Source organism: Quercus suber, unplaced genomic scaffold (genome assembly GCF_002906115.3).
Source record: "Quercus suber isolate HL8 unplaced genomic scaffold, Cork oak 2.0 scaffold_232, whole genome shotgun sequence".
NCBI classification, from domain to species: Eukaryota; Viridiplantae; Streptophyta; class Magnoliopsida; order Fagales; family Fagaceae; genus Quercus; species Quercus suber.
In genome coordinates, this window is record NW_027069689.1 from 117701 (window position 1) to 178648 (window position 60948).

Genomic DNA, 60948 nt, shown 5'->3' on the forward strand with positions numbered 1-60948 from the left:
CACCATGGTGGAGCCGTCGTACTTGAAGAGGTTGAGCTCTGCAGGCAATCTGAGAGTGGCGAAGACCGGTCCGGCCGTGGAGAAGGTGATGATTTTGAGAAGAGGCGAGTCGTTGGACTCAAAGATCAAGAGCTGAGTCTAGGAATGAAGCTTTCTGCTTTTTTCCCCTTTCTTCCTTTTTTTTTTTTTGCTGGGCTTTTTTGTTTGCTTTTGATGATGATATCTATTTATTCTTCAGTGGAAGGCACAGATCCTACAATTTGAAAGATTTGAAGCCATGGGTTCTCTTGCAGTTGCAGTATAGGGAAAAGAAGGAAGAAGGGGGAAAAAATAGTTTTAACGTCGTTTGCTTGGGTTGTTAAATTGGACAGATGTCAAAATTTTAAGTAGGAAACTTAAAATACTGTACCTAAGTTTTACCCTTACCCAAATATTCTCCATATTATTACTCAACTTGAGCTCCCACAAATATTTACCATATAAGCCCTATAAATTATCTTGGCCCTTTCACAAATATTAAACATTATATCCCATATATTATCCAACTTGGGTATTCACAAAAATACTTATCACACTACTACCAAATTGGGTCACAAAATTATACTATCTCCACAAAAAAAGCCCAAATTCATTTACTTTGTGGGCAAAACCCAAAAAGCCTAATAAGACCCTCTTACAAAGCCCGTTACTACACGACACTCTTACAAAACCCGTTGCTACACAACACCTCTAAAACTCGTTGCTACATGGCACTTCTACTAAGCCCATTGCTACATGACAATATTTTTACAAAATCTCATAAATCCCAAATATTATTTTGGCACATATTTACAAAAGCCCAATATATTTTAGCACCTATTTACAAAAAAGCCCAATATTATTTTGGCACCTACTTATAAAAAGCCCAAATATTATTTTGGCACAAATTTACAAAAACCCAAATACTATTTTGGCAAAAACATATTTTCATATACTAAAACCCCTAACTCATGGGAAATATAAATTACTCATCTCTCAAAAAATACCTCTTTATGGGAACTATGCTTATTCTTTCCATAATCAACTAACTACAAAAGCCCATGTATATAACCCATGGCAAAACTATCCATTTTGTAGGGATAGACAAGCCCAAAGAAGCTCAACTACAAGGCCCAGTTAAGCCAGCCCAGCTCATGTGCAAATCTTAGCAGCTGAAGCTCACATGAGTTGTCAAGTCAAATTTCAGCATAACATGACTGCTGGGAACCATTACCATTTGTTCCAACTTGTCAAATCAGATCGAAAAAGGACACGTGTCCAGCAGGGGTTAAACCCTTCATTGCCAAGCTGATTTTCATCATTTCTTATGTGACATAAAGCTGAGATGACATGACATAAAACTAGGAAGTTTCAACCAGCTATCTTCCCTTTCTTCTCCAACCCATTCGGTCAAAGACTAAAGGTAGCCATAACTAGACCATGAAAGCTTCTGGAATAACTGGAAAACAGCTCATTATCGTGCCAAAAACGTGTACTTTTTGGTTCATGAACCCAAATGGAAAAACTTAAGGAAATGTAGTTTGTAGGGCACTAAAGGGATCTGCAACAGAGTTCCCATCAAAGGGCTCCAAGATTGACACTTGGCTTGGGGTGATGCAATCAGTCCTAGGGAGCTCTGATTCTAGCAGCAACAAAACCAAGATCATTAGCCTAATACATGCTATAATCCCATTAGCTGAGGACAATCAGCATTTAATGCTAAGTCAAAACTCCAGCTACCATTATTCAAAACAACAAAGAATACTCTAAAACTGAACTTACCACTCTTGGCCAAATCCTAGGAACGATTTTCCAAGGATTTTCTAAAGATTGAGGAAGATTTAGCAGAAAATACTTGCTAATTACCCCCTCAAACTCAACTATAAATGGAACTCTCCACTAAATACTTCAAGACAAACCAATACAGACCAATAGATACACTAATAGAGAAGGACTTTCTCATAAACTTCCCTCTTCTTCTTTAAACTCTTAATGAGGTTCTGAGTCTTTGAGTTCTTAGTTTCAGACTTAGAAACTAAGTCCTTCAGCCTTTAGCTCACAAATACCCCTCACACCCCTACCTATAAGCTCTTATCCATCTCTAGCAGAAAGCCATAGTAGTTTCACTAAATACTCACTCTCACTCACTACTCATACTACCCAAAAATGATCCTCACTACTCACTACATATACTATATCCATGAGCATGCCCTGACATCATAATGATCTTGCTGCGCTAGCTGGAAACTCTTTTTCTCCCTTCATCTCACACTAAGTTTCTTCATTATTTGTTGTAATGGAGCCCATGAAATTTGTTTATTCATTTACTATTGAAGGTTATGATGTAATTGTTACGATAGAATTCTTTCCTCATGTTATTGTATTAGATGACTCTTTTCCAAAACCAGTAGATGATGATTTTGAAGATGCAGATACTTTCCTTAATCTGGAAAATAATTAACGGCTGGAAGTTCATTATGCTCCGTTTCATTTTACCGTTGGAATATTTACTGCTGAATTATTTTACTGCTAGGTTATTTCTTTATTGCAGCATGCTTTTTAATGTGTTGATGTGTCTACTGTAGGAAGTGTTTTTTGGGCCATCCCATAACCCTTGTCAATCCCATCCTAGACCCAAGGCATAAAATAAGGTGAATTCTTCAAATCTTCATCAATAGCCTTTGGGCCGTGCTTTAAGCCCATCGTCGAGTTTGGTCTAGGCCCCCAACCCAACACAAATCTCATTTGTCGAAAGGAAGACTTTTTCCACCCTCGACAAGGGTTATGTGGTTCAACCTAACGACTTACATACGTTCACGGAGGAAACCTTAAATGGTTACAATTATAATATATTAGAGAGTAACAAAAATTCTGTATTATAATGAACTATAACATGTGTATATATAGTAGGTTAAACCCAATACTAGAAGGATTGGGCTTGGGCTAACCATTGGCAGCTTTACATGCAAGTCAGGGTGGTCATAGGACCACCCTAGCTTGCAAAAAAATTGCATATATGCATTCGTAAATAAAATAAAAAATATATATATATATATGTTAAACTAATCTATTGTGATAACCTTAATAAAAAATATTGAACATCTTGACTTGAGAATTAGAAAAAAATTGGGTTCAACAAAAATAAGAATAATGCTACATTCACAATACTTTCACAATAATTTCATAACAAATCCAACGTGGTAAGCTATTACAATTTTAATTTAGACTCAATATTGATATTATTTTTTTACCCACCAATAAGAGTTTTTTGCATAAGATTTATTGTAAAAATATTTTGAACATAGCATTACTCCAAAATTAATTCGGTCCCCAAACATAATCCTTAATCCCTTTTATGAAAAAAAAAAATTTTAAATAACAATAACAAATATTAGCCCAAATAACAACAAACATAAACCAAACAAAAACAAGATAAGACTAAACGACAACAAGTGATCTAATTATTCAACAAAAAGCCTACAATAAAACAAAAAGATAAAAATTGCTAAACATTCAAATTTGTAGTTCAGTTAACCTATTCAATAAAAATAATCTCTCATTTCATTTTTCCCTAAAAAATGGTACCAAGAAAAATATTGTGATCGTTAGTTCTCCTTGATGGTGACGATAGTTATATTTTTTTTAGCTTTGCAGTCATAAGAGCATCCACATTGGGGCTTGTATATGCCAAATGTTAGGAACATTTGGCATTTAAGCCCCAAAACCAATCAACAATGGGAAGGCCATATCCCATATGCAAAATTTTTTTTCCAGATTTAGCTACAGTACCATCTCAAATGTAAGATGGTACTGTAGCTGAATGGTATAAAAAAAATAAATTTTTAATGCTCTTTTTACCCGACAATTTCTCTCTCATCTCTCATTTTTTCTCTTTCTTTTCTCTCTCTGCCCTTCTCTGTTTCTCATCCCCTCTCTCTCCGCCATTGTCAAGCTTCTCTCTCGGAGCTCATGCCAAATTACCAAGCCAAATCGGAGCTCACGCCGAATCGGATTTCTAGATCGGCGTGGTGGCGAGGCTGGTGGCGTGGCTGCGATGGGCGTGGTGGCTGGAGGTCAGCGCGGTGGAGAACGATGTGGAGATCAGCATAGAGACCGGTGTTTGGTGAGTTTGGTGGTGTTGGGTGAGTTTGGTGGTGCTGACATGGTGGCGGTTTCTGGGTTTGGTGGCCGGCGTTTGGTTGGTTGGGTTGCTTTCATATTTTGGTGGGTTTTATTTTGTTTTTTTATTTTTTATTTATTTTGGGTTTTTGGTTCCAGTTTCCAGCATTTGGGTCGGATTTGGGTGGCGTTGGGTGGTTGGATTTAGGTCCAGTGGTTGTGATTTTTTCCGATGGGTTGGGGGATTTGTTCCGATGGGTTTAATGGTGGGTTTCGGTGTTTGCTGGGTTTGTTTGGGCAGAGGGTAGTGGTGGCGTGGTGGTGATTGTTTGTTTAGCTGTGGTCGGTTCTCTCCGTGACACGAGATGATCTCTCTGTGATGATGCCATTGGATAGCGTGATGATGAACTCGATGAATAGGAGGAAAGCGATGAACGCAAGTTTGCAGGTGCTGAACTGGAGAATCTGGTGTCAAAAAGCGCTGCCAAAGTGGGTTGCGATCCGGTTCTTTTGGGTTGCAATATGGGTTCTGTGTGTGTGTGTGTTTTTTTTTTTTTTCGTTGTGACCAATGCCTAAAGGAAGAGGTCTGGGTTCTTCTGGGTTGCGATCTGGGTTCTTTTTTTTTTCCTGTTGTAACCGATGGCTTAAGGAAGAGGTGGGTATGGCTGAATTGGGTATGTGTCTGATATGGATGGTGGTTGAATTTTATCTCTACTCTTTCTTTCTTTGTGAATATGGCTGAATTGGCAGTGAAGAGAAGAAAAAAAAATCAAGGATTTTTTCAAGTTGCAGGCATGTATTGGTGGCCCGGTGGGTGGTTGTTCTGGGTTTGGGTTGGTGGTGGGTGGATGAGAGAGGGAAAAACAGAGAGACGGAGAACAGAGATGAAGAGAGAAGAGAGAGATTTTTTATATTATTTTATTGTGTAATTTATATTATTTTAATAAGTAGAATGAAAAAATGAAATATGGGATGTTGGATGAATTGTAAAATGGTATGGTATAAGTGATAAAATAGTTTTTTGGGATGGTAAAATAGGATGGGATATGAGATCCGGATATGGATACTCTAACAATTTTACTTTCCTTAGTGACTCAACTACAATTGTAGCAAATATTTAAGTTATCGTTTTATTAAATTTTTAGTGACCACCATAAAAAAAATTGCTAGAGCTACCACTGGAGCTAACATATCTCTAACAAAATTAATCAAATTTTTTCGTCTTTTGCCTTGTGCTACCTCTTTTTTTTTTTTAGCTGAATGATGCTTTGTGCAGCCTTAATCATTAACAAAGTACCTAACAAAATTGTTGTACAATTTCGCTTCTGGCAGTTAACAAACTTTCTAAGTTTCAACTGTGTTGAGCTCGTTTAATGTTAGCTTTGGGACAAGAAAATTGTGAAATTTCAGTGAAAATTATTTTTGAACTTTTCTTGGAGTCTAACAAACTTTCAATTTCTATAAAAGTTCGTTGAAATGTTCGTTTGGGAAAAACAAGGAAGGTCAACTAGGAAGGACAGATGACTGTGATCTCAAAAGATCGCATTTTTATTGAGAAATTCAGATATCACCATTGATTTAATTGTTTATAACATCAATCACGTGACCCTTAACCTTAATTATGCAAAAGGATATGCTCAACTCCTCTGTAAAAATAACGTGCCTAGCTAGGCCGCTTTCAAAAAACAATCATTCCTTTTTTTGTTTTTAAAGGAAAAAAAGAGTGATTGTTTGTACGGTATATTCTGTAATTGTCCATCAAAAATAGTTTTCAAACGTGTAGATTTAATCTAACAAGGCCATAATATAATCAGAAGATAATTTATTTAAGACACATGTGTGACATGCCCTTGCCATTGATCCCTTAATTTTGTTTTTTGAAATCACTAATTAGGATTATAAGCGTATCTCACTAGAGTAATTAATATACATGGGCTGTGAATCTGGCATTCTCATAGTTTTGGTTAAAGAATTATATAATATTCTAGCCCAACTCCGAACTAATAAGAACCAATATGAATCCATGTGACATTTTTTAAGGTATATATTGTTAATTTATTGGGTGTTCTAATCAAATTCAAACATTTCATTGCATTAATCAATGAAGCACATAGTTAATCTTAATTTTACCCAAAGTGAAAATGCTACACTACTTTTGTTTCAAAAAGGAAAGAATAAACTTGTCTTGTTTGTTCAGATTTGTTTTAATTAACATGTGCGCCACTCTAATTACTAAAACTCTTAATACAAACTCAGAACAATTATTTATAACCAATAAAGAATTTTTTTTTTTAATGCATGATGAAACATTGCACAAAAACCTAAAAACGAAGATCCCCAATGTTGCTTAATATATTTCATTTTTTAACGAAAGGGTTGCATGCCAATAATACCAATGCCATATGGTCCACGTTTTCGATTTAAATTACTCCACAGAACGTGCTTCACTGGCACGTATCGACGTACTGTTCGTAATACATATGAGGACCATATGGCTTTTTTTTTTCTTTTTTTTTTTGCTTCAAAAAAAAAAAATTGCCATATGGTCCTCATATATAGCACAGTACATGCCAGTGAAGCACGCTGTGTAGTAATTAAAATAGAAAATATGGAACACGTTGTGTAAGATATTAGAGTATGGTCATATTTTGTGTCCTACAAAAATTGGACTCTAGTGTTAGAAAATTAATGTATTGTCCTTAGATTCAATAGGGGTAATAATTGTGAGGACTTTAAAAAATAGGGCACATCCATCTATAAAACTCACTCTTCACCAAAATGGGTTTGTAAAAGCAAAGCAAACTCTCTCCTATTTCCTTGGAGAGTTTTGCAGCAAATTAGGAGAGTAGAAACACACACACAGAGAAGTACAGTGAGTCTCAGAGAGATGGGTAGAAACCCTAGGTGTACAAAAGATGGATTAAACAAAGGAGCATGGACTGCTCTTGAAGATAAAATCCTCATTGATCATGTCAAGACCCATGGTGAAGGAAAATGGAGTTCCTTGCCATTGATCCCTTAATTTTGTTTTTTGAAATCACTAATTAGGATTATAAGCGTATCTCACTAGAGTAATTAATATACATGGGCTGTGAATCTGGCATTCTCATAGTTTTGGTTAAAGAATTATATAATATTCTGGCTCAAGTCCGAACTAATAAGAACCAATATGAATCCATGTGACATTTTTTAAGGTATATATTGTTAATTTATTGGGTGTTCTAATCAAATTCAAACATTTCATTGCATTAATCAATGAAGCACATAGTTAATCTTAATTTTACCCAAAGTGAAAATGCTACACTACTTTTGTTTCAAAAAGGAAAGAATAAACTTGTCTTGTTTGTTCAGATTTGTTTTAATTAACATGTGCGCCACTCTAATTACTAAAACTCTTAATACAAACTCAGAACAATTATTTATAACCAATAAAGAATTTTTTTTTTTAATGCATGATGAAACATTGCACAAAAACCTAAAAACGAAGATCCCCAATGTTGCTTAATATATTTCATTTTTTAACGAAAGGGTTGCATGCCAATAATACCAATGCCATATGGTCCACGTTTTCGATTTAAATTACTCCACAGAACGTGCTTCACTGGCACGTATCGACGTACTGTTCGTAATACATATGAGGACCATATGGCTTTTTTTTTTCTTTTTTTTTTTGCTTCAAAAAAAAAAAATTGCCATATGGTCCTCATATATAGCACAGTACATGCCAGTGAAGCACGCTGTGTAGTAATTAAAATAGAAAATATGGAACACGTTGTGTAAGATATTAGAGTATGGTCATATTTTGTGTCCTACAAAAATTGGACTCTAGTGCTAGAAAATTAATGTATTGTCCTTAGATTCAATAGGGGTAATAATTGTGAGGACTTTAAAAAATAGGGCACATCCATCTATAAAACTCACTCTTCACCAAAATGGGTTTGTAAAAGCAAAGCAAACTCTCTCCTATTTCCTTGGAGAGTTTTGCAGCAAATTAGGAGAGTAGAAACACACACACAGAGAAGTACAGTGAGTCTCAGAGAGATGGGTAGAAACCCTAGGTGTACAAAAGATGGATTAAACAAAGGAGCATGGACTGCTCTTGAAGATAAAATCCTCATTGATCATGTCAAGACCCATGGTGAAGGAAAATGGAGTAACCTTGCCAAAGAAACAGGTCAGAGAGAGTCCATTCTTTTCGATTTTTCATTAATTTCCAGAATGCATAAAGAATATTTTCTGTTTTGTTTAACTTTTTTTTTTTTTTTGAAAATGAATTGTCGAAAGAATTGTAGGTAAAAAGAATGAGGCATTTTAAAACTCAATTTTGGAAAAAAAAGTACAGTTTCAAAATGTCAGAAAATAAATTTTTTTTTTTTTTGAGAGGGTGAAGAGGATGAAGTTTGCTATGTCAGACAATAAATTAATGGTTCTTAAACTCTGGCTTCCTGCTTCACCCAGACAAAAATTCTTTCGATACTTCAATTAATTCCTTGTCCCAAATGATCATACACCAATGAGCTTGACCATTTCTACTTTAAAATTTTTTGGTCAAACAATGAGCTCATTCATTTACAATCCTTTCAATCTTTCTTTTTAGAAAAATTGTCCATAGCTAGTTATTGTAATGAATTTATCATGTTGAAGTTCATCAATAATCTCTCTCATTTAATTCACAAGACTAATAAGAAGTAGTTCAAAAGTTATGGCCCTGGGCTTTTTATTATTTGGTTACTGCAATGGGAAGAAAAATATTGGTGACAGTAGGTTGACAGTTGACTACTCAGCAAGATACAAAAAGTAGAAGAATGTTGGTTGATTTGTGCATGTTCCTTTTTTCTTTTTCTATTTCTTTTGTTTTTGGAAAACTATATTTTAAGCCCTATAATTAAAGAAGCATAACAAACAAAACCTTACTGTTTTTAAAAAAATAACCAATTAAAACCTGAATTTTTTAAAGATAATTAGTTAAATAATATAGTTTCAAAAGTAATAAATCCCAACACATTAAAGTGTAAGCCATTATTTTTAGAGTTTAATATAGGCTGATAATTGAATTTGTTAATTTTGAAAATGTGGGATTTAATTGGTTATGCAGGACTTAAGAGGTGTGGCAAGAGCTGTAGGCTTCGGTGGATGAATTATCTAAGACCTGACATAAAAAGAGGGAACATCTCACAAGATGAAGAGGAATTGATCATGAGACTACATAAGCTTTTAGGCAATAGGTACTTTCGTGTATATATATTTTTATTCTTAAGAGGAAAGTTTTAGAACTGTACTGCATGTGATACAAATTATAATAATGTTGATGCACTTGTTAAAGTACATATATACTAAACGAAGTGTGTTATTGTAGATGGTCTTTGATAGCAGGGAGACTTCCTGGACGTACTGATAATGAAATCAAGAATTATTGGAATTCCTATTTAGCCAAGAAGACACAAGATCAGATTCCATCACCAAAGTCTAGGACAGATCAGAAAAAGCCAACCATTAGAGTTCACCATGAGTCTGATGCATTATTAGAAGGCAAAGGGGTCCTTGTTTCTGCACAACATCATGTGGATGATGACCAAATTCATGAGACGAAGGTACCAATATTTTTGACACCAACCGTGGAGACCAACATGGTTAAGATCAAGTCCTCGATATCAGAATCGAGTGCTGGGTCACCATCAACTTCAAAGGAAGAGAACATGTCTGACTTCATTTTGGACTTAAGTTCTGACGACTTTTGCAAAATGCTTGATTCTGATTTTGCAAAGCTCAGTGACGTTGATATAAACGAGCTGCATAATATTGCAATTGAAGGTGACAAAGATTCTCTTCTAGTACTGTCTGAGGAGACAGAAAATAATGGGAGGGAAAGTGGTCAACTTAATAATTCAAATATGGTTTCAGATTTCCAGTCATTGTTTCTTGACTCAGATGATGGATGGTTAGGAGATGATTTAAACATTGCATTTTCAGACTAAATTTAATTAGTTGGTCACGCTTGGGTTTGCTGGTTTTTTTTTTCAATATTTTTTCAATTTTCAATGATCCATGCCCACCTGCTTAGCAGACTGGCCCGCTGTATTTTGTCAATATCTTGAATAATTGTATCTAGTTGTCTGCCTCCGTTAAAGGCAATTTTTTAAACAGACTTTTCTACCACCATGTGATTGTTAAATGTTAATTCCAAACTTCCCAACCACCCAAAGAAAACGATCAAATGCTTAATCAAAATTAGAAGAACCAATATGATTAAATACTCTCCAACGAATTACTTTTTCAAATGACAAAGTAATTATTAACGGACAGAAAAAGTTACCCCTAGATCAGTTTGGATGAAACTCTCTCCAATCAAAAAGACCATCAACATTAGAGTGGTAATATTCAACATGACTCGCCTTGAACACAACATGAACACGACACGGTTTTTTGGGGGTAGTGTTTAGAATAAATGAGTTTTTGTAAAAAGAATTGGTTAACACACTTAGCACGATTAATAAATTGGTCAATTTCGTGTTGGCTTGCTTAATTCGCAATCAACTTAAAATAATTTATCTGACATAAACAACTGTCATTTTTTTCAAACAAATTTGAATTCTAAATATAATTAAGTAATTAAAAAATTTTAATAGTTATATTGATAAATTTTTAACTGAAACTTTAAAACTTGGCCCCTTTACCTATAAAAAAGGGGGGAGTTTTTTTTTATTGTCCTTAAATTGTGTTTTAAACAGGTTGAAATGAATTGTGTTGTATCAACTCGCTTGATTAGTGGGTTGTGTCAAAGTTGAGGGGGTTTGACATAATTATTAAATGGGTCGAGTAAAGGTGAGTCATATGTTTTCGAATACTAATATCTTGACACGATACGAATACGAATTGTCATCCCTAATCCACGTGTACTTTTAATCATATAACTTTTTAAATGAATAGTATGACATGTTTAAATAAATAAACGTGGATAGTTTTGTAAATCTCAAATTAGAAGATATTCCTCTAAACTAATTAGGAGGAAATCCTTCTAATTAAAAAAACTAAAAAAAAAAAAAAAATACTGATAACTATTAAACTATACTAGGCTTCGGCCACTTGTAGCTCCAAAAATGGGAAAAAAAAGTCCGTGATACATTTTGTCCACATCACCAGCAATCAATCAAATGAACAGAAGTTCTTAGAGAGGTCATAGTCAAAGACCACACAAACTTCTCATATGAATATATATATATATATATTCGTATTTTTGAAATTAGTTTCCATTTTAGTCAAAGACCACACATTAGTTTCCATTTTTGATTTTTTTTTTTTGAAAATTAAAAAAGTAATGATAGCTTTTTCAATTCCCCAGAAAATGTTTTTAAAAATAGAAATCTTAACGTGTGCTCTCAACCAGACCCATATTCATATTAGGACAAAGATTTTGGCATGGATCTTCCACGAAGGATCTGCCCATCCTCTATTGTAAAATATCGTGGAAAGTGATACTATTGTATAAAAAAATCTGAATTAAAATATTGATTAAACTACTTTTAGGTCTGAATTTAATCAAATTAAGGAAAAGAAGGCCCACATGACCTTAATGCTCCAAATTCAGTTAAACTTTAATTTGGTTTGTTAATTAGGTCCAAAGATCAAATATAAGCTCTATTCAATTGGGTGGCGTTAGGTTTATAGGATCTTAAATTGCGTAGAATGTTAGATTAGAAATCTCTCTAACCTTGGGAATGACATCCTAGGAACATAATAACCACATTTGATTCTACTAATATTACCTTAGAATCTTATATATATATATATATATATGTTGCGTTGAATGTCGGATTGGAAATCTCCAAATTAAAGATTACGTAGGAAAGAGTTAGTTTCTCTACAGAGAGGTTTTATTTATTTATTTATTTTTTAAATTTTTTGTAAAGGAATAGCAAGCCTATTCTTTGGTTTTTGGGTTCTCTTTCTAGGGTTTTTTGGGAAATAGATTTTTTTCTACTCACTGCCTTCTTTCCTCAATTTTTCTTTGTTGAAACACAATGGATGAGTTGACAAATGATTGGACTCGTCTTACTCTTTCTGAAAGAAAGGGATCTGAGTGTTGTTTAGAGAACAATCTTAGCACTCAAGATTTTGTCCTAAGGGCAAATTTTTTGACCAATCGAGCACTAAATACAAACGCAATTGCCAGAACTTTCACTCCACTCTGGCGATCTCGGATTGGCTTCAAAGTCCTGATTTTTTGTGAACACAAAACTTTGTTTGTTTTTTATAACAAGTCTGGTGGGGATAAGATTCTCCATAGTGGACCATCGAGCTTTGATAAGCATCTTGTGGTCATGGAATGTTATGGAAATAATACTTCGCTGGATTCGCTCCAGTTTGATAGAACAAATTTTTAGGTGCAAGTTCATGGGTTGTCGTTTAGATATATGAATATCAAAGCTGCGGAGAAGATTTGTGATGTCCTTGGCAACATAATCCACTCTACTGACTCGGTTGAAATTGATGGTGGCAATTTCATGAGGGTAAGCATGAAGATGAATGTTTCTCTCCCTCTTTGTCGAGGCCGAGTAATTTCTTTGGAAAAAGGTGAAAACAAGTGGATTACTTTCAAATACAAATATCTACCGAATATATGTTACTGGTGTGGGTGTTTTATGGAAGGGTATTTGGTCACTACTGTTAGGGTTTGTGCCCTAAAATCCAATTTATTGGCATGTCATGAATAATTAAGTTGCTTAATTATTTGAGACTATTTATGAACTAATGGGACATTATCTTAGTCCATGAGATGCATAGTATGTGATTTATGTGAAAAGTCACAGAAAGATATAAATCACAAATTCTTTGTAAACTCATAATTTTAGTTTGTAGTCGGTGATGAAATTGGGCATTTCATCTGCGAAGACTATAACATATCAACTAAGATGATTTGTCTTGATCATGGAAGTGGAAACTTCTAGTTGGTATGTTGATATGTTTTAAGAGTTAAGACATATTGAACTGGACCGCTGTGAGATTTATTATTCTCCTAATGACTGTCAAATGAATAATAAAGCTCACGACTTCTATTTACATCAACTCTAAATCCTGAGAGAATAATGGACCTGATCATGAGATGTAGGTTGCTTTGATATATCAAGAGTGAGATCTATAAGTTATGGTCAAAACCTCAGTATGTTGGGCAGCCGCATTTAGTGTTGATGGAACATATATTCTCAAGATGGAATTCATAGTCTCTTAACGGAGATATAAAATATTCCCTTGAGATAAATTTAATGGGTTTGGTTATTCAGAGTGTTGGGCCAACCACTTTAGTAAAGAGTTACTAAAGTATATATATTTGTGAAATTGTATTTCATAAATATATATTGAATAACATAAAGGATTAAACTGGGTACTCAAGGATTAAGATGTAGTAATCTACAAAGTGGCAGTCAACATTTCATGACTTTGTATTACTACGAATATTTTAATGAAGGGGTTGCATGTATAATAAAATCTTGGGAAATAATTTATAGATAAGGCCTAGAGTGCAATTATATTCTTATAGTGGTATTGAATATAATTAATGGTAACTTTGGACTTGTCAAGAGTTGACAGAAAAGCCCAAGGCCCATTGGAGCTAGTGTCTTATTGGTCCCTTTTGGTCCCACTCTAAGCCACAAACTTAAGCTCAATTGGAAAGGCTCAAAAGGTCAGCCCAATTAGATAATTGGTTAGATACAAAAAGGGAAAAACGTTCAGAATATTTGATGTGAGAAACATCATTGTAAAATGGTGTGTATGTGAGTTTTTGTCACTCTCTAATCACCCTTTTGTTACTAATTGAGAGACCACACATCTTGGGTATCAAGTGGAATTGGAGTGAAGATTAAAAGTTTTCCCAAGAACGTTTGATCTTCGATTTTGAAATTCACCGCTTCAAGGTACGATCTCTTGTTCTCGAATTCTGAAATTTACTTAGTACGTGTTATCAATATCGAATGAAGTAGATCCGTTTAAAACTTATTTTCCGCTGCATTTATCTTTATTTCCAACAACTACATGTACCGAATAAGGTGAAGAATCTTTTGTGGAGAGCTTGCTGAAACTCACTACCTACAAAGCCGAATATGGTGCAAAGAACAATCATTAAGGATCCCACGTGTAAATGCTGTCATGGTTCCTCAGAATCGGTGATTCGTGCTTTGTGGTCCTGTAAAGAAATTGATATAGTTTAGTCGGACTCTGAATTATGGAATTTTCGAGAAACAGCTCAGTTCACGGACTTCAAATCACTCATGCATGGATCATTCAACAGCAGAAATCTCCAAAACTCTTTGCATTGAATGTGTGGTGAATTTGGAATCAACAAAATCAAGTTCAACTTCATCAACCCAGTTGTTCTCTCCATTTACTCGCTTAATTGGCCAAGGATCGGTTGTAGGAATTTCAGTTAGTTCAACCTCCCCCTAAACCTCCAGATATTCTTCCTCGGACTCGATGGAAACCTCCTCCACCTAGTTTTGTTAAAATCAATTTTGATGGGGCAATGTTTTCTGAGGAAAATAGAGCAAGTGTTGGGGTGGTAATTCGCAAATAGTGATGGTTTGGTGTTGGCCTCCCAAACTCAACGGCTACATTGTAGCTTTCAGTCCAAGAGTGACTGTAGCCTTAGCTGCACATAGAGGAGAACGTTAGCCCTGAAACTTACTTTCTCTAATGCCGTTTTGGAAGGCAATTCTTAAGCACTAATGTCGGCACTACAACATGAAAAAGAAATTTTGACTTCTAATGGGTTATTAATTGATGATATATGTCTTTGTTCTAGGTTTTTTACAGAATTACATTACTCTCATACAAGGAAGGAAGGTAATAAGGTAGCTCACGGTCTATCTCGATATGCTTTACATATCTCATATTTTTTTGTATGGATGAAGAATGTTCCACTACAACTTTTTCCTGTTTTTCAAGCTAATTTAGCCAACTTTCAATAAAATAAACTACGCAGTCTTTTCCCTAAAAAAAAGAAAAGAAAAGAAGAAATCTCTAATATTTGGGATGACATCCTAGGAACATAAATACCACATTTGATTATGCTAATATTATATTATATTATATTATATATATAACCTCTAAAATAATTAGATAATCTTGAAACAACAATAAAGCTTTAGTCCCAAAATTTTTGGAGTCAATGGTAAGTTCTCAACATATTCGTCAACGTCAGCCAAGTGTATTTGTTTTTGTAATTATATTTTATCCAAAGTCACTTTTTGTTACTTCTTTAATTGACTATTAGGGAACACCTTGATGAGTATTTAGAGTGGATCAATTCATATTAAAGTAACTAAATTTTGTTAGTTGAAAATGACCAAATAGCCATGAGAACTCCAAAATGAACAAAATAATCTTATGATCTCCAAAATAACCAAAATACTCCCAAGCCCTCTAAAATACTGTTGAAATTCCTAAAATGATCAAAATAACGTTCAAGATTCCTAAAATAACTAAAATAAACTACTAAAATGATAATAAAAAAATACCCCCAAATCTCAACATAAAAATATCTTTGAAACTTCTAAAATAACCAAAATAGCATTGAGATGTCTAGAATGACCAAAATATCATTAAAATTTCTAAAATGATCAAAATAATCCCAAAATCTCTAAGGTGAAAAAAAAACCATAAAAATCTAAAATGACCTAAATACCCTTAAAACCATCCAAAATACCTCTAAATATATAAAATGACAATAATATTATCTCAGGTGTCAAAATCGAGCCTCAAGAGGACTAGGATATTTAATCCCTGATAGTGAGTCTTATGCGTAGAGGTTTGACTTCAGATATGTATTCCCGTTGATTGAGGGATCAAAAAAGAGTTCATTGCATTAAAAATAAGACACATTTTTCCAATGCCCAAAGAGGTCACAAAACTTTTTCTCCTAGTTTTTTTTTTTTTGAAAACTTTTTCCTCTGGTTATAACCTAAGGAACCAAAATACATCATTTTGCTAATATACAATATTGTTTCTTAGTTACATCATAAAAAGTAAAGATCACACGAAAAAATGATGATTTATATTTTATATATCCCCATCTAAATTCAAAGGCCAAGTGACATTATATGAAGGCAAAATCATCAACTAAGATGTAATGGTTGTTGATACCCCCATTTAATTCATATCGTTCCTTTAAAAAGCGTAAATTCAATTAATTTGATTCTAATGCACCATTAAAAAAAAAAAGCAATTATATGCATGAATTTTGATATTTTTAATGTCTTCTTTTGATATTTTTCATGCTTGTAAAATTTATAAAAAATTAAAAATTAATAGATATGTCATTAATAAATTGTTTTCATTGCAAGTTTTTATAATTTAAAATTATACTTAAAATATAAATTTATAAATCATATAATAAATAATATTTCAAGTTTTTATAATTTAAAATTATACTTAAAAATATAAATTTATAGATCATATAATAAATAATATTTAATTAACACAAAATTTAATATATATATTAAGAGACTAAAAAATATACAATTTAAAAATTAAAATTTTAAAATAAATAATAATATTTATTTTATCAAGTAAATTTATAACTTACTGTAATTAATTTTGTAACTAATTTTTATCTTTCCATTAAATATTAATTCCTTTACTCGGTGCACTCATCGCCTCTGTCTCTCTGTCTCTCTGTCTCTCTCTCAAACTGTCGATGACATTCATACGCACAAAAGAACAAACCAGATCACCCCCTTACCCCACACACACTTACACAAGTCCCCAGGTTTCACTCACTTACCTCTTCGATCGGTCTAATTTAATTCGTTGGTCACACCTAATTTGAGTTTGCAGGTAAATGTTTCTCAACGTCGTTTCAATTTTCAACGATCCAAGCCCACCTGCTGGGCAGACTGGTCCTCTCTTTTCTTGTCAATGTCTTGAATAATTGTATCCACTTGTCTACAAATTTCACAGGCTTATCTTTTCACTACGTGATTGTTGAATACTTAAATGTTACTAACTTCAAATTTTCCAACCACCCTAAGAAATAGGTTAAAATGCTTAATCATAATTTATTAGAACAACCAATATGCTTCATCCTCTCCAACCAATTACTTTTATTTTTCAAATGACAAAGCAATTATCAATACAAAGCATCTTCCTTTGAGTTACATAGCCCGATGCTGTGCCTATTCCGAGAGCGACAGTGATCCTCAAAATACTTAGAACATTGTTCTAAGTTTTAAATTGTAATTTGAAATTTGAAAATGTGATGTTTGGGAAAAATTAAAAAGGCAACTTATTTTATTATTTAGCTTATTTTTGCTATTATTTATGGATTTCATTGCACTTTTTAGTATTATTCATGTGTCTCATTGTACTATTTCAGTTAACTTTTACTTTTATCTATAGTAATTTCAGTAAAAAGTTTTTAGTTTCATCAAAATAAGTGGATCTCAAACAGACCTTTAGTATGTGTTTAGATACCGTTTATTTTGCTGAAAGTTGAAAACAATTAAAAAAAAAATTTCGATTACTGTTCACATGAATAGTGCACTGTTAATTTGCCTTGATGCACTGTTCATGTGCACCGAGCATTGGTCTAAAAAAAAAAAAAAGAAGCCAGACACAGACATTGGGCTCCAAAATGCAAAACAAACGCACCCTTATCGTGTGTTTGGTATGTATTATTTTTGCCAACTTATTTTACTATTCAGCTTATTTTTGCTAATATTCATGAGTCCCACTATACTATTTCAGCTAACTTTTACTTTTATTTACAGTACTTTCAACAAATTTTTTTTCAATTTTAGCAAAATAAACAGATTCCAAACAAACCCTTAAAATCAAAATTTTTGTTATTTCAAGTACTGTATATAATAAATACTACCCATTTGCTAATAATTTTATTGACTAAGAACGTTCATATTGGAAATTCTATCTTATTCTATTTTATCATCTCAAAAAACTACTTTATCAATTATATAATACCATTTTACAATACACTCAACATCTCAACTTTTATTTTATCATGTTACACATTAAAATAATATATCTACACAATAAAATAATATATCTATATAATAAAATAATATATTCTGAAGAGACAGAAATAAAATGAGATAGTGGAAAGAGGATATGAGACCATGCAAAAGTTGTAGGTAGAATAAAATAATAATTTTTGGATTTGCAATATTGCTATAGTACCATCGCAAATTTGCGATGGTACTGTAGCAATATTGCAAATTTTTTAGCTTTACTATGCCAGCTGCAAGTAGTTGTTAGATGTTGTTTTGGTGATGAAATGGTAAATCTTGGCAAGATATGGCACCATGCCCGCTGCAAATGCTCTAATATAATATTCAAATAAAGTGAAATCCAATAAAACTGGGGATAAAGAATTAACTGGACTCAATCAAAATTTTTGCTTACGTCCGCAAGACAATTGGAGTTTTTTGCTTGTAGTTAGGGCTGTCTACTGGTCAAGCCGGGTCGGTTTTGGACCCAACCTGCCGGCGTCGGGTGGAAGAGGGAGGGACCCGAAACCGACCGCCGGCGTCACTCGGTCGAGTCAGTTTTGGGTTCGGGTGGTGTTCGGTCGATTCGGTCGAGTTGCCGAATTCTGCAAGCGTCACCGGAATCTTCAAAAAATTCGTCGAAATTTGCAAAAACCCAGTAGATCTGCACCAAAAATCGCCGAAATCAGCCTGGATCTCCTCGAATCTCGCCAGATCTCACCAAATCTCGCTTGGATCTCCTTAAATGTCACTGGATCTTAACAAATCTCGCCTGGATCTCCTTAAATGTCGCCGGATCTCAACAAATCTCGCCTGGATCTCTCCGATTATTGCCGGATTTGTATGTAACGTCGGTCGGGTTGGGTGGCTCGGGTTTTGGAGAAGAAAACCCGCCACTCGACCCGCTAGCGTCGGGTCTTAGGTGTGAAAACCCGTCACAGACCGACGGAGTGGTCGGTTTAGGCGGTTGCCATTCGGGTTCGGGCGGGTTGCACGGGTTGGTCGGGTTCCAGGTTGGGTTGGACATCCCTACTTGTAGTAGACATTAGTTAGCTTTATATTACAAAGAAATTAGGTGGTCAACTAAGACCCCGAAGAAAAAAAAGACCCCAAAATTTTAAATAATAAGTTATTTCTTTCATTACAATAGTATTAATGAAGCCCATATATGAGCTAATAAATAAAATACCTTTTTATCAAATGAAAAAAATGAAAAAGGAAAAAAGAAATGCTAAGCCCATAACATTTTTTACAATACTTTCAAAACAAATCTTAAGTAGTAGGTTGTTACTGGTTGTTATTGGTGGGTAAAAAAATAATTTTAGCGGTAGATTCAAATTAGAACTTGTAGGGATAAGGGCCCAAAAATTCATATATTGGGCCTTAGGCCTCATCCAAAGGAGTTAGCATGTCCGAAGAGAGACAAATAGAGCTGAGAAATTTTAATTTAAAGTCCCATGAGTAAGAAATGAATAGAAGGTGGTCTGAGGAGCAACTCCTCCTCAGCTATGGTTAATACACCTCAAGCCTGAATTCCTGTTGTAAGAATGACCTCCATAGAAACCCCCAGTGATGGAAGCATGCCTCGGAGACACACAAGAACGAAGGGGAGTTGAAGATATCTAAGGAAAAGCTGCTGCCGCCGCATAAAATGCATTGTAGCTACTTTTTTAGCCGCATTTAAGTGGAGAAGACTCTTGAACAGTATTTCCTTGGTCACCGTAACTCACAGAGGGGTTAGAAAAGATGTTTGATGGGACAAGTACTCAAGTAGCAACCCAAATTATTGACAAGTGTAGGGTAAGGATTGCCTAAGAGGGACTATATAATAAAGAAACCCCTCCATAGAAAAGGGGAAAGAGGAAGGAAACTGTAGCAACCAAAACTACGCTTGTAATCAGTTTCATTGATCTATGCAAATATTTGCCTCCTCGGTAATACGTTGACACCATTTTACGTACTTTTTTCTTGCATGATCATCTTTCAAACATTTCATAGCTGTTATTAGATTCTCTAGGGCCTAGGTCTTGGACCTACTTTTTACAAATTCATTGTGCTGGGCTTATTAACCCACAATCCCATACATATTGGGCTTGGGTTGCAAACTGTGCCCTTACAATTGGTGCTGTCTGTGGGAAGAACTTGTGTAATAGTGAGTCCAATAGTTGGCTATGGTAGGATCAGGTTCACACGAAGCAGAGTCTCTGGGATCCAAGCAAGACGATCCCTTTGTTAACCTTGAATGGAGAGGTGATCACGAAGGAAGCGTGCATACTGGTAGGAGTCAACCTCGAGGAGGAAGCCATGTCTCCTACGCAAAAAGTAACAAGGCCATGCAGCTGGAAATTAACCTACTAAAGAGGGAACTGCGCCATGCACGACGAAGGCGGTCTCCCTTTAACTCTGACGTTTCTTTTAATGACAAAAAGGACGCCAATTACAGGCAAAGGTCTCGAACCCCGCCCAACGAGACTTTCTCCTACGAAGAGGAGCGTCGTCATGAACGGAGGATCAGAAGCCTGTCTCATAATGGCGTTAGGAACGGCACTGTGAGCAAGGCCTTGGACTAGATCTCCAAGTCACCCTTCACGCACAAAATCGAGGGGGCTAGACTTCCTCGACAATTCACTCAGCCCACCTTCACCATGTAAAACGGTAAAACAGACCCCGTGGAGCATGTGAGCCACTTTAACAAGAGAATGACTATCCATTCCAAGGACGAGGCTTTGATTGCAAGGTTTTCCCATCTAGCCTAGGGCATGTTGCCATGAAATAGTTTGATAGCCTGAGGGCAGATTCCGTAAGTTCTTCTAAGGAGTTCACTCAAGCGTTCTGTTCCTGCTTCGTCACCTGCAGTAGACCTCCTTGGCCTTTGGCCTCCCTGCTGTCCTTGTGCATGCGAGAGGGAGAGACCCTGAAAGCATATTTGGATAGATATTGGGAGATGTTCAACGAAATAGATGGTGACCTTGATAATGTGGCCATTAGTAAATTCAAGCTTGGCCTCCCGACCGAGCATGGTTTGAGGAAATCTCTGACTGGCAAACCTGTTACCAGTGTACGCCAGCTCATAGACCAGATTGATAAATACAAAAGAGTTGAGGAAGACCAACAGCAGGGGAAAGGAAAAGAGAAGGTTATCCCTTAAGAGAGGAGGGATTTCCGGTTGGGCCGATACAATAACAATCGGCTAAGGAGGGACTTTGCTGGGTAGCCAGGATCTGCCAATCCTCAAGCTGTCAACGCTGTGTTCCGAGAGCCAGTACATCAAGTTCTGAAGAAGATTAGGAACGAGCCATTCTTTAAATGGCCAAATAAAATGGCGGGAAACCTCGAAAGACGCAACCACAACCTTTATTGCCAATACCACCAAGACCACGGACACACCAAGGAAGACAGTAGAAGTTTGTGGGACCACTTGGATTAGCTTGTTTGTGGAGGAAAATTAAAGCAACTCTTACACCACTCGAGTGGCCAAGGGAGCTAGGCAAACTCAGAATCCCGAAGAAATGAATCTTCGAGACCTCCTTTGGGGACGATAAACGTCATCTTTGTTGCTTCAGGAAGGACCGGCTCCTGCTTTTCACGAGAGATGTTTGTGGCACCGCTATCCATTAAGGAAACTTATCAAGAGCCAAAGAGGGCGAGATTGGAAATTTAGCTGGTCTTGGGCTTCTCGGACAAATACAAAATTGGAACCATCTAACCCCACGATAATGCCTTGGTGGTGACCCTCAGGATTGGGGGATACGACGTGAAGAGGGTGATGGTAGACCAAGGCAGCGGTGCCGAGATAATGTACCCAGACCTGTACAAGGGGTTGCACTTGAGACCCGAGGAATTAACACCATACAGCTCGCCCCTAGTGAGTTTTGATGGGAAGGTCGTCATCCTGAAAGGCCAAATTAGACTACTCGTGTAGATCGGCTCAGAAATAATGGAGGTAGACTTCATCGTGGTGGACCCGAGGGCTTCTTGGACAAATACAAAATTAGAACCATCTAACCCCACGATAATGCCTTGGTGGTGACCCTCAGGATCGGGGCATACGACGTGAAGAGGGTGATGGTAGACCAAGGCAGGGGTGCCGAGATAATGTACCCAGACCTATACAAGGGGTTGAACTTGAGACTCGAGGACTTAACACCCTACAGCTCGCCCCTAGTAAGTTTTGATGGGAATGTCGTTATCCTGAAAGGCCAAATTAGACTACTCGTGCAGATCGGCTTAGAAATAATGGAGGTAGACTTCATCGTGGTGGACGCTTATTCACCCTAAACAGCCATTAGGCCAAACCATGGCTTTATACCCTCGGAGTCGTCTCCTCTACTCTGCACCAGAAGGTGAAATACCCATCTGGGGGCCAGGTCAAGGAAATCCTAGGAGATTAGACGGTGGCTAGGTAATGCTTAGTGGCTGCCATCCAGCATCAACCCAAAGTCGAGTCCTCGGCCCATGTCGAAGGTGGTTTATAGCAATTAATGGGTTTCGGCGTTGTCTGTCGGTGGGTCGGCCGAAGAGGCTAAATGTGAGGATTTAGTAAAAGTTGTTGTCGGTGATGATCAGGAGAAATTATTTCAGATTGGGGTTCAGTTAGCTCTTCCAGAGAAGGAAGAGCTTGTAGAGTTTCTTAGAAAAACTATGGACGTCTTCGCATGGAGCACTTACGAAGCCCTAAGGGTGGATCCGAACTTTATTTGCCATCATCTGAATGTTAGTCCATCCGCTATTCCCAAGAGGCAACCCCCTCGGCGCTCATTCAGAGACCACTCTGATGTTGTGAGAGAGGAGGTAGAGAAACAAAAGCATGCGGGGGCTATCAAGGAGGTGTTCTATCCTGAATGGTTGGCCAATACTGTGGTGGTGAAGAAGAAGAGTAGAAAATGGCGAGTGCGCGTGGACGTTACAGATCTGAATAGGGCTTGCCCAAAGAATCCTTTCTCTATGCCCAAAATAGACCAGCTGGTGGATGCAACCGTAGGCCATCTTCGAATGAGCTTCCTAGACGCCTTTCAAGGATACCAATAAATACCACTAGCCCCGGATGATCAGGAAAAGACAGCTTTTGTCACTCCCACAGGAAATTATCACTACAAAGTAATGTCGTTCAGTCTGAAGAACGCAAGATCCATCTACCAAAGGATGATGACCAGGATGTTTGAACCGCAGTTGGGTAAGAGCATTGAGGTCTATATATACGACATGGTGGTGAGAAGCAAGGTGGTGTCTGAGCACTTAAAGGACCTTGGGAGCATTTTTAAACTTCTGAGGAAACACAAGTTGCGCCTCAAAGCTTCCAAGTGTTCCTTTGGTGTGGGATCAGGCAAATTTCTGGGCTACATGGTAACCCACAGGGGAATTGAAGTTAATCCCGACCAAATTAAAGCAATCGACAGCTTACAACCACCTTGGAATCCCAAGGAGATCCAGAAATTGACCAGAATGATTGCTGCTTTGAACTGGTTCATTTCTCGGGTAGCGGATAGGTGCCGACCCTTATTCCTGTTGATGAATAAATGGAAAGAGTTCGAATGGACTGAGGAATGTGTTTTGGCCTTGTAGCAACTTAAGGATTATCTCTCTCAGCCTTCTATCATGTCCAGCCCTGAGGTTGATGAAGTCTTGTTTGCCTACATTGCCGTGGCCTCTCACGCGGCAAGCTTGGTCCTGATACGAGTTGACAACGACGTCCAAAGGCCAGTCTATTATGTAAGCAGGTCACTATATGAGGCCGAGGTTCGCTATCTACCACTGGAGAAGGCCATTCTGGCAATGGTACATGCCATACACAAGCTCCCCCATTACTTTCAAGCACATATGGTTATTGTCTTAACTCAACTTTTGCTCAAAGCTCTGCTCTGGAGCGCTAATTATACGGGGAAGATTTCCAAATGGGCCACCATACTGAGGGCCTTCGACATCAAGTACATGCCTCGCACTTCTGTCAAGGGCTGAGTTCTAATGGATCTGGTGGCTGAGTTTGCAGAATCCCCCTTAGAAGAAGAAATGAAAGCATAACACATGGATGAAAAATCAGTTGGCATGATCTCCTAGCAAGGCCCCTTATCCTGGGTAGTGCACGTTGATGGAGCAGCAAATCAGAAGGGTTCTAGAGTGGGGCTAGTGCTAGTATCCCTTGAAGGGATTACCATCGAGAAGTCTCTTAGATTGGGATTCTTGGCCACCAACAACAAAGTTGAATATGAAGCTCTGCTGATGGGGATGGCCATGGTTCGAAGAATGGGTGGAAACGCAATAAAGATACTCTTGGACTCCAGATTGGTCGTCGGCCAACTGAAAGGGGAGTTCGTAGTGAGGGATGAGAGAATGCAAGGGTATTTGAGCTAGGTTAGACACCTGTAATCAGACTTCGAATTCTTTAACCTGTTACATATTCCTAGGAGTGGAAATGCCCACGCCGATTCCATCGCCATGCTTGCAACCTCCTCGGCGTAGAACTTACCTAGGGTCATCATCGCAGAAGACATGTGCAAGCCTATAGTGACAAACAGAGAAGTGGTTCATGTCCACCAGGTTAGGGTGGGGCCTAGTTGGATGGACCCTTTGGTACTATTCCTAAAGGATGATGCCTTGCCTAAGCAGAAATCAGAAGTAGACAAAATACGTAGAAAGTCGGTTCTGGCTGTTCGAGGATCAAAAATTGTATAAGCGCTCATTTTCCAGACCATGCTTGCTATGTGTACACCCAAAGGAAATAGAATTGATCCTCGATGAGTTGCATGAGGGGATTTGCAGGAGCCACCCTGAAGGCCGATCTCTGGCACACAGAGCCATTACTTAAGACTATTGGTGGCTGAATATGCAAAGGAAAGCCCAAGAGTATGTGAAAAAGTGTGATCAGTGACAAAGATTTGCACCAAACATGCACCAATCGGGGGGAGTCCTGAATCCGCTGTCCAGCCCTTGCCCTTTGCTCAATGAGGCTTGGACATTATGGTCCCCTTCCCAAAGGCAGCTGGAAACAAAAGATACCTGCTAGTTGGCACAGACTACTTCACTAAATGGGTTGAAACTGAGCCTTTAGCGAACATCAGGGATGCGGATGTCAAGAAGTTTATATAGAAGAATATTGTCACTTGATTTAGAGTCCCTCGTACTCTCATCTCAAACAACGGCCTTTAGTTCGATAGCAAATCCTTCAGAAGGTACTGCTGTGACTTGGGAATTACAAATAGATATTCTAACCCAGCTTACCGCTAGGAAAATGGGCAAGCGGAGGCTATTAACAAGGTCATTGTAAGCGGACTCAAGAAAAGGTTGGACGATGCAAAAGGAAAGTGGGTAGATGAACTACCACATGTCCTGTGGACATACCGAACCACACCTCGCAGGTCGACAAGGGGAACTCCTTTCTCAATGACATATAGGGCCAAAACTGTTATCCCTTTGGAAACTATTTTCCCAACATTAAGGACCAACTCCTTTAAACTGACCACTAATGACGAACTAATGGAAAAGAGTTTAGATATAATTAAAGAAAGAAGGGAAAATGCAATGGTTCAATTGGCGTACTACCAACACAAACTCAAGCAAGGTTATGATGTCAACGTGAAGCTGAGACCATTGGCACTTGGTGATTTGGTGCTGAGAAAGGTTTTGGGTACTGCAAAGAACTAAGCGTGAGGAAAGCTAAGGCTCAATTGGGAAGGGCCATATCGTATCACCTCGGTGGCTGGTATAGGAGAGTACTTTCTAGAAGATTTGGATGGACATGTAATACCACGCTCGTGGAATGTAAACAACTTGAAAATGTATTATTATTAATGAAATTTTATTCTGTCAATATGTTTATATATTAAGGGCGTTATGTTTCTCATTATTCAAACTTTTATAAGTGTTTAAACTAAAACTCAATCATGCCTAAAGTCTTCGGACAAGATGATGGGAGAAGGTTAACACGGAGTGATATATCAGATGATGGGGGAATGTTAACACACCAATGGCAACTTTTATAAGTGTTTAAACTAAAACCCAATCATGCCTGAAGTCCTTGGACCAGATGATAGGGAAGGTTAACACACCAATGACAACTTTTATAAATGTTTAAACTAAAACCCAATCATGCCTGCAGTCCTCGGACCAGATGATGGGGGAAAGTTGACACATTTTGGTATCTTTTCTAAGTGTTTAAACAGTCCATGTTATCTATTTGTTTCTCACTGAGTCATAGCCAAATCCTCAAATTGGTAATTCTGGACATGAATTATTTATCCGAGTACAAATTGCTATTAGTACTTGCTATAGCTAGAATGGTCACAAGATGAATTTTGTTTGAAACAACAATAATCCTGAGAGTATGAAAAGCAAAAACACGAGAAATTGAAAGAGAATTCCATTCATTAATCAAAAGTAGTATCATTACATATGATGGCAGAAACCACAACAAAAATAATGATGACAATACTACAGTTGACAATATACATAACAAAATAAAATAAAAATATACTACAACTACTTCTGCATAGGAGAAGGTCCTTTCTTGGAATCAATGGCCTTGGGCTTAGCACCCCCAGCATTGGACTTGGACTCTGCTGCCTTAGCTTGGGAGACCATATCCTTGATGGGGATGTTATCCTTTGAAGGAGTATTTCTAGCTGAGGGTAGGACCTCCTCACCCTTCCCAACCACTACTAAGGGAACCTCAGCACCCACAATAAGAGCTTGGGCATCAAGGGCTTGTTTAGGGAGTAGGAGAGGAAGGGCAGTGGTCAGAGGAAAGTCAGCTGGAACTTCACGAATGTGTTCCGGGGAAGTACACGTTCTCAGCCTTCCTCAGCACGGAGTCTGCAGGGACCCCCGCACTATTGAGTGCCTCTATCTAGGAGACAGTACAGTAGTCCCTGCACACTTCGGCTACCTCATCGACTAGCCTTTTCTCCATCTCATCCACTCCGCACTCGTAGGTCGCGGTCACTGCAACTTTAGTGGTTTCCCTGGCCACTCGGGCTGCTTCTTTTGTTGCATCCCTAACCCTCTGTAGCTCAGCTTTGAGGTCCAAGACCAGCTGTTTCTGGGTGGCCAAGTTAATCTTTGTCGTGATCAGCAGCTTCCACTGATAGCTTGAGCCTCAGCAATCTTCAGCCCCACCAGAGCGCTCAAGCGCTCATGCTCTGACTCCTTCGACTTCTCGGCCAGCCGCGCCTTTTCATCCTTCTCAGCCCCAAGTGCTTTCTCGACCTCGCGCCAAAAGTGGGCCTCAGCCTCAATTTTGTGATGGGCATTTCGAACCCATTCCTTGGCCACATAGACCTACTGAGTAACCTACATAGAAGTGGCAAAGCGATTAAAGCGTGTATATGAAAGAAATATCTATAAATAAATTAAAGCGTTGCTAAGAGCTCACTTACCACAACAAGGTCTTTCTTTAGGGACATAAACAGATTGGGCTGCCTTTTCCGCCTAAGGGCCTTCATGTCCCTGGGAAGGAGGAAAGGCTGCTTCAAGGCTTGGGCTAAGTGGGTGGTGTGCCCACTGCTGGATTCCCTTATGGTAGAGTCATAGGGGATAGGGGCCCCGTCCATCTGCATCACGGGGGCCCATGTGCGCTGTTGGTGGTGGACCTTAGCATCATCTCTACTATCTACAGATTTAGATCTCTTATCTCTGAGGTCCTTAGTTTTTTGCTATTTGGTACCCCTTCGAGGGGGCGCCTCCCCCTTTTCCAACTCCTGTAGTGGCCTTTTCTTCTTCAGATCAGGATTTATGCACGGTTCGAGGTTGGCAGGAGGAGGAGGGGGAGGAAGTTTAGCAAGAACTTGGGCCTTGGGAGTCTCTGTCGGAGTTACCCCTTTGTTCCTATCTGCCATCAAACCCCTTAAGTTGGATCTCTTTTTCTGTTGATCCATCCTTTCTTCTCCCTCGGGGCTCGAGTTAATTCGGGTAACGACTAACTTCGAGGGGCGAGCAGAAGAAAGCCTGTCAAGCTCAATTTCAGAATCCAAGAGTTCCACAGGCCTCTCCGGTGTTCCTTCTTCCCCTTCAAAGCGAAACCGGTCTATCTCCTCATCCAATGACAACCGCGAGGAGGCTACTCCTTCTTCCAATGCAGCTGCTGCTTCGAGAGGGACTTGTTGATGTGGTATGATGAGCGAAGGAGGAATTTGATGGCCTGGTAGTACGACTGGAGGAAGGTCGTCTAGGGCCAAGAAGTCTGGCTTTGACACATTAATACATTTTATCCGAGGATCACCAACTCTGATGGCATGTTCGACCTCTTGAAAAACCTTGGAGATAGGATCAAAGTCTAGGACCAAGTGGACAGCCTGGAGCTGTTGGTCCTCGCTCACAAAAATTTAAGATCGAAGCAAGTATTTGAGGGTCGCAACGTTCGTGAGACTGAGCCGAGGAATAACTTGCCTCCTATTTGCAGAAATAGCCAAAAAACCAAACACCATCAGACTACTGAAGTCCATCATCTAAAGAAAATAAAATGCAGGATATGGGTAGGGTTAAAGAATCTAAGTTCTGTGCTGGAAGACCTAACTCTAAGGCATCCCACCTGGCTCTCTCTCTTGGGTTGGACAGTGGAGACCATCATGCCATGCCCTAAAAGCGATGAGCTGTTGGTCCTCGCTCACAAAAATTTCAGACCGAAGCAAGTAGTTGAGGGCCGCAACATTCGTGAGACTGAGCCGAGGAGCAACTTGCCTCCTATTTGCAGAAATAGCCAAAAAACCAAACACCATCAAACTACTGAAGTCCATCATCTAAAGAAAATAAAATGCAGGACATGGGTAGGGTTAAAGAATCTAATTTCTGTGTCGGAAGACCTAACTCTAAGGCATCCCACCTGGCTTTCTCTCTTAGGTTGAGCAGTAAAGACTATCATGCCATGCCTTAGAAGCGATGAGGTAGTCATCTTTCATCCCTTTGTTAGATTTGGGGAGACACAAAATAAGCCTGACGATGGTCGACCTGGACTTAAGGTAAAACCTTCCATCGGCTTGAGAGTGACACTTATACATGTGGACCACATTATGCCATGTAAGGTCCAATCTAAGATGCTCATTAAGAGCATCAACGCAGCCTAGAATCCTAAACCTATTAGGCATGCACTGATGGGGGCACAACCTATGGTTAATAAGGTAATCGCGAGTTATCCTACCCATAGGAAGGGTGATGCGAACCTCAATTGACACGCTTTGAGACCCAACAAAAATATTAGAATACTTGTCCAAGAAAGCTAAAATTCAGATTTTTGATAGAAACCCTGACCCAACGTTTATAATCGAAACGCGAACCAAAGGTATAAGTGTAACACCTTGACCCAATGATTATAATTGAATTACGAATCAAACGTATAAAGTTTGAACGCCACAAGGAAGAATCCCTAATAAGTTCACAGTTCTTGAAGAACCAAAAGAAGAGCAAAGCCTCACCTTTTTTTTATTTTTATTCAATAATATCTCCCTATTACAATGAGTGCATGCTATTTATAAGACATGACTGAAAATAGAAAATATAAAAAATGTACTAAATAATAAAACCCTAAATAAAAGTTGATTTGGTTTGAAATTAGCAGATCCAAAATAGGAAAAATAGCTAAAAACGTTCTAAGTAATAAAAGCTTAAATTAAAGTAGATCTGATCCAAAATTAGATGCTCCAAACTAGGAAAAATATCTATTAATTGATATGGAGCTGAAAATTCAATCAGCCATTAATTCATGCTATAAATCACGCCCAATTAAGCCAGATTAGCCCTTAATAGCTTGGATTAAATTTATTATGCCTTCATCTTCCTTTGGGCCAAGCTTGGAATGTCCTCCGTTAGAATCAGCCCATTAAGTGCTTCTTTGATCTTCTTGGATCACGCTTTAGTAATAGGCCCAACTGGAACATGCAATGGATCCTTGAATGTTTGTTGATTCTCATCAAAGGGTCATTCCTCCTTCTATGAAGGCTATTATAGGGATGATGACTTCCCCTTCCTCTCTATGCGAAACGATTTGCTCCGGGGAACAATATCGCAGGCCGACTTCATTGGGTATATGGTACCTCTGTTTAAAATCTCTATTTTTGCGGGAGAGTCTACTAAACTTGCGAATCTACCCATTTGACTAATCTAAGATGAAGAGACTGGGATTTGTAAATAAGGAAGTAATAACTAAAGAGTTGAGGAGAAAAAGAAATATTCAGCGAAAATGTAAATTCGCAAGAACTAAAATGTACTATAATCCTTGATACCTTTAAAGGAAAAAGTCCTAGAAGATCTTTTGAGGAAAATGGGCGAGGAGTCGTTTTATCTTGGAGAGTTGTTGAGAGTGTAAGTGTCTAATATCTCTGGGAATTTGAAGGCTTGTAAAATGGAGAAAAGATCTCCCTGTACGCTTTATATAGGAAGTGAAAGTAAGTGGGAATTGTCCCACTCAAAATTCCAGAAGGAAAACTCAGTCGTTGGATCTGCACCCCACCGTTGGATTTAGGGGAACAAGGCGCCACCTGGAGCCATAAATGACAATTCACAAACCCCAAAGCATCAGAAGTAGTTATAAAGCGTGGAAAATGGTGCTCTCGCACGTGTAAGCCGGAGAAATAAATGGATTTATCTCTTTAAGATCAAAACCCCACTTTTTCTCCTCGGACGAGAGGGAAAACTGGAGTTTTAAGGGGCTATTGTAGGGATAAAGGCCCAAAAATTCATATTTGGGTCTTGGGCCTCATCCAAAGGCATTAGTATGTCCGAAGAGAGACGAATAGAGTTGAGAAATTCTAGTTTAAAGTCTCACGAGTAAGAAATGAATAGAAGGTGGTCCGAGGAGCAACTCTTCCTCGGCTATGGTTGATACGCCTCAAGCCTGAATTCCTGCTGTAAGAATACCTTCATAGAAGCCTTAGTGATGGAAGCATGCCTCGGAGACACACAAGAATGAGGGGGAGTCGAAAATATCTAAGGAAAAGCTGTTGCCGCCGCATTAAATGCATTGCAGTTGCTTTTCTGGCTGTATTTATGTAGTGAAGACCATTGAACAATGTTTCCTTGGTCACCGCAACTCACAGAGGGGCCAGAGGAGATGTCTGATGAACAAGTACTCAAGTAGCAATCCAAATTATTGACAAGTGTAGGGAAAGAATTGCCTAAGAGGGACTATATAATAAAGAAACCCCTCTATATAAAAGGGGAAGGAGGGAGGAAATTGCAGCAACCAGAACTATGCTTGTAATTAGTTTCATTGATCTATGCATATATTTGCCTCCTCGGCAATACGTTGACACCATTTTACATAATTTTTTCTTGCATGATCGTCTTTCAAACATTTCCTAGTTGTTGTTAGTTTCTCTGAGGCCTAGTTCTTGGATCCACTCTCTACAAATTTATTGTGCTGGGCTCATTAACCCATAATCCCATACATATTGGGCTTGGGTTGCAAACCGTGCCCTTACAAAACTAATAAGAACTTAACACCTAGGATTTGTTGAGAAAATATTGTGAATCTAGCACGTCTAAAAAAAAAGAACAATATACAAAAAATTTCATAACATTTTTCGCAACAGTTAAATTGGCAAACTTTTACTAGTTCTAATCTAGGTACACCACTATCCATTAATGTCACTTTTTTACTCACCACTATCAATCTGCCACACTAACAAGTGTAAAAAAAGTTGTCAAATTTTTTTGTATCTATAGATTTTCTAAAAACAAAAATCTAAACTTTATTAATGTAAGCAAGCTAAATCAACTTGTAAAACAGACTGTATGGGTGGTGGAACATCCTCCATCCACACAAAAAACTTTGGGATGCTTAATACATACTATGAGCTACAGCATTGCCATCTCTTTTTGTATGAAAATATAGCAATTGTTCAAAATTTTGGGATAACATTCTCACATCCTCAAGTAGCAAAGCCGTAAGTGTTAAGGACTGATCATTCTCCCTCAAGGCTTGTATCACTTCCATTGAGTCTCCCTCCAAAACAACACATCGAAAGCCAAGATCTGTTATGAAGGACAAGGCTGTAGCTGCTGCCAATGACTCGACCTCCGTTGCCTTGTATGGTTGGTGCATTATCTTGCGCATGAAGCTAAAACCAAGCCCGTAGCATCCCTGACCACTAGGCCTACACCTGCTTTCTTTTCTTTTGAATAAATGGCACCATTGAAGTTAATCTTAACCACATCCACTGTAGGAGGCAGCCAGCGATGGTGAGATATTAGCCCACTTCGCCACACCTGAGTCTCCGTCCCCTGTCTCTTCATATGGAAGTCGTTCAAGCTAGTTTTTGATGCAGTAGCTACTTGGTGAAGAGCAATAGTAGGAGATTGTAGATGAACCTAGTTCCTTTGGTTCCAAACTGTCCATGTCGTGACTACAAAATGATCTAGCTGCCTGCCCTCTAAGATTATCCACGAGACCAGGTCTTTGAAGTTCGCAAAACCGACTGAATTTCGAAAATTCCATAATGCTTGGTCTGCCCAGATAATATCAAGCTCAATGCATAACCACAAAGCATGGAGTGGGTCTTCAGTTTCAGCTCGGCATCATTCACAGATTGAGTTCGCAATAACAGTTCTTCTCATCAAAGCATGTTTCGTTGGCATGGCATTGCGATAGGCCCTCCATATAAAATTCTTTACCTCTTATGGCACTTGCATCGACCAAATGGCATTCCAAACATGCTTATCTCTAAGCAGTGGAACCTGGTTTGTGACCTCCATTTCAACTTCTTCTTTGAGGAAATGGTAACCCGATTTGTAGCTATACACTCCATTGTTTGTGTAAGGCCAGAAGAGCACATCCTCTGCTTTTGCTCGACTTAGTGGTATTGCCTTGATTAATTCTGCATCTTCAACCACAAATAATCCATCCACCAAATCTGCCTTCCATTGCCTTGTGGTTTTATCAATTATACAGGATACTATGAAATTTGCATAGTCGTCTATGTGGCAGATGGGAAATAACCACCTGTGTTGCCATCTCTCCATTTCTAACCCTCCATCTTGCTCTTCTTTGAATAATGTCCCTTCCTCTAAGAATACTCTTCCAAGCATAGGATCCCATTCTTGAGTCGACAGCATCCATAATTGTAGTGTTTGGGAAAAAAGGGGCCTTAAACACCTTATAAAATAGAGATGTTTTGTTGTGCAAAAGTCGCCAGGCTTGCTTTGCTACTAAAGAGTTATTGAACATTGCTAGATCTCTAAAACACATTCCACCCACCATTTTGGAGTTTGTCATTTTTTCCTACTTAACCCAATGAGTCTTTCTTCGGTCACCTCATTGTCCCCACCAAATTTTTTTAATTAAGGCTTCAATTTCATTGCACAAACCAATGGGTAATTTAGAACAACCCATAGAGTAGGTGGTGGTAGCTTGTATAATTGACTTTAGTAACACTTCCCTTCCTGCTTGAAAGAGTAATTTGCCTTCCCATCCTTGTAACTTTCTCCATATTTTCTCTTTGATATAATTGAAGCTTGCTTTTTTCCCCTTACCAACAAAAGAAGGAAGACCCAAGTACCTCTCTTATGCATAATTTTCAGAATGCCAAGAGCCACCTTGATATCATGCTTTGCTTCTATTGGAGTGCAGTGCTAAAGAATAATGCAGATTTGCTTCTATTGACTTTCTGCCCCGATGCCTCCTCATACATATTCAAAATTCCCAACACCTTGCCACATTCTTTCATGGTTGCCCTACAAAAGAGAAGACTATCATCTGCAAAAAGTAGATGGGTTAGTTTAGGTCCTCTCCTACAAAGTGAAAAATCATGTATTTCTCCATTATTTTCGGCTCTCTTGATTAACCCATTTAGGCCTTTAGTACAAAGCAAGAAAAGAAAAAGTGATAGTGGGTCACCTTGTCTAATCCCATGAGTAGGCTGAATCATACCACAAGGCTCTCCATTCACTAACACCGAATATTAAACTGTTTTTACACACCCCATAATCAAATGGATCCACCTCTCATTAAAATCCATTTGTCTCATCAATCTTTCTAGGAAATCCCAATCTCCCCTATCATAAATCTTACTCATATCCAATTTTATTGCCATAAAACCATGAGTTATAGACTTATAATTTTGCAAACTATGAAGGGTCTTAAAAGCCACAAGGACATTATCAGAAATTAATCTATCATTTGAAAAAGCTGATTGGTGTTTAGTGATAATGGATGGTAGTAGTTTTTTCAAACAGTTGGCTAGGACTTTGGAGTAGATTTTGTACAGCACATTACAAAGACTAATTGGGTGGAATTGGTGAGCCATATTCGGGCTTATTTGTTTTAGGTATGAGAGTGATAAAAACGTGATTTAGTGAGGTAGGTAAGGTACCTGAATTCAGCCATGCCAAAATGGAGGTAGTGACATCCTGCCTTATTGTGCCCCAAAAAATGCTGGTAGAAAAGTGGTGCCATTTGGTGTAATGCATCCTCCACTTCTTTTGCATTAAACTCTTGGCTTAGTGCGTCATTCATCTCATCATCAATAATAGGGGGCACACATGATAAAGCATTTTAGGGCATAATATGCTTAGTTGAGGTAAATAGGTTCTTGTACTAATTTACCAAAAATGTAGATATATCAAACGATTGGTCTCTCCATCTGTCATCTTCATCTTTAATTCCCTCAATCACATTTTTCCTTATATCTCCTTGTAGCACAACTATGAAAATATTTGGTATTCTGATCTCCTTAACTCGCCCATAGCACACCATTGAGCCTACATAATGGCTTCTCTCTCCAACAACACCTCAATCTCCCTCTTAATTTGCCTAATCCGAAAGTTGTTGCCACTAGTCATGGCTTCAATTTCGGCCTTAGCTAGATTCTTCTTCAAGAGGTCCAATTCCCTTCTCACATTACCAAAAACATTTTTTTCCCACCAACTCAAGTATTTCCCACATTTTTCTATTTTAGCCAAAATAGCTTCCTTAGACTTGAAATCACCAACATTGGTCCATGCTGCCTGAAACACTTCCTCACACCTCGTGTTTGACAGCCACATCTCCTCAAATCGAAATAATTTTTTTCCGAGTAAGAGGATAAATGCCTGAGAAAACAATATGGATAGGATTATGATATGATGAATCGCATCTCAAGTACACCTTCGTTCCTGGAAAATTCAGAAACCAACTATTAGTAGCCAAACATTTATCAAGTCGTTCCCATATTGAATTACCATTTTTGAAGTGCCTACTCCAAGTATATTTTGGACCTTCAAAACCCAAATCCATAAAGCCACACTCATCAATCACATCTCTAAACTGTTGCATCTGGTTATGGGATTGAGTCGCTCGTCCCAATTTCTCATCGTATCTAACAATTTCAGTAAAATCACCACAACATAGCCATGGCCTCTCCGGTCTTGAATTCAAACTCCTAAGTTTATCCCATGCTTCATTTCGTCTTGCTATATTAGGTTTGCCATAGAAATCCGTTAGATGCCATTCACTTTCCAAACCTTTTTCAATAACAGCATCAATAAAATTTTTGTTTGACCCTTCTATAGTCAAATTGATCAATGATCTCCAATAAAGAACCAGACCACCATTGCGCCCCACCTTAGGGACCACCCATCGATGGCCAAAATTAATACTATTCTGAATGAACTCTATCCTTGCTTCGTCTGTAAGTGTCTCGACTAAAAACACTACAGCAGGATCTTTTGCCTGAATCAATTCCATGAGCTCTCTTCCTGTATGCAGGTTCCTAAGCCCGCGACAGTTCCATGCTAGGCAACTCATTGCTGTTAGTGGGGCTAACTACCAGCCGCCACCAATAAAGAATTTGTTTGATCATCAACACAAGAACCTTGAAGATGTTGGGAAGGAAACTCAAGTTGATACTCAGATTCACCAGCAATTCTTTTTTGACCTAAAATTTTCTGCATTTGAATTGAACCACTTGGAAAATTTGATCTATTTTTGGAAAACTTGAACACGTGACTTTGTAAGTTGCAGAATAGAGTCACTTAATATTGGACGTGAGTTAAGAGTCCATGAAGACCTCTGTTGCCGAGTTACACTCCTTTTCCTTACATAATTCTTCATCAATATCTTTTAGCACCGTTTCAAAATCATCAGGACTCTTAAATTCCACTACAATCACGTCGTGAGTTGGATATGATAGAGTTTTTTTGTTTTAGCTGAAATATTAATTCCAAAAATACCGTTACACATTGATGGGGAATTAACTTGGTTCACGTAACGTTCATCTTCATTGCGTGTTTGCTCCAACCTTGTTCCTTCCCCTTGCTGCAGCGGCTGGCCTGAGTTTTGGCTTGCTGAGGTGGTAGAGCTTGCCTTCTTTCTCTCAACATAATACCCGAGAATGGTGATCACACTCCTCTTAGATGGGACAAACAGTGGTGCTCTCAGATGAGGGCCGAACTCCCTCTGTTCAGTTTTCAAAGTCCCTTTGCTCTCAATCTAGATATTGCAATCCCTGTCATCATGAGTCAGCTGCCCACACCAATAACAGATATTGGGCAGTCTTTTGTATTTGAATGAGACCCATATTTCTTTTCCATCATTTAGTGATATGAGGCGACCATGGCACAATGGCAGAGATAGATCAATGGAAAACTGGATTCTTATAAAATTACCAACATCAAACAATCTTGTCTCCGTTGGTCTAGTCACCTTACCTATGACTTCACAGATTTTAATTCCCGTCTCCAAGGTCATATACTTAAATGGAAGTCCATGAACTTGCACCTAGAGGGTCGTCCTCTCAAAACTGATTTCATGTAGAGGTTTATGACCTTCATATCGCTGCATAACTACTAGGTGCTTATTAAAGCTCCATGGTTCACTGTTGAGAATTCTGTCCACATCCTCCTTGTTTTCAAACATGAATAGAATTTTATGGTCGCCAAACTTCTGGATTTTGAATCCATTCCTTGCTCTCCACAGGGGTGTGAATGTTCTAGCTATGACCTCCACGTTGATAGCTCTTCTTGTCAAAAATTTCGCAGCAATTGAAAACTTCGTAACACTTTCATCGTGTGTGAGACTACACCTCGGCCCTTCTCTCACGGAGAGGGTAAGCTAGTTCCAAGAATGAGCCAAATCGTCCATAGTCACTTATACCTTAACTGTTTCCCAATCCCCTGAAAGAGAACCCAACAATCCTAGGAATAGTCTTACTATTCTGAGGGAACTATCCACACCTTCACTGAAGGGACAACCACTTCTACAATGTCAAAGAAATTAGACAGAGAGCACTAACTCCTTAGACAGGGAGAAACCACTCTTTTCTATTGTCATAAAGTTGAGGTAGGTCGTGATTCATGTTAATTATTAATTTTGCAGTTAAAACAAGATAATAAAGTATAATTAATTTTTTTTAAAGTCTTATTTAAATATATAAAAGGGTTCAATTCAAATTTTGCTGGCATTCAAGTTGCTCATGGGAATAGATTAAAGAAAAAAGGGCAAAAATATACTTTTGGTCCCTACATTTTGGGTCGATTCTCATTTTGGTCCCTAATTTGATTTTTGCTATTATTATAGTTCCTAAAAACAGAAAATCAATTTTATTTTGGTCTCTGCTGTTAACCTACTAACAGAAAATTCATATGTGGTAGACACAGTACTCTGTTGGCACATTAAATGCTGACGTGGCTATTAAAATAAAAAAAAAAAATTTAGTTGGCATTTTTTAAATGACATGTCAACATTTTAATTTTTTTTTTAAAAGCCATGTCTGAAAATTTAAACAAAAAATAATTTAAATTAAAAAAAACCTTAAATCTAATTTAATTAAAAATTTTAATTTAAAAAAAATTCTTAATGTTCTTCATGTTCTTTAACTTGTTCTTCATTTTACAATTTGTTTTTCATGTTCTTCCCAGATCAAACCCATCGCAAGAACACAAACCCAGCAATCCAAGGACTTAAACCTAGATCACAAGAACATAAATGAAAACAAGAAGAAAAAATTAAATTAAATACTAACAGGAAGAATGAAGAACAATGAACCTAATCTAATTGTCAAACCCAAATTCATCACAATCACCCAGCACCATCAACACAACCCAATCGCCAAAATTCATCAAACCTCAGAGAAAACCCAAATTCAACACCTCAAAGATCATCAAACCCAGCAACATCAAATTTACAACAAACCTCAGAGAAAATCCAAATTCAACACCTCAAAGATCATCAAACCCAACACCATCAGATCTTCAACAAACCTCAGAGAAAACTTAATCCAATAAACCCAAGCCAAAATCACCAACGGATTGAGACAGAGGCCGAGATTGAGGTAGAGTTGACCGATTTCGCAATTTGGAACAGCTATGGGATTGGGATGTCGAGCTTGTTAGTGAGGGATTGGGAGGCAGGGTTGACCGATTTCCCCTTAATCTGCTCCAAACCACTGATCCGCTCTAAACCACCGCCAGCCTCATCTCTCTCTCTCTCTTTTGTTTTAAAATGTTGACGTCATTTAAAAAATGCAAACTAAAATATTTTATTATTATTTTAATGGTCATGTCAGCATTTGATGTGCTAACAGGGCACTCCATCTATAACGTAAGAGTTTTTTTGTTAATGAGTTGACAATAAGAACCAAAATAAAATTAATTTTCTATTTTTAATAATTAAAATAATAATAAAATCAAATTAGGGACCAAAATAAAAATCGTCCACCTTCTTTCACAAAAAAGCCTACAACACAAAACCATGGCCATAATTATTCTCTCTTCGCTATCCTACGGCTACAGGATCTATATGTAACTATTGATACAGTACTCGAAAAGAAAATATCTATAACAACGGTACTCTAGGCTCCATCCACCTTGTTCCTTCATTGATACATACACTTTTGTCCTTATATATGACCAAAATGGTCAAATTCTTAGAGAAGCCATACACATAGAGTACACAAACTTCTTATTCACCCTATCGGCTTTGTCCTAACAGAAACTTGGTCGACCAAAGTGACACTAGGAGAGAAAAATAAGGGGTTGTGGTGTTAGCTTGCATGAAATCCCATGGGCTAAATTGGGTTTTATTTAGAAAACCTTGGGTCGGGCCCATTCCTTTACCTCTCCAACCCAAAAAATCAAGCCCAGCCTCACTTTAAACTCATCACCCAGCTTAATTAATAACTAAGTCTACCCATTTGTCTTAAGATCCAAGCCGAACCCACCATCTCAATTCTCAACCCACACAAGCCCCAGCATACTCAACCCGTGAGCCTAACAAAAAGCTGAAGCCTAATGATCCATCAGCTTGACCCATTTCAACCTAAGCCCATACCCAAACCCAAATCTAATTTTGATATTTACCAAACTGCCACTCTTTTGCTCAAATTACAATCTTGTCCACTACACTGATAATCACACAAATGCCCATCAATCTTTACCAAATTATCTAAATACCCCCCAAAACTTTACCAAAACACCCTATAATTCTAACAAATTACCCAAACACCCAATAACTTTATCAAATATCCAAAATTACTGGAATGCCTCAAACACATAAAATTACTAAAATACTTCTAAAACACCGAATTGACCACAAATTTCCTATGAATGACCAAAATATCTTCCAAGGCCTTGAGAAATGTCTCGGGACCCTCAAAATAGCTCATGGAAGTTAAATCAAAGGTGCACATCCTAGAATTGCAGCACTCCTCTTCAAGACTGAAGTAAGCCTGATAATAATCACTAGCCTCAAGTATGGATTGTTCAATATGCTTCCATTAGAACACAGCCCCTTGAGCCCATTCAAACTCTAGACCCCAAACAGAATTCCCACAATTTAATTTCCATTTTTTTTAGAAGGAATTTAAATTCCAAATTGATAAGAAAATGATGTTGCAAAGTTGATCCCACCATATTTTATCTCGTTCATTTAATATTAATCAGTTAACAATTGTCATATCTTATGAATTGCTAGAACAGAGGGATAACTAAAATTTGGTAACCGCTATAAATCAAATGTTGGGAGTTCCTAACACCTCTCTCACATATAAATGATACTAGCCTCATCACACACGATGAGACTTTTTATTTTTTATTTTTTAGGTTTATATGTTTTACTCATGGTAGTTTTATTTTATTTTTTATTTTAATAAGAAGTTGTATTAGTGATAAAAAAAAATGGTACACTTGTGGAAAAAAAGCAGTTTTATAAAAAAAACAGTTTAGTGATTAAAAAAAATGGCACGTTTGTGGAAAAAAAGTAAATTTTTATTTTTCAAAAAGAAGAAGTTGTATTAGTACTTGACAACTAACGTGAGAGAGAAATGTGGAGGTAGGAGAAAAAACTTTTTATTTATTTAGTTTTAATTTACCTAAAAATTGGGAGTTTTTAAATTACTAATTTTACATATTTAACCCTATGATTTAAGCCTTAAAAATGGATGAATTTGAGGGTATTTTGGACATCTAAATTGAGGATCCCAAACAGAAGAAACCTCTTAAATAGTAGTATAGATAACGAGAAATGATATGTCTACAACATTTTTACAACAAATCCTAATTGACAAGTTGTTACTGGTTGTTATTATTGGGGCAAAAAAGTAATCTTAGTGTTAGTTTCAAATTTGAACCAATAACAACTAACCACCTATGCTGATTTGTTGTAAAAATGTTGTAAAATTGTTGTAGACATAGCATCTCTCATAGATAAACCCATGCTTACTTCAATTTGTTCCCAAATGTTTACATGCTAGCTTTAGAATATGAGGCCTCACAAGCTAAGATTGGTTATAAAATCAATTAGACGTTAGATGGCTAATCGCGCTTATAAAATCCTATAATTGATGTCAATTCCACAAACTCATTCAAATCAGAGAACCCCCGCTAGGTTTACATTGAGCTCTGGTGTTTCATCCAACCTGACTTGTGTGTTTAAAGATTCTGTGTGTGTCAAGCTAATATCTTTTCATTCTTGAAGAAGCAAGATCCTATCATAATTTATCTTTATTATTTGGTCATGAGTGTCTAACATTATATTCTCAATTCAATCCAAAACGTTCAATTTTCAAACACTCTACTACAAATCCAAAGGTTAGGGCTAAACCCCAAGCTCATGTTTTCACATATGGATGTAAAGTTCGAGACATATGCTTTCAATTGGATGTGGATAATTTCTCAGGAAAAAAAAAATGGATATGGATAATTAGCTCATAATTGGGACCTGTTGATTCAGGTCCAGCCATAGCAATCTTTGACGATGCCGATGCAATATTTAACAGCCAATCATTTGCTAGATAAAGATTGTGGTGCTTTCTATCTGTAGGCTTTTTGAGACATGGAATCTCAGATTGTAAAGCAATGTGGTCACAACATTCGCTCTTCGGATCAATCATTGATCAACAATGAAAATTATAGAAGAGACTATATATATATCGTTTCCTTTTAGACAATTTATGGATATCCCACGTGCACGCCCACATACTAGAACTACGAAAGGTAAGTCAATTCATGTCCCATTTGGACAAATGTCATTGCTCACTTGGCTCTTGATAAACTGTTACGGTCCGATTCACGTGAATTTTCTCTCTAATGGGACCTCTAAATTATGACGGCAATCAGAGAACGACTGGACCAACTTGGTCATTTCCCTTTGATTGGATGAGAGAGAGAGCTTTAGGTTTTATGCTGTGCCTCTCCAAGATATATGGACCATAAAATCCCTGGGAAAAGCGAAAAGGGAAATCATAGATTTTAAATGTAATCAACACCTTTAATAAGTGCTTATTAGAGAGAAAAGTTCTTATGGGGCCTTATTGTTTGTTTTATTTTCCTTATTCTAGATAATATTTTTAATTAAGGGTTTTACTAACCTATTGCATTTAGGACATGTAGTAAACCATTTTAGGAAACCTTTTTATAGGAAAGTGAAAAAAATGACTAACTTTCTAAACAAATTTTTTTTTTTTTAATTTTTCATAAAAAGCTTCTTAAAATGAATGATTAATTAGTGTATGCTCCATGTACATATATTAACAGGACCCTTCTTTTTAATAAGAACTTATAGTGTTTTGGTGTAATAGACTGGACACAATACTTGAATGTAATCAAATTTAGTTATTTAATATATGCTATGTGTCCAATGCATTAGAGCACAAACACTGGACACAAGGCAAATCGACGAGCACATGCAAAAGCTTAAGTTATATCTTCTTTTTCTTTTCTTCTTTTGGTAAATCAAGTTGTACCTTGTAGGATAGTGAAAAGCATCAACTAGCTAGTATAGATTACTGTTAAATCAATGGTTAGACATCAGATGGGCATCTGTGAAATATTTTTCATCTATCAGTGGGAATTTCTCCAAAAAGACCGCTTTTAGACACTGCCATCATTTCCTCTTATTTTCTTGCTCACTAGTGATATTCAAGTGGGTAGTATTTTGGAACCTGGCTTTTTAGCCCACGGAGGCAAGGACGAACCAACCCTCTCCCCCATCTGAACCTTTTACAAAATTCAACACAGGAGTAAGCAATAATATATCATTCCATCATACTGATTATGAACTTTTAAATCATTTGTTGCTGAGTTGCCAATTTTCTCTTCATTAGCAACACACACCAATTTTAGTAGGCTAACATGGCACAAACATGGTCATGATGCTAGCAACTTTTTTACATAGAGATTAAGGCTGTCTACGGGTCGGTTCGGATTGGGTTTGGGTTGACCCGCAACCGACCTGATTGAATTGGGTGTATGAAAACTGGACTCGCGGCCGATTGAATATTCGGGTTGGACCCAATATCTTGGGTCATTGGTTGATTGAGTCAGAGCTGTCTGGTGATCTCAAGTTTAAAGATCAACCAAAAAAAAAAAAAAAAAAAAAATAAAACCCAAACCTAAAGAACACAGTTCAGAAGTCACAACCACAATCCAAAACTAGACAAATCAAATGAAACAAATAAAACCAAAAATACCACAAACCCAAATCTCATCTGAGATTGAAACCAAATAGCACCAAAAACACCACAAACCCAGAGCTAAGACTGAAATAGAGAGAGAAAGAAGAGACCCATATTTGAGATTAAAACCAAATATATAGCACCAAAAACACCACAAAGCCAAAATCTAAGACTAAAAGAAAGAGAGAGAAAGAGCAGACCCAAAGCTAAGACTAAAAGAAAGAGGAGAAAAGACAACCGGCATCGCCACCACTCCCTCCTCCCACCATCACTGCATCCATCACAATATTAGTACAATATCCACCCATCAGATTTTCACAAGATCAAAGAAAATTAGAGGAAGCTTTACTTCAAGGGAGTGGGTTTGAGAAAAACTTAACCCATGATAGTGGCAATAGGGCAAACTTGGCTATGGCAGTAGCAAGGCAGAGGCTAGGGTTAGGGGTTTGAGAGAGAGAGAGAGAGATCAAAAAGACAGATTGAAGAAAGAGAGATGGTGTTCGGGTATTAAGCATAAAAATGGTAGAGAGAACAAAAATCTTTCCTTTTAAATTTTATGAGTGGTCGGGTCGGTTTTTATGGGTTTAAAATTTCTTAATCCGCTACTTGAACGGAAGTTTCAGTTTTTAACAGCACATGACTTGAATCCGCCAACCATACTATTTAGACCCGCACATTGGGCTTCGGGTTAAGCAGATCAAGTTAGTTTGGTCGGGCTAATTGACTCACTAGACAACCCTAGAAATGTTGCATAACTTTTTTTTTCCACTTCTTTCATTAATATGATGCTAGCAACCTTTTTACATAGAGATATTATTTCACTTCTTTCATTAAATGAGCATGTAGGTTTTTCCTGAAAGTTTATTTATATATTTGTTGAAAATTAAAGTATAAATTAATGTCCATATATAATAAATGTGAGGTTTTAAAAGGTGGTACATTAACAAATATAAGTTAAAAAAAAAAAATTGTTGCAACAAATACTAAGCAAAATAAAGAAAACAAATTCGTCAAGCTGATGTGAAGTTTTCACAATGACATGCATTAATATTATTACCATATATATATATATATATATACATACACACACATATAACGAGGCCACTCCCATGAACTTACAAAGACAAGCTTCACATATATAATTAGCTTACAGCTGAGACACCATTTTCAACCTTATTGTAGTACACCAAAGCTAAGAAGCCAAATTGGCCTGCATGACACACCATTCCTGAATTCTAGGACAAAATACAGGAACCACAAGCAAACTACTAATTCATATATAAATCAACAACTAATAAGAGATAGTGAGAGCTACATATCTCGGACATGGAAGGTATTGGGACATTTAACGGCAATATCGAACATTTGAACCGAACCGAACCTTGCGAAGTCCCTAGGGAGAGAAATTAGGTCGATGGTGGGAGGCTTATGGAATTGCAAGAAGTCAGGGTCACCTCCATTATACCTTTCCCACCCAAATGCTTCAAGATTTGCTCAAGGGAGCTGTAAGATGATACTATTTTCCCAGTTGCTAAGTGCACCAAAGCCTTTTTCCCCTGATGATTTTCAAGGTTAATTACTCCATTTGGTCGGAAAACCCAAACCCCAGCCATTTTCTTAGTTGCTTTTGTAGTTTTAAGATTCTGGGTGTTTTGTGGGAGCTATAGATGGAGGAGAAGAAAGCTAAGAGATTGGGTTGGTGAAGTAAGGAAAGGAAGGGTGGGGTTATATATAAGTGTCATGGGGGCAAATAAAACGAGAGGAAAATACTCTTTGGGATTGGAAGTGGGCGTTTAAAGGAGGGTGATGATAGGCTTGTTTGGCTTTGGCATAGATTCTAATATTGTGGGTCCAAATGAGTTTAAATATGAGGATGGGGCTTCATGTTCCTATCTACAATATGAATTAGGGCACGGGCACCATATCTGTGGGTTGGGTTAGGAAGAATCTTCGTGTTTTTGCAAAGCTTTTAACTTCCTTTTCCTTTTCAATGGGGAATCTTTAGGGGACACTATGTTCCTTGTATTTGAAGAAGTCAATTAATAAATGTAGTTCCCACTTACATCACGAGCTGTCCACGTGAAGGGAGTGTGAGAGATTGGAAAATGTCAAATGCGTTGTCATAGGTTCCTAAGGTGCTGTTGGGTTGGTGCCTGAACGATATGCATCTTTGTTTTCTTCTTGTTGGGTACTCATCATTGGGAATAAACCAAATACTNGTAGTTCCCACTTACATCACGAGCTTTCCACGTGAAGGGAGTGTGAGAGATTGGAAAATGTCAAATGCGTTGTCATAGGTTCCTAAGGTGCTGTTGGGTTGGTGCCTGAACGATATGCATCTTTGTTTTCTTCTTGTTGGGTACTCATCATTGGGAATAAACCAAATCCTTAAAGGTAAATTTAGTCACATTGTGTTGTGGATGATTGTAAGATGAGTTCTGGCGCTATTTGTCTCAAGAGTAAATTCAGACACAAGTCCAATCATATACTCAATTTTATAATTTATTGATATTTTATAACTTATTGATTTATGAGATTGTGTGAACGGTAGATAGTTTTTACCTACTATTTACTTGTATAATCAATCTTTTTTGATTGACCACAAATAATTATACAAAACGAAAAATTGTGAAATTAGATATTAAAATAATGGTGCTTTATCCAAACAAAATTAATAAGGTCCTATCATATCCAGTTAGCTGGTGCTGTTTGCGGTAGTATATGTATCACATCACAATACATTTTCGATAGTATGCATAACACCAATTATTCATTTATTTGTGGATCCTCTTAGCCAAACAAAAATTGTGGATCAATTGCAAGATTACACTTCGCCTGAGGTCTTGAAAATCTACCCTTTTGTGAGGCTGCAGGAATTCAGGAAAGCATATGCACAAGAAATGCAAACGATAAAGTTATTCCCAAGCCTTAAGAGAAAATATTTATGGGCAGAAATTGCTTGAATTCTGTACTTCACAAACTCTTGCTTTTCTTTTTTTTTTTTTTTGGTCAATCAAGTTGTGCCTTCTAGCATGGTGAAAAGCATCAACTAGCTAGTATAGATTATTGTTACATCAGAGGTCAGACATCAGATCTGCATCTGTGAAATATTTTTCATCTATCCTTGAGAAATTTTACGTTTTTACAATATTTTTGAAATAATTACAACAAATTTTAAGTGGTAATTTGTATTGGTTATTATGAATTTAAATTATAATCGATAACAATTTACTCCTTATAATTTATTGTGAAAGTATTATGAAAATATTATGAATATAACACTTTTTTTAAATAACAAGATATTATTGGCTTTCATTTAAACCAAACACTAACATCACGTTTTAGATTAATAACTAAACACCTAAATTCATTATAAAATTATTATAAAAATATTACAAAATCAACATTATATAAGATATTAACTTAATATTAATACAAATTTTAAATTCTTTTTCTTTTTCTTTTCTTCTATTTTTTTTTCTTTATTCACGACCGTCACTCTCATGTCTCATCTCATCCACCTTTTAAAAAAATATATAATTATTTACCTAATGCTTAACTTTCCAATGTTTAACCTACACCACAAGATTTTAAAAATATCTCCACTCTATAATAATATAATAAGTTCTTCTCTCATTTTTTTCTTTTCTGCTTCAGTTGTTTATTGCTTTATTTTCTTATTCCCAGTTCGCACTTTCTTCTTCTTCTTTCCTTCAGTTTACAAGCCTACGCAACAGCACTTTTAGAGAGTAGAAACAGGTGAGTCTATAGTCTTCATTTTGTAAAATTTCTTTCACTTTCTCTCTCTCTCTCTCTCAGCTTGCTCTCTCTGTTCCACTTCTACCACTGAAAAAGAAAAAGAAAAAGAAAAAAAAGAAAAACTCAAGCTTCATGCCGGCCGAGAGTTGTATGTCAGCTGAAACTATGCGAAAATAGGCCGAAATTCTATCGGAAGTGGAACAGGGTCTACGCAACAGCACTTTTAGAGAGTAGAAACAGGTGAGTCTATAGTCTTCATTTTGTAAAATTTCTTTCACTTTCTCTCTCTCTCTCTCTCAGCTTGCTCTCTCTGTTCCACTTCTACCACTGAAAAAGAAAAAGAAAAAGAAAAAAAAGAAAAACTCAAGCTTCATGCCGGCCGAGAGTTGTATGTCAGCTGAAACTATGCGAAAATAGGCCGAAATTCTATCGGAAGTGGAACAGGGTGGGTTTTAGTACCAGTTTACATACTGAGATTTTTCGGCCATTTTGACCGGAACGGAATGATATTAATAAAAATGTTATAGTAGCACTCACAACGCTAAGATTCTAAGAAGCAAGTGGTTGTATATCTAAATTTTTTTGCAAATCGTGGTCAGTAAATTGCTATCTTTAAGTTCACTGTAGCTCAGAAAAGGGGAAAAAAACAAAAAAAAACTATTGTTTAATCGGTGGCGGTTGGTGGGAAAGAGACAAACAGGACGAGAGATAAAGACTCAGAATAAAGTAAGAATAAAAATAATAATATTTAGGTTCTGTACATATTTATTTGGATAAGAAAAATATAGTAAGACTTATAAATAGTATTAAAAAGTACTACAAAACTTATGAATAATATTAAAAATAAGTTAAATAGTAAAATAAGTTAGTAAAAAATACACTTAGATGAAATATTTTAAAAAATAGAACATTTGATGATAGATCATAGATGAATTGTAAGGTGAGCCATTAAAATCAATAAAGTAAAATTTTGAGATTAATAAAGCCTGTCTATGCTCTAAGTATGAATTTGGGAAAGGCGTTTCTTAGCGGGTACTTTTTTTTAGTAGGTTTTGTATACTGTTTATGAGATTTGCAAGTACATTTTTTAGCAAAAATAACTTTAAAATTGAGTCCCACGGCATTATTTACTATTTTCAATTTTCAACAATAAATGATATCCAAACAGATCCTAATAACCTCTTATTTTGGTGTTTGACGCATAAGGATTCATAGTTAGCTTCCCCAAACGTTTTTGTTTTTTTTGGAAACCAATGTATTTAAGTGTATTTTACTTCTTTCGTAGCTATTAAGAGGATGTTTGATATAGTAGTTTTAGTAATAAATGATATCTAAATAGACACTAATAACCCCTTATTTTGGTGTTTGACGCATAAGGATTCATAGTTCACTTCTCCAATCATTTTTGTTTTTTTTGGAAACTATCGTATTTAAGTGTATTTTATTTCTTCGGTAGCTATTAAAACTTTTAGATTTGAAAATACGTGATTAGTTCCGTACTGTTGGAATCAAAATGGAAGACGGGATTTTTTTTTTTTGGACATACGTGTACTGTATGCATATTGTATGCTTTTTTTTTTTTTTTAACTAACTAGGCAATTGAAAATAACTAATTGTACTTTGCTCATAATAAATATTTATTGAATTTTTGGGATACATTCGGCTTAAAATTAAGTATATTTGTTTTGTTAGCAATAACTTAGCATAAATGTAATGATATATGGTATATAAATTGACGCAAATCCTTTTTTTTATTTTTATTAAATGTATGATTTATGTGATTAATTAATATACAAAGTCACTACTATGTGTTTTTTTCCCTCAAAAAATGAAAGATCGTAGATTCATAATTCGATCCTACGATCACTAGTGGCTTTACTTGTCAAAAAAAATTTTATACATGCAAAAAAAAAATTTATATAAATAATTAATTTAAACTAAGATGTTCTGTGATCACCCTGACTTGAAAAAATTATATATATATATATATATACTTTTAAAAAATATATTATTTACTAAATTAACCTATTTTGACCACCCTAATAAAAATTTTGAACACTTTTACTTGAAACTTATAAGAATTTGAGTTCAATAAATAGAAGAGTAATGTTACATCTACAACATTTTAACAATAAATCTTATGTGGTAAACTGTTACTAATTCTAGTTTGGGTTCAATATTGACATGTTTTACCACCAATAACAGTTTAACAACTTGTTGCATAAGATTTGTTATGAAATTGCTGTGGTCATTTTATTATTCTCATATCAGCATTTTCAATTTGCGTTTTATCTTTTATTAGTCTTTTTTTTTTCTTATTCTCTTTGTTAGTACAAAAAAATTGTAATATTTCATGTATTTTTTTAATGACATTGATATATTCAAATGGTCTCTTTATTAAATTTTGTATAATTTAAATTTTTTAGTGACCATCCTAAAAAAATTTCTAGAGCCACTGCTGTCTTCGATCCACAATCTCACCTACTTTTCACGAACTTAAGTAGAATCCTGATTTTACGACCCTATTGCACGCTAGTTATATTCAAGTGGGTGAAGTATTTTTAAACCTGGCCTTTTTAGCCCAAGCAGTCAAAAATGACAAACCAAGCCCCCCATCTGAACCTTTTACAAAATTCACATCAGAGTTTATCATTCCATCTTACTGATTATTAACTTTGCATAACATTTTTTTCCCTTTCTTTCACTAAATGAATTTGCGTGTAACTTTTTGCCGAAAGTTTATATATATATATTATAATATATATTTGTTGAAAATTAATTAAAGTATAAATGTACATAATAAAATGAGGCTTTAAAAAGTGGTATATTAACCATTACAAGTTAAAAGAAAAAAATGTTGCAACAAATACTAAGCAAAATAAAGAAAACAAATTCGTCATGCTAATATGAAGTCCTCATGACATGCATTAATATTATTCCCATATATTACAAGGCCACTCTCATGAACTTACAAAGATAAAGCATCACATATATAATTGGCTAACAAACACACACACCATTTTCTACTTTATTTTAGTACACCAAAGCTAAGAAGCCAAATTGGCTTGCATGACACACCAGTCCTAAAATCTAGGAGTAATTTTTAGATATTCTCAGAGTATAGAGAATGGTGCTTCCTTTTCTCACATTTATGGTGGGATCTGCTCATTAAATTTATAGTGGGGTTCACTATGAATATGAGAGGAGGGAGTACCATTTCTCCGTACTCTGGACTACTTAAAAATTTTCCAAAATCTAGGACAAAACACAGGAACCACAAGCAAACTACTACTTTATATATAAATCAACAACTAATAAGAGACAGTGAGAGCTACACATCCTTGACATGGAAGGTATTGGGACATTTAACGACAATGTCGAACATTTGAACAGAGCAGAACCTTGAGAAGTCCCTAGGGAGAGAAATTAGGTCGATGGTGGGAGGCTTATGGAATTGCAAGAAGTCAGGGTCACCTCCATTATACCTTTCCCACCCTAATGGCCTCAAGATTTGCTCTAGGGAAGTGTAAGATGATACCACTTGATTAGTTGCTGTGTGCACCAAAAGAGCCTTTTTCCCTTTTGGAAGTTGATCAAGGCTAAATACACCACTTGGATCGAACTTCCAAACCCCAGCCATTTTCTTAGTTGCTTTTGTAGTTTTAAGATTTTGGGTGTTTTGTGGGAGCTATAGATAGAGGAGAAGAAAGCTAAGAGTGGGTTGGTGAAGGAAGGAAAGGAAGGGTGGGGTATATATAAGTGTCGTGGGGGCAAATAAAACAAGAGGAAAATACTCTTTGGGATTGGAAGTGGGCGTTTAAAGGAGGGTGATGATAGGCATGTTTGGCTTTGGCATAGAATCTAGATATTGTGGGTCCAAATGGGTTTAAATATGAGGGTGCATGGATGCTTCATGTTCCCATCTACAATATGAATTAGGGCACAGGCACCATATCTGTGGGTTGGGATTAGGAATTATCTTTGTGTTTTTGCGAAGCTTTTAACTTCCTTTGCTTTTTCAATGGGGAATCTTTAGGGGACACAGTGTTCTATATATTTGAAGAAGTCAATCAATCAAAGTAGTTGTTCCCACTTACATCACGAGTTATCCACGTGAAGTGAGTGTGAGAGACTGGGAAATATGTTGTCATAGGTTCCTATAAGGTGTTGTTGGGTTTGGTGACTGAAAGATGTGCATCTTTGTTTTCTTTGTTGGGTACTCGTCATTGGGAATAACCAAAACCTTAAAGGTAAATTTAGTCCCTTTGTGTTGTGGATGATTATAAGATAAGTTTTATACTACAGTCAATTTTATAATTTATTGACTTGTGCGATTGTGTAAATGATGAATAGTTTTATGATTAATATTAATTTGTGCGATTATGTAAATGATGGATAGTTTTATGACCACTATTAACTTGTGCGATCTACCATTTTTGGTCGACCACATGGTTACACAAAATAACAAATTATAAAATCAAATATGTGATTAATGATTATATTTATCGGAAGAAAAAAAAGCCCCACAAAATTAATAACGCCCTCTCATATCCAATTAGCTAGCACTGTTTGCAGTCTTATATGCATCACATCACATTATATTTCGATAGCATACATGTATAGCACCAATTATTTGTGGATCCTCTTAGCCAAACAAAAATTGTGGATACATTGCAAGATTACACTTCACCTGAGGTCTTGGAAATCTACCCTTTTGTGAGGCTGCAGGAGTTCAGGAAAGGATATGCACGAAATAGATTAGAGATATTTGGTGGAAAAAAAGAAAAAGACAAAAAAATAAAATAAAAAATGAAAAAGATAAAGTTATTCCCAAGCCTTAAAGAGAAAATATCTATGGGCAGAAATTGCATGAATCTGTACTCCACATACTCTTGCCCTTTTATTATTTCCTAGGGTAAGGTGTACTCCAGATATGTATGTAATTCTATGTAGTGTCCTATTCAAATAAAGAAGGGTTTTGTTAGGTTAACCATCAGTATAAAAATTTTGTCATATTTTATGAACAATGGCTCTAATGAAATGCGAGTTTAGGCATTATCGAAGAAGGGTTAAAAAAAAAGGCCAAAATGATGTGAATAGAAGTTACGAGGAATGACAGCATCGTTAAATAATATCCAAGTAACAATCATAATGCTGGCTTTCATTCCTGGTAGTTGGTATTGCCTCCTTTAGCCACAAATACAATAATGCCTATTCACCGCAATTGGATTGGGTACACTCTGATTTTAGTTATGCTTAATCCTGTTGTACTGTGCTTGGATTTGGTTAATGATAGTATTATAATAATAATAGTAATAATAATAAAAATCCAAGTAACTGACCCCAATAAATTGGTTATAAAGTTTGATTTAGTAGAGTAAATTGATTTTATTTTTAACTTTTTAATTATAATTAAGTTGTGACAGAGATTTGAACTCTGAACGTTTTCGTTATAAATACCATAAGGTGCATACAAATATAACATATTCTTTTGTTAATTATTATAAGAATAGTGGATGCATTCATCAGGAATGGATCACATAAGCTTTAAATTTCTTAGTATTTATTTGGGAACAATTTATTTAGTTTTTTACTGAAATTTTTTTAATGAAAATATACTTGTACCTTGAAAAAATTTGAAAAAGTGAGAAAATGTTGAAAAAAGTGAAGTTTTGAAAAACTGTACATAAAAAAACTAAAAGCTAAAATTTGAACTTATAAAAGCATTAGTATTGGTGGTGCTAAAAAGCTAAATTGCTATTTTTAGCACCACTATATACAAAAAAGGTGCAACATAGTTGGTGGTATAGGTAAAATTTTTATCTACTCAGCTACATTGCACAGCCATAAATGTTCATGCACTGTAGCTCAAATCTAAACTCAAAAAATATTTTTTAAACCCTCCTCACATTAAAATATTATTTCTTTCTTTATTTTTTTTCTATTTCTTTTTTCCTCTGCTGTTTCACTCCTTCCCTTCCTCAAATAGATCAAACTCTCACCTCTCTCATCTTTCTTGTCAAACTCTCACCTCTCCCGATTCATCATCCTCCTCACTGCTGCCACCGAAGTTCATGCACCATTGCTCACACACCGTTCATCCATCACCAACCACGCACCATCACCAACCCACTCACCTATTCATCCATCATCCTCACCGAAGCTCTCTGTTCAATTAGCCATTGTTGTGGGCAGTGGGCTTGTGTTTTCTGATCTGTGGGCATTTTGGTGCAATTGATGAAATTTTCAAGGGTATTTTGTTTACAAGGTTACTTCAAGAGTTGTGGGTTCTTGTGTCTTTGGTGTTTTATTTATGTGTTTATGGCATTTAAGTGAAGTATTGGTTGGGAATGGTTGTGTTCGTAATGGATTTTGTTTGTCAAGCCCATTGATTATGCTTTCTTTGTTCTTGAGCTTAGTGTGTGTTTGGCTACCAATTAAAAAGTCAGCTTATTTTACTATTTAGCTTATTTTTTAAACTATTCAAGGGCTCCACTGCTCTTTTTTGGTACTATTCATTGGTTCCACTATACTATTTTAGCTAACTTTTACTTTTATCTACAATACTTTCAGCAAAAAAAATTTTAATTTTAGTAAAATAAGCAGATCCCAAACAAACCCTTAGTGGTTGTGGGTAGTGTTTATGGCTGTTGTGGGTAGTGTTTTTCGATCTGATGTGAGGATTGGTTGTGGATTGAAAAGAGGGAAAAAGGGAGATAGAGAAGAACAGATAAATAAATAAATTGTTTATTGTAGTAGATATATTATTTTATTGTGTTATTTATTATGTTGAAAGTTAAAATAAATCCACTAATGTTGGGTGTTTTGTAAAGTAAGAAAATAAAATAGATAAAGTAATTTTTGGTGGAACCAAATAACTAAAATTATAACTCCACCAATGTGGATCTCTAAGTTAATGCCAAACACACTTTATCCACTTAATTAATATATAAATATAAATATATATATATATATATAAGAATAAGCCTGCCAAAGTCATTACTCCATCAACTTTATGTTTTATGTTGCACGAGATAGTTAAGTTCTGATTTCATTTGTATAAGAATAAAGTTGCTTTGGTGAAGTATTCCGGCCGTAATCTGAAATATCTACTAGCGAGTAGGGAATAGGGATCTCATTTAGTGCTTTTCTTTTAGTTATTTTTTACAACTTTATTTTCAAAATCTAAAAACAAGCACCATTTAACTGAAACTGTTATGATTTTTTTTTTTTTCATTAACTGTTGTTCTTCATACTGATGAATATGTATAATGTTTGAATATGAAAAAGTTTATTGGTGGATAGGATTTATTCTTTTACTAAAATTTTATTTTCAACAGTTCTTAATCTTTGCTCTAGTGATAAAAAGAAAAAAGAAAAAAGAAAAAAGAAAAAAAGAGAGGGCTAAAATTGCGAGATGCCTTAGAATAGATATTTTCTAAACTAGAAAGAAAATAAACAAAAAAAAAAAAAAAAAAAGAAGCAGAAAAAATCGTAGAAATTTTATTTTTGGATATCATCACTTTTGCTTTATTTCAACATATTCTCCATGCACATGATGACGATTGATTATAAGAGTCACTTGAATAAGAGTTACAAGAACTAGCACATGCAGTTCAATCATTATTGGTGATTGGGACAATCAATTGTGGTAAATAATGAGTATTATGATTAGATTATCCTCAACTTGTGAATAATCTGAGAAAAATGCTAAAATATTACTCCTTCCATCCCATTTTGTTTGCCCTGTTTGAAAAGTTAAATTTTTTAAGGGAACATCATTTATTGTCTTGTCTATCTTTTAAAAATGTATAAGTTTCCAAAATTATCCTTAAATAAATTTATCAAAAAATTGAATTAGTAAATTAATAGGGGTATAATAGGAACATTAGAGCATCCACATTAGTCCGTGTATTTTACACATCCATTTTTACACTAAAAACTTATTTTTTCTATTTTACACATTCACTTTTACAAAACACCCACATCAGTTCATCTATTTTACAAGATATTTCAATAAAATATTCATTATACTCTATTTTTTTTATTATTTCTCTCTAACTACCTCTCTTTAATACGCACACTCTCTCTCTTTCTACCCATTTTTCTGATTTCTTGCTCTCTCTCTCTCTACACCCATCTCTCTGGCCTTCCTCTTCCAAATCACAAAACCCATCCACCTTCCTCTTCCACCACCATCACAAAATCTCAGCCACCACCAAATCTCAACCACACACTCATCCTAACCCACCAAATTCGATCCACCACAAAATCTCAGCTGCACAACCACTACCCACCGCAACCGTCACCTACTCCCACAACCCACCACCAGCAAAACGACCCACCACCACCACCACCACCATCTCCCCCAAACGACCCCTGAAATCCAGTAACCCACATCCCCAAAACCCACCAAAAATCTTCGATCTCAACAGCTAAAACCCACCAAACGCCAAACGCTGAAACTGATCTCCGAGCACCGATCTATCCGATCTACGAGCATCGATCTACGAGCTGATCTACGCCACCAAACGCCACAGCTCCGAACTACCGCTCCGATCCACTCTTCGATCCAAGCTCCCACATGCTCCGATCCACAGCTCCCACGAGCTCCGATCCACAGCTCCGAACCATCGCTCTGACCATGCTTCGATCCACAGCTCCAATCCATGCTCTGATCCACAGCTCCCACTAGCTCCGATCAGGCAAGACCTATACCCACGAGCTCCGATCAAGCGAGACCCATAGCTCCGATCCACAGTTCCGATAAGCACCGATCTCTCTTTGTTGTTTGTCTGTTTGGGTTTGTTTGTGTATCTTTGCATTTTTTTTTTCTTTTGAGCAAGTGTATCTCTGTGTTGATTTATCTGTGTGGATGTGTTTGGATTAATTTTCAGTTGATTTTTGGGTTAATTTTCGGGTTGATTTTGGGTTAATTTTCAGTTGATTTTGGTTAATACTCTGTGCTTGATTACGGTGTTTGGTGGTTGGGTAGTAAATCTGGCGCGCTAGGTTGTTGTAATGGTTGGAGAAGAAAGGTAGTTTGAGAGAGGAGAGACAAAATAAATTAAAAAAATCGTTTACACAAGCTACAGTACCCGTGTAAATATACATGGGTACTGTAGCTCATGGAAATATATATACGGTTTTACACAGTTTTACACCCACTGATGTGGATATTTTTTTGCTCAAAATGTGTAAAATTTGCACTGTAGTTCTATTTTAGAAGACTTTAGCCGAGCAGACGTTAATGCTCTTTGTAAATTAATGACTTTTATTTTTAGAAACATGACAAAATTTTGGGACATTTCAAAATAAAATAGAGGACAAATAAAGTAGAACAGATGGAGTACTAATTTTATTATTAAATTTATTCATATCATGACGAATATAATTGATATCAAATCATAAGTTCTTAGCACAATAAATTAATTTATTAATTATCTTTTTATTTTATGTTTCGAATTTAACACACCATTTTTTTTAAGGCTTTATAGTAGCCATACACAACTTCTAATCGAATTAGAGACTTTTGATATCATAGTCAATTCATGATTGATAATTTGATTCAGTCTTCGAGTACCTAAATTGTCAAAAGGACCACCACGCTAGGTTTCAATCATCATAGTCCTATAATTTTTGCTTTCTCTACTTACAAGTTTAGAATATTTTGTTGCATAAAATGTAATGTTGCCCACATGGCATCACATGGGCTTTCTGGTCCTCCATCTATAGGACCTTTTAGCAATCACACGTCTTGTCAAAATCTATCATTTGCTTGACCCTTGTTACTGGAATTGTCAAAAATTCATCACCTCATATATCAACTTTTAATTTTAGCTTTTAATTTTTATATATAAATTTTTAAAGTCTCATTTTTTTAAATTTTTTAAAAAAATATAATTATACTTTAATATACTTTCAATAAAAAATTAAAATAATTGTTTCATTTTTTTAAATTTTTTAAAAAAATATAATTATACTTTAATATACTTTCAATAAAAAATTAAAATAATTGTTTTCAAACTGACACAAAATATTCTACAAATAGGTCTATAAATTAATTGAGTTGTTTATAAAGAACTCGAACTTGACTATAGAAAAAAAAATTATAATTATTAATAACTTATTTAGTAAATGAGTTATGCTTAAGCCTAACTTTAAACTTAACTATTAAATAAGTCAAGTTCGAATATAATAATATACTCTTAAACAAACTCATGAATATAAAGTTGGATTCAAGCATATATAATATTAAAGGATTATGTGTATACATGTATAAATATACTTATATATAATTTGTATTTGATTGTATAAATTTGTAAATAATTTTATAATATATCAAATGACTATTTGAATTAATGATAATATTAAAAGTCCATTTTTTAGTAAAACTCTCTCTCTTTCTCTCTCTCTCTCTCTCTCTCTATATATATATATATATAATTTTAACAATAGATAATATTAGTGAATCTATTTTTTATAAGCTTATAAAGGAAAATAATTCTATCTAATTAACTCAAGTAACTTGTGAACAAACTCAAACATATTTGATAAGAAAATGAATCAAGCTTGAATATGTAATCTAGTTTAATAATGAGCTTAAGCTCAACTTACGCATGAAATAAAATTAAATGAACAATCCATTATAATACTTGACTTGGCACAGCGTACTTACAAATAATATTATTCCCTCAAAACTTCTATTTGTTTCCCCTCAATAGAAAAACTTCTATTATTTATATAGGACTCATTAATGTGTACTTAAACTCTAAGGCTTGCACTGTTTTAGAGTCTCTATGAAAATAATGGAAGAGAAAAATAGCAACAGTGAACCAAAAGATAATAGAATAGAATAATCGTTATATGTCAATAACCTAATGCATATATCTTTGAGACACTGCAAGGATTGGTACATAAATTATAAAAATAGTACTAGTAATTAATACTAAGAATCATGATATTGATTTTGTTCTAGCAAGAAAAAAAAATGATAATGACTGTTGTTGTTTTCGTGTTTGTAATTTTATTTAAAGCACCAAAAAAAAAAAAAAAATGTAGGGCATTGTGGACTTGAGCCAATGGTGGTCCTCAACTTTTCATTCCTGAAGCGCTGAACAGTGATTATAGTCTCCCTCATGATCAAACATATCCAGCTCCCCCAGAATAACAAGGAGACCATGCAAATTTTTTGCATGCCTTTAGGCATTCAAGCCTCAATCACAAGGTCTGCCTATGTTTCTGTATGTTCCTCTTTATGTGATGCTCTAGATCCCAATGACAGTCCCATCACAATCCTTTGATTTCAAAAAAAATCCTTTAGTGGTACCAAACTTCCATACTAGCTAATTATGTTGTTTCTGATCTCGCTATATATCAACTCCTAAAATTTACAGCTGCCATTTTCTCTTTTGTTTTGGATAAAGATTCAGCTTTTTAGCGCACATATCATGGAAAGTTGTAATTCTATCCAATATCGAAGTAAAGCGATAAGCCTTGAAATCGATCGGTACCCATTAAGTCATATATACTCCTACCATGGTTGTGACTTGTGATCAAGATTGAAGGGCACGCTCATACACAAGAAAAGGTGGACATGCCTCTGAAAATGCACGTGTATATGCATACGAACTTTACGACACCCACATACATAGATTCATGCTTCTACTTTTTTGTTAGTCCGAACCTGCCGAACATATAGCAAGTTCTTTTCACAGAAGCTTTTAGCTTTAATTAATGGCTGTCTTTGTAAACTAGCTAAGGAAGCTTTAATAGGGTCTTATCTATATTGGGAAGTACTAAACAAATACATTTTAAATTGAAAGTGGCCTTGTGTGAACCTATTAACAGGACCATTTCATTAAAAAAATTCCTTAGAACTACACTTAAATGCTAAAATTATTATTAATACAAAGTGTCAATAAACTAATGTGATAATCAGTGCAATTAATGTCACATCAATAACATAATAAATAGATTTGTTAATTAGTTTTTTTTGTATTGTATTTAAAAGCTGTCATATTATTTTATAAGAATTTATTTTTAGGTGGCTTATTTTATAAGATTTAAGTAGTAAAATTTGTATTCCCCTCAAAAAAAAAAAAAAGAGTAAAATATGTAACATCACTAAAATCATTGTTAACCAAAAAAAAAAAAAAGTCATATTAATGGGTGGTCTTAGAACATTTGTTAATAGACCATTTAAGACAAATTTTAATATTACTTTTATGGAAATTATAAATAAATAAAAAAGTCAAAAAATGTAGCTACTTTTTATTCTTCCATAAAAAGTTTCTAAAAATAGTTTCTAAACTAATGTTCTTAAGGTACCGATTAACTTTTTCCACACAAAAAAAAATATGTTTCATTATAATTGATGGATAATTAGCACAGCTTCCAATATATAAAAATGATTATTGAACTACATAGTGATGATATAAACAATAATAACAATATACAAGATGTCATCAAATTTTTCCCATGGTTTTCATTTCTTCTCTACAGGAAAATTATGCAAATACTCCTATTCGGCTATTCCAATAACTTTGATTTTTTATTTTATGAATACAAATTCCTATTCATAGTGAGTTAAAGTTAATAATTATTTTTCAATTAAAAAAAAAGCGCCAATCTTTTTAGTGGAAAAGGAAAGATATATACTCATATACTATTTGACTGTAAAGGATGGTGGGCATAAAAATTAGAGACTCATAGTGATAGCACACATTACACACCGCGAGCTTTTGATACTCTAAAATAGAATATTGCGAGTGAAAGATAAGTGTTTAAGTGTCATTGCACCCAGCAGATTCACTTTCCATTTCCAACTAGGAATAAGGCCAATGATTTAATTTGTCAACTCATACAAGTGTTCGAATTTAGGATGACAAATCACAAAAGTCATAAAACCATCACATAATAAAGTTTATTTATTTTCCTTTTTTAATTTTTCAATCACAAAAAAAGGAGTTTGGTTTGGGGGGAGAATCCCCAAATTCCATTATTCACCACAAATTTTTTTATCAATTTTTCTTTTTATCCCATTTGAAATGAGAATCAAATGAAAAAAAAAAAGCAGCCTCCACTCATGCTAGTCTCTATCTAACTCACATATGCACTAATCAAATCAAGAATTGAGTTTGAAAAAGCATGGACTGCAAATTTGCAAAGCCGTGATATTTTTTCCCAAACCAACGGCTCTAAAGTTGTTGATTACAATAACATTTTTAATTCATTGGCGGCCGGACTGACCATCTAACTTATTTATTCTTTACTAAAGATATGCTCTTTTATAGTACCAGAAAGAAAAAGATACTAAAATAATTTTTTTTCTCTCTCTATATATTCTTAGTATATTATTATAGTATACTTGTTTTAATATACATTATGTCAATAGTGAACATTTTTAATATACATGTTAGTGAATGAGCACTCACTCGAAGTCCATTATACCAAAATTGGATGCGTGTTGTATGTGGGTTCTAAACTTAATTTACAATGCCATGTTATGATTCCAGACCAAGCCATTGCACTTGATACCTAAAAGTCCTATACCACAACTTCGAGATATATATATATATATATATATGTAAACACACACACTATACACACCTTGGCCAAATGATCTCTTAAGCATAATATATTTGATTATTTTAATATAGGCTATTGTCCCCTCTGTTTTGAGTCTATTATCAATGTCAAGACAAACAACCCTCTTTATTTATTTATTTTTTTGGGTAGTTCCTTTGTTTTGTTTTAATAAATTGTTTTTTTCATTAAAAAAAAAAAAGAAAAAAGAAAAGAAAAGAAGGTTGATGAGAAAGGAAGACAGAAGTGGGAGCCACTTCATTTTTTAATCATTTTCCCTGTCTTATTCTTAGCGAGTGGGGGTTTATTGATTCTACCTTCTTTTTCTTTTCCTGGAATAAAAAAATTTCTTTTAAAGTTTTTAACGGATTCGTCCTTTCCTTATGGATATGTACCCCATTATAACATATTAATTGCATAGACAATCTAAAGGATGTTATACTAATCAACATTTAATTTAGTTTGGTCACAAAAATGCAACATTAGGAGAATAATACTAAACTGCTTAAATGTGTTTTAAAGTAGAATAACCCTTTTTTTTTTTAATTTGAATTTATAAATTGGAATAACTGTAGGATTATCAACATATATATAAAACCTTGATGAAATCTAGCTCAAAGGA

General features: G+C 35.9%; 3 protein-coding genes across 3 annotated transcripts; 1 reads left to right on the plus strand and 2 right to left on the minus strand.

The window, feature by feature from the left end:
• The first annotated feature begins 8050 nt into the window (after positions 1-8050).
• On the plus strand, positions 8051-10294 carry LOC112017413 (transcription factor MYB1). Its single transcript, XM_024049862.2, has 3 exons — positions 8051-8312; positions 9234-9363; positions 9495-10294. Exons 1-3 carry the CDS (start codon positions 8180-8182, stop codon positions 10111-10113), a joined length of 882 nt encoding a protein of 293 aa, XP_023905630.1. The 5' UTR covers positions 8051-8179; the 3' UTR covers positions 10114-10294.
• Positions 10295-44091: 33797 nt separating this feature from the next.
• On the minus strand, positions 44092-44766 carry LOC112017396 (flowering-promoting factor 1). Its single transcript, XM_024049847.2, is given in 2 exon segments — positions 44092-44464; positions 44467-44766. Coding segments are annotated over 2 exon segments (300 nt in total). The 5' UTR covers positions 44594-44766; the 3' UTR covers positions 44092-44291.
• Positions 44767-50070: 5304 nt separating this feature from the next.
• On the minus strand, positions 50071-50379 carry LOC112017395 (flowering-promoting factor 1-like protein 2). Its single transcript, XM_024049846.2, has one exon. The coding sequence runs from the start codon at positions 50377-50379 to the stop codon at positions 50071-50073; it is 309 nt and encodes a 102-aa protein (XP_023905614.1).
• Between the last annotated feature and the right edge of the window lie 10569 nt (positions 50380-60948).

Excerpts from the sequence above, each read along its gene's own strand:
- LOC112017413 (XM_024049862.2), top strand. The coding sequence starts at position 8,180 with ATGGGTAGAAACCCTAGGTGTACAAAAGATGGATTAAACAAAGGAGCA. Across the intron at positions 8,313-9,233 it reads TAACCTTGCCAAAGAAACAG|GACTTAAGAGGTGTGGCAAG; the intron begins GTCAGAGAGAGT and ends TTGGTTATGCAG. Across the intron at positions 9,364-9,494 it reads CATAAGCTTTTAGGCAATAG|ATGGTCTTTGATAGCAGGGA; the intron begins GTACTTTCGTGT and ends GTGTTATTGTAG.
- LOC112017395 (XM_024049846.2), bottom strand. The coding sequence starts at position 50,379 with ATGGCTGGGGTTTGGAAGTTCGATCCAAGTGGTGTATTTAGCCTTGAT.